Below are 72,089 nucleotides of genomic sequence, written 5' to 3'. Positions count from 1 at the left end.
AACAGATACAACTGTTCACTCTCAGCACAGTGTAGTATCTAATGGACACACAAGTACATGTGACAGTGCATCTCCTGCCCCAATTAAGCAGATAATGTCTCAAATAAACAGAGAATCCCCCGTTGTCCCAAAAAGGCAAATGCCCTGATTTGAGATGGTCCAACTAACCAGAATGCCCTGTGTATCCATCACTACACCCTCACCATACTGAAACTGAACTGCTCATCTTAAACTCCAATTAATATTTTGTTCCGATTGGCACTGATGGCAAATGTACCAGAACAAAGACAATTTGTTGAGTAGATCTCAAGCAAAAAGTAGTCGTGTTCATTCCTGGTAGCCTGAAAGGAACCCAAGCAATTTGATATAAGGAAGACTTGAGTGGCTCTAAAGCGAGTTCAAATATGGCCTTGAGATATGCAAAAACCTTGAAGTATTGTTTTACAAAAATTATGTTGCCTCGGGTGTTTGGTTTCAGATCTGAGACTTTTAGAATTCACTGACAGACTTAAAGAACCTTTCCTGTTTTTGACAACCTGAGTTAGAAGGTGAAACCCGTCTCCAATCAAAAAAAAAAGTAAAAGTAGCAAAAAATGTGTCTGCTGGTCATGTTTTGTGCTTGGCAGATCCATGTGCTTCCCTAACCTTGTGCTGGTCCTGCACTTAGATAAAGTAATGCACTTACAATCCATTAACACTACACAATGCTATGCTCTGCTCAGTTGAAGAAAGAGTATCTTTTGAAAACCCCTCAGTGGCAGGTTTTGGCAATGCTTGCAGTGGAAGGACTTAAATCATTATTAAATAAATATTATCTTTTGTTGTCTGGGGCCAGTGTTAGAAGAGTGATGAAGGTCTCTGATTTATCCCATACATAATCCAATGTGAATCCAATTCATAAATGCTCAGTATTAGAATTCAGTACTCTTCCATTAGACAACTGTTCATTAAATTGAAAGGGGAACTAATGTATTTTCTTGAATTTTATAAATCCCTCTTTAAACATTTATGATCAAAGAACAACTAATCTATAATTTTAAATTATTTTCTTTCATATTAGATGAAGGACTTTGTTATAAAACAGACGTGGACCTAATGGATAGGGAGTGGGAAGTTCAGGTGGTTGGTCAGAATTACAGTGTTGTCAGTGTATCAGATCAAAGTCAGTGACAATAGAACTTCATACGCACAGGCAACTTTTCTCCCATGGTTAGGTGACATTATTGTTATAAAAACACACTTGGAAGAGACATCTATTTCATTAAAATGTCACCTTCCAGCTTCTGACTGCAATTGAGAGTGAATCCCAGGCAGTTCATCATTATAGATATAACCTTACTTTTGTAATAAAGTCCTTGTGGATACTCTTTTGTTACCTCCATATCTCTTTCATGTTTTGTACCCAAAATCGCACTGTGTTCCAAATACGGTCCAACCAGTAATGTTTACTATGACTTATCTACAATGCTATCCTCCAAAAAATTGCTATAGTTACTACTGCAATTTACTGTATATCAGCTGATTGAATCATACACGCTGCAGATCTGGGCCTTAAACTACTTGGGTAACAAGATTTGGAGCAAAATGAGCCAGCACTTTTGCCACAAACAAGAAGGAAAATCTGCAGATGCTTCACACTAATATTGTACTAAACATCTGGAATTCTCTCTAATGTAAGACTGAAAATGTTGATTTGAACTCAGTTTTCAAGGCAGATATTTCTTTGGTAGAGATCACAGTGGTAATGAAATCAATGGCTAAATATCACTAGCCCAGCAGCATATTTAAGTTTAATAAGAGTGCAAAAGAGCACCTTACACAACCTACCATCACATATACCGATGTGAGGCTGAGAACTTTATGTCACAGCACCAAATGAAATCAGCAGGCAGTGTGTGATTTCACCACGTTTCTGCAACACGCACACACTTCCGATCCGATCTTCAGGATGGCCAATAATAGGCAAGAGTTTCACCTGGATGTTTAAATCCCTAGTAGCGAGAAGCATTTTGATGCAACCTACCATTTCATGCTATTCCCTCTAGGAATGGAAATGTGCTATGCACAGTGTTCACTACATAATGCAGTTAATGACAACATACTGTGCTGATGGGTGGGGAGCATTAAAATGAAGTACTCTTTTTTTGTTTTGAAATAAAATGTATCGTGCAATTACTTGATTTAGTTTATCAGTTTTTAATCTAGTTTTGAAACATGATGTCAAGGATTTCATCGCTGGATTGTTAGTTGCAAAGTTAATTCATTCTTTAGAGGGGGATGAGGAGGGAGGAAAAAGGAAGACTAGGAATGAAAATTTGCTTCGAAGAACACTCCCACATACCATATATCCTTGTTTCTATTGGCAGAGGCACCTCCGTATCTTAAGCTTCTCAAGCACATAATCATTAAGAAGGCAGCAGCAGCAGAGCTGCAAAATCTTCTCAGATATGCTAACCTCCAGAAAAACCCTGACACAGGGAACGCTGTAGCTTCCAAGATATCACAATCTTGACCTTAAAAGCCATGATGCATTGCAAGAAACGTCAGTCAATCTGCAATTAGCAGATATATGAAGCAAATGACAACTGTGCAATTCACTGAAAAACTAATAATTTTACAATCTAGTTCTGATGGAAAGTCATTGACCTCAAATGTTGACCTTTCTTTCCTTACAGACACTATCTGATCAGTCAAAAGATTACAGCATTTACATCAAAGTTGCTGGTGAACGCAGCAGGCCAGGCAGCATCTCTAGGAAGAGGTACAGTCAACGTTTCAGGCCGAGACCCTTCGTCAGGACTAACTGAAGGAAGAGTGAGTAAGGGATTTGAAAGTTGGAGGGGGAGGGGGAGATGCAAAATGATAGGAGAAGACAGGAGGGGGAGGGATAGAGCCGAGAGCTGGACAGGTGATAGGCAAAAGGGGATACGAGAGGATCGTGGGACAGGAGGTCCGGGAAGAAAGACAAGGGGGGGGTGACCCAGAGGATGGGCAAGAGGTATATTCAGAGGGACAGAGGGAGAAAAAGGAGAGTGAGAGAAAGAATGTCTGCATAAAAATGAGTAACAGATGGGGTACGAGGGGGAGGTGGGGCCTTAGCGGAAGTTAGAGAAGTCGAAGTTCATGCCATCAGGTTGGAGGCTACCCAGACGGAATATAAGGTGTTGTTCCTCCAACCTGAGTGTGGCTTCATCTTTACAGTAGAGGAGGCCGTGGATAGACATGTCAGAATGGGAATGGGATGTGGAATTAAAATGTGTGGCCACTGGGAGATCCTGCTTTCTCTGGCAGACAGAGCGTAGATGTTCAGCAAAGCGGTCTCCCAGTCTGCGTCGGGTCTCACCAATATATAAAAGGCCACATCGGGAGCACCGGACGCAGTATATCACCCCAGTCGACTCACAGGTGAAGTGATGCCTCACCTGGAAGGACTGTTTGGGGCCCTGAATGGTGGTAAGGGAGGAAGTGTAAGGGCATGTGTAGCACTTGTTCCGCTTACACGGATAAGTGCCTGGAGGGAGGCTAAGGAACATCGACTTCTCTAACTTCCGCTAAGGCCCCACCTCCCCCTCGTACCCCATCTGTTACTCGTTTTTATGCACACATTCTTTCTCTCACTCTCCTTTTTCTCCCTCTGTCCCTCTGAATATACCTCTTGCCCATCCTCTGGGTCACCCCCCCCCCGTCTTTCTTCCCGGACCTCCTGTCCCATGATCCTCTCGTATCCCCTTCTGCCTATCACCTGTCCAGCTCTCGGCTCTATCCCTTCCCCTCCTGTCTTCTCCTATCATTTTGCATCTCCCCCTCCCCCTCCAGCTTTCAAATCCCTTACTCACTCTTCCTTCAGTTCGTCCTGACGAAGGGTCTCGGCCTGAAACGTCGACTGCACCTCTTCCTAGAGATGCTGCCTGGCCTGCTGCGTTCACCAGCAACTTTGTTGCTTGAATTTCCAGCATCTGCAGAATTCCTGTTGATTACAGCATTTACTGTTTTTATTTAAGATTTCAACATCTGTTTTTGAAAATATTGAATTGCTTTTCTTACACTTAACTAGCAACAGAAGGAATGCTTGTTTATTTTTCTGACTGTATTTTTTAATATCTGTGGATTGAATGCTGAACATTTAACTTTTCTGGTGCCTGCTCTTTATGAACGTACCTTGTCGGTGTGTAAATTTTCCACAGGCATCATTTCTTGTTTTCAGCCCTTTATATCGTGAAATGAGGAACTTTTTAGAAAACCCTGAGAAGAACTAAGGCCATCTGCCACACTGCCAGCTTCTAACATTCGTGATATGGCAGCAGAGAGTCACAAAATGAAGTCCATCTGGCCATCAGGAATATTGTCACTAAGGACAATTGAAGGGTCGGATGCACCATTTGAGAAACCAGGAGAGTTCAGGGTTTGTTGTGATTGAAGAAGGGCTCAGAGACCAGAGAGACAGATGTAAAGAGCCTGTATTCACTCAGTAAACAAACCAAACATGGAAGGGAGATCAGGCGGAAGAACTTTTCCAAGATTGAAACTCAATGGATTTTCTACATTTTGAATAAAATGGTAAGACCTGCTGAGTTCCTGCAGCATTTTGTATGTTTTGCTCATAATACATTACTCCCATTTGATAATTTAAAGATGGAAACATACAGTGAAATATGGCATTTACATCAAATCAAATCAAATAAGTGAGGATTGTGTTGGGGAAACTGGGGGAAACTGCAAGCCCTCAATTTTACTTAACCTAACCTTAAACTGTAGGTCTTTGGAGAAATATGGGAAGAAACCCATGCGATCACAAGGACAGCATACAAATTCCTTACAGTCAGCAGCAGGAATTGAAGCTAGGTAGCCAGGTAGCTACTTTGGAATCTGCCACAAGTCCATTTATTATTTTGAAACAGTCCCCTATTGCTTCATAGAATAATAAATGGATGTTCCATACGGTACATATCCAGTTCCTTAATATTAATGGGAGTTCTCATCCATCTCGTCCATTGGTAATGGATTTGCAGTGTACATGTTCTTTTCCCTCATCATACCCTGATTGCTGATCTCTAGATTTCACAGCGAATAGGAGTCTGATCTATTGTTCTCCCTTATCCTGATCTTGTCAGTGTATTGTGGCTCGGAAATTCAATGGTCCTCTCAAAGCATCGAATGGATTCCTGTTGTAGATCTACGAGGATCGTCAATAATTCATTAGGAAATTGAGGAGATTTAGTATGTCACCAAAGCACTCATAAATTTCTAAAGATGTACCATGAGAAGGGCATTCTAACTGGCTGCATCATCATCTGGTATGGAGGGGGAGGGCTACTGCACAGGATTGAGAGAAGTAGAAAGTTGTGAAGTCAGTCAGCTCCATTATGGGCACTAGCCATCCCATCGTCTAGGATGTCTTCAAGGAGTGTTGCCTCAAAAAGGTGGCATCCATCATTAAGGGCCCCCATCATCCAAGACATGCCCACTGGAAGGACAAAGAGGACAAACAAGTTCAGGGGCACTTATACCTTCTACCTGATGGCAGCAGTGAGAAAAGAGCATGGCCTGGGTGTTCAGGATCTTTGATGATTCATGCTGCTTTGGAGAATCTCAAAGGCAGTATTCTTGAGTGGAAGGGGGTAACGATTCTTGACCCTTATGCTGTTTAATGCTCTATAATCAATACATGGTCGCAGGCTCCCATCATTCTTTTGTCCAAAGAAGGAGCCTACGCTGGCAGGTGAGGTTTAGGGCAGAACGAATCCTGTGGCAAAAACTTCCTTTATATATTTTTCTATTGCGCTTCTCTCTGGACACAAGAGCACATATAATTGACCATGTGGAGGACAATGCCAGTCAGAAGGTCCATAGCACAGTCGTAGTGTCGGGGTGGTGGAAGAGTCAAAGCCTTTCCCTTGCTGAAGAACTCTTCAAAGTCCTTGTATATGGAAGGAACTTTGACCAGCCTGGGTATTGCAAATCCTTCTGAACAATCCTCCAAGGACTACTCCTGAGGCTTCTTACCTGGCAGGGGTGGTTCGACCAACCTCCAAGTCCTCTCCTGAGTTCACACGGCTCCGTTTTGTCCTCAGGTGATGGCAACAAGGTGTTAGCTGGTCTTTGCACCTTCAGGAACAGGTTCCAGGGGTCTGTCTTTAGAAGTCTTCCCTTAATTGGGACATGGCAGCTCGATCCCTCAGGCTTCGGGATTCCTCACACTGAAGTCTGTCCCCTTGCTGGTCAATGGTCTCGGGAGAGTCTGGTGGTTAGGTCACCACACCGCAAACATCCCTCCTTCAATAACCAGATCAAGCAATGATTCTCCTTCCCTCCACTCCATGGATGGGTTATGCTGGTTCAGTCAAGAGTACCCAAGAATCAGGGGTACGAGAGTCGATGATGTAGAAGCTAGTATCTTCCACATGTTCTCCTATCCTCATATGCAAAGTCACACTCTGTTGCTGGATCTACCTGAAACTAAAAACACTCTTGCACCAAAGTTACTAACTCAATAGGATAGTCAGCTGCTGAACGATTTCCCTGCTGCAGCTTCATCAGAACATCCGAGGCTCTGTTTGCTCTGGCAAAATGATAAAGTACCTTTCACGTGGTGGCCATGAACTCTGAATACGCATGAACTTCAGACCTTTGTTCCGAATGCGAATGTTCACCCGGCCAGGAGAGGGACCATGAAGGCAACCTTTCCATGCTCCGAAGGGAACCAGGATGCCTGGAGTTCGAACACGGATGAGCATTGACTGAGGAAGCAGCGGCATGAACCCAGGACTCAGCTGAATCTCTCCGGGGTTGTAAGATGTACTGGCTCCACAGAGCGACTAGCAGACTCACCTGAGTGACTCTGGCATCTTCCTTGCGAGAACTGGCCTGGAGGTCATGTATCTCCAGGTTCCTGCCGGAAATTCTCTCGCTGTGGCTGGCCACAGGAGCTGAGAGGCTCTGATACCCCGCTGGATCCATCTCCTTCTTCAATCCAACTTATTCATGCTGACCACAGTGTCTATCAGGTTAATGCTTGCAAATTAACAATTCCGCCCAGGGACTTCCAACAATGTTGTGAAATTAAGTTTTTGCCAGTTGCTGATTAGGGTGGGATATTGGCTGAGGCTCTAGTGGATTTTTACTGTCTTCTTTCACACTTTTTTCTACAGTTACAAGTGAGTACAGAAGGAAAACAATGTCATTTATAAGAATTCTTAGCAAGCTTAGTATTCCCTTACCAAACAAATTACACAAATGCAGTCCTCCAACAAAACAGTGAAACAAATAGAAGATGCTGGAATAAAAGCAGAAGGCTAGTCTGACAACAATTTGTATGTGTCAGTGGTAAAAGCATTTATGAGTAATTTACCACTACCATCAATATTCTCTTTGCTACCTCCTTTAATGCTGTACTCTTAAATCACAAGAACACATTACATTTGGTAGCCAGTCTCCTCTTTGTTCCTGATTAAGCTCCTCTAACATATTTTAATTAAAAAGTGCAATTAATACCATCTAACATCCAGTGATTCATCCATCTCCAGAAGATCTTTGTCTCCTATTTTGCCATGGCAAAGATGGTCAATTTTGCCTTCAGATAAAATGCAGCAATTTAGATTTGAATGCATTTTTCCCTCCCCTTTCTTGTATCCTGTTCTGTAATTGATAAGAAGTGTCATTTAAATAAACTTAAAATTTATGCTGGTAAACAAGGTAAATCGAAAAAGGGTAGAAACATAGGAAATAGTGAGCTGGAAGAATAGACATTGATTTCAGAGTCAAAGAAGAGATCATCACACATTCAGTTCTTATTCTGAGAGCTGTGTCCAGGAACATTAATTCTTTCCTCAGCACAAACTGACCAGTTCATGGCTTAAAATCCAAGTAATAATCCAACTGCTTTTGCCCCAGATCCAATTATTAGATTTGATTGGATTAGCTTCCGGTAATGATAAAATTTAAAAGTTCTCAAACTAGATCTCAGTCTGCCTAGTTCTGGTTTTAGCTACCTGCACTGATTTCACTGTCTGCTGCTCCCAGATATCATTGATTTTGGGTGTTCTGTTACATTTTCATATCTCTCTTGCCACTGTCAAAATCACTCACTGCAACTCTAATCAGCTCCCAATAAACTCCTTCTCCAAAACTGTTTTTGAGTTTCTGGGTTCTCCAGGTTAACTTGACAGTGAACTTTATTTGTTGCTTTCATATTGTATCCATCCTGATCATAAGACACAGCAGAAGAAATAAGCCATTCGACCCATCAAGTCTGCTTTGCTCGCTGGAAATAATTAAAGTATTTCTATGCAACATACATCAAAGTTGCTGGTGAACGCAGCAGGCCAAGCAGCATCTATAGGAAGAGGCGCAGTCGACGTTTCAGGCCGAGACCCTTCGTCAGGACTAACTGAAGGAAGAGTGAGTAAGGGATTAGAAAGCTGGAGGGGGAGGGGGAGATGCAAAATGATAGGAGAAGACAGGAGAGGGAGGGATAGAGCCGAGAGCTGGACAGGTGATAGGCAAAAGGGGATACGAGAGGATCATGGGACAGGAGGTCCGGGAAGAAAGACAAGGGGGGGGTGACCCAGAGGATGGGCAAGAGGTATATTCAGAGGGACAGAGGGAGAAAAAGGAGAGTGAGAGAAAGAATGTGTGCATAAAAATGAGTAACAGATGGGGTACGAGGGGGAGGTGGGGCCTTAGCGGAAGTTAGAGAAGTCAATGTTCATGCCATCAGGTTGGAGGCTACCCAGACGGAATATAAGGTGTTGTTCCTCCAACCTGAGTGTGGCTTCATCTTTACAGTAGAGGAGGCCGTGGATAGACATGTCAGAATGGGAATGGGATGTGGAATTAAAATGTGTGGCCACTGGGAGATCCTGCTTTCTCTGGCAGGCAGAGCGTAGATGTTCAGCAAAGCGGTCTCCCAGTCTGCGTCGGGTCTCACCAATATATAAAAGGCCACATCGGGAGCACCGGACGCAGTATATCACCCCAGTCGACTCACAGGTGAAGTGATGCCTGGAAGGACTGTTTGGGGCCCTGAATGGTGGTAAGGGAGGAAGTGTAAGGGCATGTGTAGCACTTGTTCCGCTTACACGGATAAGTGCCAGGAGGGAGATCAGTGGGGAGGGATGGGGGGGACGAATGGACAAGGGAGTTGCGTAGGGAGCGATCCCTGCGGAATGCAGAGGGGGGTGGAGGGCAAGATGTGCTTAGTGATGGGATCCCGTTGGAGGTGGCGGAAGTTACGGAGAATAATATGTTGGACCCGAAGGCTGGTGGGGTGGTAGGTGAGAACCAGGGGAACCCTATTCCTAGTGGGGTGGTGGGAGGATGGAGTGAGAGCAGATGTACGTGAAATGGGGGAGATGCGTTTAAGAGCAGAGTTGATAGTGGAGGAAGGGAAGCCCCTTTCTTTAAAAAATGAAGACATCTCCCTCGTCCTAGAATGAAAAGCCTCATCCTGAGAGCAGATGCGGCGGAAATATATTTCTAAATTCACTGCTGTTCTAAGTGCGTAAAGTAAAATATCCTCACTGTGCACATGAGCCCATCTCTTGCACTCTCTGTAGCACCTCACCCGTTACTTCCCAGTATTCCTTTTGGATTTGACACCTACTTATTTTTGCATCCAACCATTCCTCTGTGTGAATTTTTCTATGTTCTTGCAGATCCTTGTTTTCGGCAAATGGAAGGTAAATCAAGTGCCCATGGGGGATCAAAAATGATTGTGATCGTCTCATTCATTACAAACGCATGGAAGTGGTCATATCTGGACTGCGATCTTAATCTTGCTTTTAATCTTTCATTGGAAATTGGCTTTGGTGGTGAGTCCTGTATTAAATGGTCCTGGAGAGTCTCCTTGAATGACTACAGCCCGTGTTTCAGGAATTTGGTAAAGAGATTCTTTGTGTGTCCATATCAAGGCTGTGTGCTTCTTGTGGCCAAGTTCCAATAGTCAAACTACCTTTGCTTTCAGATGAGCATTATCATGGGATTGGAAGTTGCTGTGGTAGAATTTAAATAATCCTACTTTAAAAAAAACTGCCACCAATTTAGTGACAATCAGTTACTCCTTAGCATTTTACCATCAGCTGCATCATGTGTGCACTGTACCATTTAACTTTGGAGAGGTGCAATATCTCTTCCTGATCCTCAGCATTTTAAGAAATTCTGCATTTCACTCCATTGAAGTGCTGCGATGGGATTTGATGGTTTAAAATCAATGGACCTTGCAGATGAGTAAGTAAATGCATGTGATAAAAGGTATTTTACATGCCAAAATACTTAAGAGCTCTTTGGTTATTCTTACTGTCCTTGATTTCAGCTGCAAGCATCATTCTGTTTAAACAAACCTTTTAGGTAAGCGCTGTATCCTAAATACAGTTTAAGTTATTCCATTTAATACATTTTCCTTTGATTAATATAAAAGTTAGTATTTTCGGCATTCCAGCCTTTTCCATTGCTCTATTTAGCAATCTGTCAATAGAATTATCCATCCAAACATCCCCTAAAAAAAAGATTCCAATGCATCCAATAAAACTGTAATTTATTGTGAAGATCTTCATTTCTTGACAAATTCACTACATAATATTTAAATTTAAAGGGTCTGTTGCTCTTGATAAATCACTTTGTTCTATTGTTCTCATTCTCTGTGACTTCCACAACATTTTTAGTACTTTAACCTCACTTGTTGAGTAATATTCTGTTTTTTTATTTCCCTAAAAAATGGCAAAGTGTGAAAGTTTCAGTAAAAGTTCCCTTTGAGCCAGTGACTGCGCTTGCCCACATGGGTTCGTTAAGACTCTTAAGAATGAGAATCTGTCACTGCAACCAGTGAATGAAGAATGAGTTTCTTTTTTTTTAAAAAAAAGCAATTTGCCCAGTTGCAAAGAGGGAAACAGCTTCTGTCTGACTGTGCATCTGGAGAAGCAGATGCACCTCACCAAAGCTTTTATTTTTTATTGTTGAGAGAAAATTCCTTTGCATGGGAAAAATATCAGTGCAGGCTTCCTGACTGACTCTGAACAAAGGAGGAAGCCAGATGGCAAGAGACAGGTGGCAACTTGGGCTCAATAGACTGAAAGGATAAACATAACTTTACAACAGGCTGTATGTTTGGAGTAGCATGTCCTATTTCAACCTCGCCAGGACAAACTCCTCATTATGATGTTTAAATGTGCTGAATCTGTCTTTCTTTCGTATTTTAGATTAAACACATTTCTAATTTTCAACTACAAGACTGAGGTGCAAAACTGCACTTCTCCATTGTCAAAGCTAATGACAAGAAGTTACAGCCTTAAAAACAAACTTTCAATACATATGTTGATTAACTGCCCCCTTTTGAAGAAGTGTTGAGGAAAACAAGTACAATCCACATTAAATAAAAAAATACATATTTGAATGCAGAACTGCCTGTTGAATTAATTCCTGTCATTTAAACCAAGCACAGTGTAACTCTGTGTCTTGGAAGATAGACTGAGCAGTGGATTATTCTGTTACATTTACATAAGCTTCAGCAACAAACTAAGTTGTTGTTCAAGACTTTGAAAAGGAAACATCTGTTTGTCTTCCTGCATAAACCTGATACACGCTAGTTAAAAGAGGGTCAAAATGGAGAAGAACACAGTTGAAAAAAATGAACACATTTTAATTTTGATTAACAACTAGCAAGTAAATTAATCATTTGGGGCGACTGCATTTTCAATTTTAATCTTCCCTTTCATGCAGGAACTGAAATTCTCTCAGGCAGTTCAGAATACTCTATTTCTGCAAGAAAATGAATCCCAGAGTAGTATATAAGTATTTAGATAATAAATTTACTTTCAACTTTCTTATATAAGCTGACCTTTGAATGAATTGAAGTACAGTTGTTCAGATGAGAAATTTGATATTGTTGTTATTTAATTCCTGGGACTAGTACTAATTAGCTGATTTTTTTTTGTATTTTGACGTAAATACACATTAGACAAAGAAAACATCAATGTCCTTTAGGTTACAACTGGATATGATGATTTAGAGGAATATAATTGCGGACTCTGAAGAATTGGGATATGGGGGATGTCAGGGATAGTTGATCTATGACACACACATCAACAAAAAAGTTGATAGTAGGTTTCTTATATCCTTTTTTGTGACTTATTCAATTTTCAGGATATGAGCACCTCTGGCAAAGCAGGCATTTCTAACTCCCTTTGAGAGGAAAATGATGAGGCATCTTCTTGAGCTGCTGCCGTCCTCCTTGCTGTCACAATGCCGCCAGAGGGAGGATTCCTGGACATAAGCCAAGAAACAATAAATGAATGGTGATGAACTTCCAGATAAGAGTGATGTGCAAGCTTGTGGAAAACTTCCAGGTGTTGATTTTCCTCTGCTGATGTTGACCTTGGTGGTAGATGATATGAATTATAACTGAATAAAAGCACTGGGCTGGTTCAGTCTTATTACTGAACAAGTTGATCTATTTCAGGATAAAATATATGGGAACTGCTACATAATGGATTATTCAGATTTACTATCACACAAGAATATGCTGTGGGTAACTGAAGACTTATAATCGAAGAAACTGAAAAAATAAAATTACACAATATAATTAATACAGTATGTAAACATCCATTGCTTCAAATTCCATTTTGAGCTCATTTAAAGGTGAAAAGGCAATAATCAGAATCAAATTGAAGCCGTTACATACAAGGCAGATTCAAAGTAGTAATGCAATACTTGAATGGTGGAGCAGATGCAGTTTTAAAACTTGTCTTCCAAATGTAATATCATAGGCCACTCTTCCAACAGTTTCTGAAAAATAGAGAATATCATTGTGTTTGATTAATTAGTACAGCTTAACCCCAACTGCCAGATTTAATCACAGATGGTGGTAGAGTAGAACACATCAGAATCAGGTTTAATATCACTGGCATATGTCTTGAAATTTGCTAACTTAGCAGCAACAGCAATACAATGCAGTACTTGCGAATATAGAAAAAAATAAGTAAATCAATTACAGTAAGTAGATATGTATGTATATCAAATAGTTAAACCTAAAAATACTGCAAAAAAAAAGAGAGGTGGTGTTCATGGGTTCAATGTCCATTTCGGAATCAGGTGGCAGAAGGGAAGAAGCTGTTCTTGAATCACCGAGTGTGTGCCTTCAGGCTTCTGCACTGCCTTCCTGATGGTAACAATGAGAAGAGGGCATGCTCTGCGTGATGGGGCTCCTTAATAATGAACGCTACCTTTCTGAGACACCGTTCCTTAAAGGTGTCTTGAATACTATGGAGGCTAGTCCCCAAGATGGAGCTGACTAATTTTACAACTTTCTGTAGCTTTTTTCAATCCTGTGGAGTAGCACCCCTGCCCCATACAAGACTGTGATGCAGCCTGTCAGAATGCTCTCCACAGTACATCTGCAGAAGTTTTTGTGTGCTTTAGGTGACAAATCAAATCTCCCCAATCTCCTAATGAAATACAGCTACTGTCTTGCCTTCTTTATAGCTGCATCTATATGTTGGGGCCACGTTAGAATCTCCGAGATCTTGACATGCAGGAAATTGAAATTTCTCACTCTGTCCACTTCTGATCCCTCTCTGAGAATTGGTTCATGTTCCTTCATTCTACCATTTCTGAAGTCCACAATCAGCTCTTTGGTCTTAGAGACTTTGACTGCAAGGTTGTTGCTACGACACCACTCAACTAGCTGGTATATCTAATTCTCATACACTCTCTCATCTCCATCTGAGATTCTGCCAACAATGGTTGTATCATCAGCAAATTTATAGATGACTTTTCAGCTATGCCTAGCCACACAGTCATAAGAATAGAGAGAGTAGAGCAGTGGGCTAAGCACACATCCCTGAGGTACGCCATTGTTGACTATCAGGGAGGAGGAGATATTATCACCAAATCCGCACTAATTGTGGTATTCCATGTAGAAAATCAAGGATGCTGTTGCAGAGGGAGGTACAGAGGTCCAGGTTCCATGGCTTATTGATCAGGACTGTGGGAATGATGGTGTTAAATACTGAGCTATAGTCAACGAACAGCATCCTGACATAGGTGTTTGTGTTGTGCGGATGATCTATGGTCATTGAGATTGCTTTTGCCGGAGACCTACTGTAGTGATCAGCAAATTGCAGGGGGTTCATGTCCTTGCTGAGGCAGAAGTTAATTATAGCCTAAGCAAGACTGGGAAAGAGAGCTTAATATGACCTTGATAACAGAGGATTGGTTGCGAATTTTGAAGCTGGTTAACTCTTTTTCGATTTGTGCCAGTCATTCTCTAATTCAATTTAAAATTGTACATTGTTATTATTTGACAAAGGAGAGATTGTCTAAAATATTTCCTAATGTAAATAGTCAGTGTGATAGATGCAAAACTGAGATAGCTACATTGGCACATACGTTTTGGTTCTGTATTGAAGCAATTTTGGAAATCTATTTTTTCTACCATTTCTAAAGCTTTAAAAATCAATTTACAACCTAATAAATTGACAGTTTTGTTTGGTATAATTCCTCAACATATTCATGGTATTTCTATATCTGACCAATATGTAATTGCATTTGTCACATTATTGGCCAGAAGGGCTATTTTATTAAAATGGAAAGATGCTTCTGCTCCCACTTTGATACAATGGTTCTCTCAGGTGATGTTATGTCTTAGTTTGGAAAAAATTAGAAGTCGAACTTTTGATCCTAAATTTGACTTCGAGAAAAGGTGGGGTACTTTTGCCCGTTATTATCATTTGACTTGAGTTAATAAAGATGGTCCTTTTCTGATGCTTAGGTGTATGGATTGGGTTGGCGGTTTGATGTCTTTTTTTATGGAAGCTTATATGGCACATAGTCATAGTCATAGTTATAGTCATACTTTATTGATCCCGGGGCAAATTGGTTTTCGTTACGGTTGCACCACAAATAATAAATAGTAATATGTAAACTATGCCAGTAAATTATGAAATAAATCCAGGACCAGCCTATCGGCTCAGGGTGTCTGACCCTCCAAGGGAGGAGTTGTAAAGTTTGATGACCACAGGCAGGAATGACTTCCTATGATGCTCTGTGCTGCATCTCGGAGTTGTGGGTTTGTGCGCCGTGTTTTTTTTTCCTTTTTTTTAGTTATTAGGGGTTTTCTCCATTTTAGTTAGTAGGGGTTCTTTTTTTCTTTCTTTCCTTTTTTCTAAAAAAAAGCTTTAATACTTTTTTTTTGATTATTATTGATATACTGTCCAGCTTGATTGATAGTTTTACTCTTGTTCTACATATGGATATGTTATTTGATTATTTTGATGTATTTTTCTCTGTTGTCGATTTTCAATAATGATTAATAAAAAGATTTAAAATAAAAAAAAATTCTAGCCATGACCAACCTCACAAAGTATTTCATCACCATAAAGGTGAGTGCTATTAGTTGATAGTCATCAAGACAGCTCACACTACTCCTCTTGGGCACTGGTATGATTGTTGATCTTTTGAAGTCCTTTGGTGATCGAACATAACAGTGAGAGGTTAAAAATGTCCTTGAATACACTCACCAAGTGGTTGGCACAGGTTTTAGAGCCTTACCAGGTACACCATCGGGGCCCTCTGCCTCATGAGGGTTCGCATATTTATAATTTAATATATTATCAGGTTGTGTACATTGGAAATCAGAGGTAGATGTCTTAAATAAATCAGGGGAGCATGCAAGATAAAGTTCACATCAAAGTAAAATTATAAGACCATAAGACATATGAGCAGAATTAGGCCATTTGCCCCATCAAGTCTGCTCCAACATTCCATCATGGCTGAATCACTTTCCCTCTCAATCTCTCTGAACTCCAAGTTCAGGCCAAGACCTATCAAATGCTTCTTATATGTTAACCCTTTCATTCCTAGGAACATTCTCATGAACCTCCTCAGGATCCTCTCCTAAGTCAGCCCATATTTTCTTAGATAAAGGGCCCAAAACTCCTCACAATACACCAAGTGCAGTCTGATCAATTCCTTATAAAGCCTCAGCATTACATCTTTGCTTTTGTATTCTAGTTCTCTGAAATGAATACTAACATTATATTTGCCTTCCTTATCACCGACTCAACGTGCAAATTAACCTTTACGGAATCCTACACAAGGACTCCCAAGTCGCTCTGCACCTCTGATTTTTCTTTATTTTCTCCCCATTTAGAAAATAGTCCTCACCTTTATTCCTTCTGCCAAAGTGGATGACCATGCACTTCCCTACATTATACACCAACTCCCATTCACCTTATCTGTCTCAGTCCTTCTGCAAACACCCTGCTTCCTCAACACTGCTTGCACTTTTACTTATCTTCATATCATCCTCAAACTTGGCCACAAAGCCAGCAATTCCTTCATCCAAATCTTGACATACAACATGGACTCAACAGTACACCTGTGGCACACCACTAGTCACCAGCAGGCAAACAGGAAGGGCCTCCTTTATTCTCATTCTTTGCCTCCAGCTAGTCAGCCAATCTTCTATCTATTCTAATGCCTTTCCCATAACACATGGGCTGTTACTTTGTTAAGCAGCGTTATGTGTGGCACTTTGTCAAAGAGCTTTTTAAAATCCAAGTATACACCATCCACTGGCTCATCTTTGTCTATTCTGCCTGTAATTTCCTCAAAGAATTCCAGCAGATTTGTAAGGCAAGATCTCCCCTTTGGAAAACCATGTTGACTGGCCTATTTCATCATGTGCTTCTAAGTACCCAGAAATCTCATCCTTAATAACAGACTCCAACATCTTTCCAACCACTAAAGTCAAGCTAACTGGACTACAATTTCCTTTCTTCTGCTTTCCTCCCTTCTTAAAGAATGGGGTGACATTTGCAATTTTTCAGTCCTCAGGAACTATTCCAGAATCTAGTGACTCTTGAAAGATCACTACTAATACTTACACAATCTCTTTAGCAATCTTTTTCAGAATATTGGGGTGTAGTCCATAAGGTGACTTATCTACCTTCAGGCTTTTCAGCTAACTAGGCACCTTCTCCTTAGTGATAGCAAAGACACTTACTTCTGACACATTACTGACATTCTGCTAGTGTCTTCCACATTGAAGACCGATGTAATATTGGAGATTTTGTAATGGGGGATTCATAGGGGATTTCAATATATAGGTAGATTTGGAAAATCAAGTTGGTGTTGGATTCTAAGAGACAGAATTTCTAGAGTGATTATGAGATGGCTTTTTAGAGCAGTTCATGGTTGAGCCCAATAGAGGATCAGCTATTTTGGATTGGGTGCTGTGCAGTGAATGAGAATTGATAAGAGAGATTAAGGTAAAAGAACCCTTTGGGGAAAGTGGTTGTAATATGTTTGAATTTACCCTGAAATTTGAGAAGGGGAAGCTTAAGTCAGACGTATCAGTATTACAGTGGAGTAAAGGAAATTACGGAAGCGTGAGATTGGAGTTGGCCAGAATTGATTGGAAAAAAATATCAGCAGCGATGACCTCAGAGCAGCAATGGCTGGAATTTCTGGAAGCAATTCAGAAGGCATAGGATATATCCACTCCAAAGAGGAAGAAGTATTTTAAAGGTAAGATGACACATCCATGGCTAATAAGAGTAGTCAAAGCCAACGTAACAGTCAAGGAGAAGACATACAATACAGCAAAAATTAGTGGGAAGTTAGAGGAATGGGAAGCTTTTAAAAAGCAACAGAAGACAACTAACAAAGTCATTAAGAAGGTAAAGATGGAATATGAAAGTAAGCTAGCTAATTATACTAAAGAGGATACCAAAAGGTTCTTCAGATACATAAAGTGTAAAAGAGAGAAGAGAGTGGATATCGGACTGCTGGAAAACGATGCTGGAGATGTAGAAATGGGGGACAAGAAAATGGCGAATGAACTGAATAAGTATTTTCTTCACTATGGAAGCCACCAGCAGTATGGTGGAAGTTGGAGGTGTCAGGGGTCATGAAGCATGTGAAGTTACCATTACTACGGAGCAGGATCTTGGTAAGCTGAAAGGTTTGAAGACAGACCTTCCATAATTTAACATATTATCAGGTTGTAAATGTAGATCAGAGGCAGATGTCTTGAATATATCAGGTGAGCATGCAAGATAAAGTCCACATCAAACTGAAATCATAAGACCATAAGACATAGGAACAGAAATAGACTACTTGGCCCATTAAGTTCGATCTGTCTTTCCGTCATGGCTGATTTATTTTTCCTCTCAATTCCTCTGAACATTAGTCAGGTGGGGCTCATCAGCCTTGGATGCCAGCCCGCCTAGGAGAAGGAAAGCTCTGATCTTAAACCACCACGTGCCTTGTGGCCATACCCACCCATGGGAGAGCCTTCAAGAGTAAACCCCGAGGGAGCAGTCTGGAGCCGGGGTCCCTACGGCAGTTTGATGTTGTTTACCGCTTCACTCCGGCAACCTCTGCGACAACATTGGTGCCAAGCTGCATCAGCACTTACCCTTCCCTTGGACTACATCAGTGATGTGGAGAGGGGGGAACCCACTGCATGGGCAACAGCTGGTTCTTCAAACCTTCTGGCCCAGGCTTGCATCCTGGCAAGGACACAGTTCACCAGAAGTGCAAATACATGATCCCCTGGGGTCAATGGCTGCCTACTACCTCTGAACTCCAATGAGTACAGGCCCAGAGCTATCAAACACTTATCATATGATAACCCTTTCATTCCTGGGATCATTCTCATGAACCTCCTCTGGACCCTTTCCAATGCCAGCATATCTTTTCTTAGATAAAGGGCCCAAAATTGCTCACAATACTCCAAGTGCAGTCTGACTAATTTGTTATAAATCCTTGCTTTTGTATTCTAGTTCTCGCAAAATGAATACTATCATTGCATTTGCCTTCCTTACCTCCAACTCAATCTGCAAGTTAACCTTTAGAGAATCTTGCACGTGGATTCCTAAGTCACTCTGCACATCTGATTTTTGAATTTTCACCCCATTTAGAAAATAGTCCATGCCTTATTCCTTCTGCAAAATTGCATGACCATGATCTCTGAGCATCAAACTTGCTCCCAATATATTGGCACAGCTATAAAGAAGGCAAAACAGTGGCTATAATTGACAAGGTGCCACATGTGAGGCTGCTTATCAAGCTACGGGCTCATGGTATTTCAGGAAAAATTCTAGCATGGATAAAGCAGTGGCTGACTGTCAGGAGGCAAAGAATAAAGGGAGCCTTTTCTAGCTGGCTGACGGTGATTAGCGGTGTTGCACAAGGGTCTGTGTTGGGACTGACTCTTTTTATGTAAAATGTCATTGATTTGGATGATGGAATTGATGGCATTGTTGCTAAGTTTGCGGACAATGCAAAGATAGGTGTAGGAGTAAGTAGTTTTGAGGAAGTAGAGAGACTTCAGAAGGACTTGGACAGATTAGGAGAATGGACAAAGAGGTGACTGATGGAATGCAGTTTTAGGAAGTGTATGTCCATGCAATTTGGTAGATTAAATGAAAGGGTTGACTATTTTTAAATGGAGAGAAAATATGACAATCTCAGGCACAAAGGGACTTGGGAGTCCTTGTGCAGGATTCCCTAAAGGCTAGTTGCAGGTTGAGTCTATGGTGAGGAAGGCAAATGAGATGTCAGCATTCATTTCAAGAGGACTAGGATAAAAAGTCAAGGATGTAATGTTGAGACTTTATAAAGCACTGGGGAGGCCTCATTTGGAGTATTGTGAGCAGCTTGGGCCTCTTCTCTTGGAAAGGATGCACTGAAACTAGAGAGGGTTCAAAAGATATTCATGAAAGTGATTCCAGGATTAAATGACTTGTCATATGAAGAACATTTGATGTCTCTGGGCTTATATTTATTAGAGTTCAGAAGAATTAAGGATGAACTAATTGAAATCTATCAAATGGCGAAAAGCCTTGATAGAGTGGATGTGGAGAGAATGCTTCCTATGGTAGGGGAGGCTAAGACTAGAGGACACAGCATCAGAATCAAGGTGCTTCCTTTCAGAATGGAGATAAGGAGGAATTTCTTAGCCATAGGCAGCTGTGGAGGCCAAGTCATTAGGTATATTTAAGGCAGAGGTTGATAGATTCTTGACTGGCCAGGGCATGAAAGGATATGGAGGAAAGGCAGGGGACTGGGGCTGAGAGGAAAACTGGAACAGCCATGATGGTGGAGTAGGTTTGATCGACCAAATGGCCTAATTATTCTCCTATATTATATGGACAAATGGTCTAAAATACTTGTTAAGTTCCTCTGCCATTCCTTTGTCCCTCACTACTAGCTCTCCTTCATCATTTTCCACCTGTCCGATAATTACTCTCGTCTCTTTTACTCTTTATAACTTTGAAAAAACTCTTTGTATTCTCTTTTATATTATAGGCTAGCTTACCTGCATATTTCATCTTCTCTCTTTTTATGGTGTTTTTAGTCGCCTTCTGTTAGTTTTTAAAAGCTTCCATCTTCTGCTTTCCCACTGATTTTTCTAATTTTTGCTATATTATATACCGTCATTTTTGCTTTTATCCTGTCCTGACTTTCCCGTCAGCAACAGTTGCCGTAAGCTCCCTTTAGAATACTTCATCTTTGGGATATATCATTTCAGCACCTTCCAAATTTCTCCAATAAACACCAGTGATTGCTCATCTGCCATCATCCCTGCTAGTGTCCTTTTCCAATCGACTTCAGCCAGCTGCTCTCTCATGCCTTTGTTATGCCCTTTACTCCACTGTAATAATGATGCATTCAATCTTACCTCTCCTTCTCTAACTGCAGGGTGAATTCTATCATATTGTAATCCTTGTCTCCTAAGGGATCCTTTACCTTAAGCTTCTGAATCAAATCTGGGTCATTACATAGCACCCAATCCAGAATTGCTATTCCCCTAGAGGGCTCAACCACAAGCTGCTCTAAAAAGCCATCTCAACGGCGTTCTACAAATTCCATCTCTTGGGATCCAGCACCAAATTGATTTTCCCAATCTCCCATGATTATCGCAACATTCCCCTTCTTAGAAGCCTTTTCTATCTCCTGTTGTAATTTGTAGGCCACATCCTGGCTACTGTTTGGAGTCCTGTATATAACTCCCATCAGGGAGTTAGATATACCCTTGCATTTTCTTAACCCTACCACAAGTATTCAAAATCTTGACAGTTATGAAAGGATTTAAACATCGTGGTGCTCTGGCAGGGGGTGGGACATGGTTCAGAGCTCATCCCTGCATTTCTAGTAGCCAGCGTTATTTATTGTTCTTGTTTTTAAATGTTTTTGTAGGACTATGCTGGGATGTTCAAGTTTATTTATTGTTACATTTTAGCTTGGTTTATAAGTTATTTGCATGTGTGTTTGTGGGTCACCCAGACTGTTATACTCACCTCCCCCGTCTGTATGTGACTGAGTGGGTTCTCTCCCCTGGTCCTAGCACCTTGTCTAGCTGCTGAGCTAAATGTGCTTCTCTAGTCTGTCATCACGAACCAAATTATATTACAATTCTGAGTTCAGAATCTTATTCCTTTATAAATAGCCCATTAATTTTCACACATTTCTTCTTTCGCTGCACAAAAATCTATATAATTATCTACTTTTATTAAGACATAACTCTAAATAGAAAGTTTACATATATTTTTACCCAAAAGGGTTTGTTAAACCCCTCGCCCCACCGTTCCCACTCTGTTACATTGTGACCTATCAGTACTTTCACTCAAGTAGCATGAAACTACCATTTTAGTTGGGATATTTGATGAGGGAAATCAGCTAATGCTTTACCTCTTAAAAGTTTGAATCTTGTTTCCTGAAACTCAATTTTCACAGATCATGAATTAGTACCTTCCAAATGTTGTCAGAACAAGTGGTCAGATGAGTCAGCTCTTTATTTAGTGCCCAGACCATTTTTATAAATGCACAAAATTTGAGCATTTTCTTTTCATAAGCACAGACAGAATATCATCTTTGGTCTGAATGTGTACTGATTATGTTTGAGGCCCTTCTGAAGAGGCTTTGAATTGATGTGCCAGGAGATTTTATTATTCCCTTTCATCACAGCAATGATTCAAGTTCATTGTAACACTGACCAGTGCAAGAGCAGTTCTATCAAAAATTTCATTAAAGTACTCTTGACAAGTTTTTTTAAGATAGCCAGTTTTACAGTTCACAATTTTACAGCTGAAACCCTGGAGTCAATTTGAAGTCACAAAGTATTTTCTAATTTCTTCCTCTCTCATAAATCCATCCTGGTACTTGGATACGGCATTGTGTTTAGTGATTTTGATGTATTGTGTTCTCGTCATTCACTGTCACAAGTTGTAAATGTTGCATTTCTCTAGAAACTAGAACATGTCCACACCTACTTAACAAACTCTATAATCCAGTGCAGTACATTTTGTAGTTTTGATGAATTTACAATATTAACCGTTCCTTTTCCTATAGGTTTTATCTTAAATTGATTCAGCAAAAATAGCGTGGCATCAAAACCCCGAAGTTTATAAAGTAGCCTGTGGTATTCATCCACCAGCTTAACACTGACCACAGTACCACAGCCCAGTCAACCCTGAATTCCCTGTCCAATACCTAACGGCATAATGGCACATAAAGACTGATAAATCTGGGCAGAAATTTCCCAATTCTAGAGTACTTGAGATTCATTGGATTGTATAAGGGTTCTCAGTGTTCAACTTCTAGTTCTGAGGGAGAAGCTTTCTTTATTTTGGACCTTATTTACAGTTCTGACCCAAAACAAGACTCATTCCTTCTTGTTTTCTCTTGTTGTATAATGTAGATCTTTGGAGTACATTATGTGATGATATCTAATACTTTGCTGATGGTTCTACAAATCTGTAGCCTGTACATGCTAGAAGGACAGGAACAGCAGGTCTATGAGAGAGCAATGACTGTTAATTCTGCCCCCCCCCCCCAACGCATCCCACAGATTCCCACAATTATTAATGTTTTATTTGTTATTTTTTAATTTAGAGATGCAGCGCAGTAACAGGAACTTCGGTTCATGAGTCCATGATGCGCAATTAAACCCATGTGACTAATTAGCTTACCGACCTGCACTTTTCTGGAATGTGGAAGGAAATTTGGGCACCTAGAGGAAACACACACGGTTACAGGGGAGAACATACAAACTCTTCATAGACAGTGGCAGGAGTTGAACCCAGGTTCAATTCTGTAATAGGACTGCTATCAAATAATTTTGTATGCTTAGACTTTGCTCTACGAATATTATATGAAAATTTAACAATTCGTACTAAATTCCTTTGTTCTTTATTTTAAACATTAAATCATGCCTTAATTAAAAAAGTGCAACTTCATGTGAAATATTTATTGTGTGTAAGCACCATTATTTCTATGCCTTTATTCTGAAAAAATGCATATTAAAACCATCATATAAAATTTTAAATGAATGACTTTTTTAATGCATCACCCTATTGCATTCAGGCCAATTCGAAGAGAAGTGTTCATTTTAATTTCACCTTCCTTCATCAGCTCCATAGCCCTGCAGGTCTCAAGGTTTCATGTCAACTTCTAAACATAACCTTCTCTTAGCAAACGTGCATTGATTATCCTTGAGTGATCTGGGTTTTTTGAAAGAATGTTTTCAATGAGTCTATTGATCCCAATAATATTTAACTCACCACTACCATTTAACAAGCAGGGCTATAATTATTTAGTTTATCTCTTCCTTTTTCTAATCTGCTGGCTTTATTTGTGTAGCCAGGAATGATTGAAAACTGATGATCACAAATTCTCCAGTGATCTCTTTTATTTCTTTTACAAACTGTGAGATACCGCAGTTCATTTAGACCTGGAGATTTATCAATTTTCGAAGAAGCAAAACAATTCTGTAGAGGAACAGAATGACCTTTGAGTGTAGGGAGAGTCAGATTCACTTTAAAGAAAGCAAGACTATTGAACAGAATGACTAGAAAGACATGTGAACTGTTTTCTTTTATATGCCAAGGCACAGGATAAAAGATCAGGGAGATTATGGCAGTAGTGTTTATTGTAATTCCTACTTCCTCTTTTACTATGCAGAATCCTGAGTCCTCTCATGGCAAATTAAGGTTTAAATTGGATTACATTTATATTTTTTATATTTCTTGTTGTAACTTATAGAAACATAGAAAAATAGATGCAGGAGTAGGCTATTCGGCCCTTCGAGCCTGCACCGCCATTTATTATGATCATGGCTGATCCTCCAACTCAGAACCCCGCCCCAGCCTTCCCTCCATACCCCCTGACCCCCGTAGCCACAAGGGCCATATCTAACTCCCTCTTAAATATAGCCAATGAACTGGCCTCAACTGTTTCCTGCGGCAGAGAATTCCACAGATTCACCACTCTCTGTGTGAAGAAGTTTTTCCTAATCTCGGTCCTAAAAGGCTTCTCCTTTATTCTCAAACTGTGACCCCTCGTTCTGGACTTCCCCAACATCGGGAACAATCTTCCTGCATCTAGCCTGTCCAATCCCTTTAGGATCTTATACGTTTCAATCAGATTCCCCCTCAATCTTCTAAATTCCAATGAGTACAAGCCCAGTTCATCCAGTCTTTCTTCATATGAAAGTCCTGCCATCAAAGTATTTTATGTATTGCATTGTACTGCTGCCACAAAACGACAAATTTCACAACATAAACCTGATTTATTGAATTGTAGGAAATTGACTTTAAAAATGCCCAGCTGTAATAATTTAGCTTAGTGAGGTTCAGAAGCTCTTTACCTATTATATACTTATTATGGACTGACATAGCCAAACTTGCTTCCAGTAACAATTGAGTATGTATGACAGCTATATTTGCACTCTTGAAAACTCTCTTCATCCAGATTCAATCTAAAATCTGCTGAATTCAATTTCATCTCATTTTGCCCTAGTTCAGGGATTTTACACGTGTGGATAAAGGTGCCCATGAGATGTCAGCATTGCTTCAAAACAGATTCACACATTCTATGTAGGTGAGAAGATACAGTTCACAGTGCTTTTTCAACAAGATGTGGCAATTTTGGGTCTGAAAAGGAAGACAAGCATTGGTTTGAGCACGGATTGCAAGTCACACAGAGTCTAGTGAAAACTCAGTTTCCTGTGATTTCTATTCTTCAGTCTGCACATGGGCTGTGAAGTGGACTCTGCTTCGATTTATTTCAGTTCATAGATGTATAATTGAGGAAAGCCTTGGCAAGCTGGGAGTTCAGTTTTCCCTGCTCATCAAAAATTACTCTGGAGAGATGCTTGTGAGATGTCTTCTTGAGCTATTGAGTCTCTTCAGGTGAAGTATGACTTCATTTAATTCTTCTTACCTTGATTTTGTTCATTCTCCCTCTTAAGTCAGTGATAACTCTGACATCCTTTGCTACTTTGATAGTTTCTAGTTTGTGAATCCAGCAGACCTTTTCAGCATGGGCTTCTAATTTCTCAGCCTCCATCCCATGCCGGAATGTCCAACATTTCTCTGAACAGAAGTCAGTTAGTCCTTTTCCATCTTACACCCTCCTTTACCTGGCCAACCCAATGCTGACACTGAGCAACTCTTTTAACTCCAATTTCTTTTGTCCAAAGGTTCCCTCTCCACAGTTTCCGCCCGAGTTGTTGAATATTCAGTTAATCAAATCCAAGTATATTTGTTATCAAAGAATATATAAATTATACACCTTGAGATTTGTTTGTTCACAGGCAGCCACAAAGCCAGAAACCCAAAGGACCCAATTTAAAAAAAGAAAGCACTGTGCAGAGAAAGAGAGGGAAAAAAACATGCACATCATACAAACAATAGATGCAAATGACAGTATTCTGAAACAGGTTGAGTCCTTAGATCTGGTCCCCTGAGCAGCCAGAGTAGTAGGTTCAATCCTCAATCTCAAGTGCATCATATTAGCAGGGCAAAAATGCTGCGAAATTTGCAGAGATGACAGCCACTGGAGAGAGGAATGAACACTGCGGGAGAGTAAAGCAATGTCAGCCCAACCCTCCCCTCTGTACTCGGGCTCTCCAGTCTATCTGGGCCAGTGCTTGAATTGTCCAAGCATCAAGTAGTGCTTTGCTCTAGGACCTGCGCCCTAGCACACTATCCTGCTCAGACTGTACAGCCTGAAACTATTCTCGATCTCACCAAATCGGCTCAGCGCTTGGAGCTATCAAACCTCACACCCAGGTTTGGGAGACAGGCATCGAATCTCTTCCGCATCGACTCCTCTCCAAATCGTTCACTTCAACAGTTATAGCAATACCAACTCCATATGCGACCGTGTCTTGAACACATTGCGTTCTCACTGTGCGATACACCAGTACAGCTCAGCCTTCAAACATTTTCATATTTTTGTAAGCGGAACATGTGCTACACATGCCCTTACACTTCCTCCCTTACCACCATTCAGGGCCCCATACAGTCCTTCCAGGTGAGGCAACACTTCACCTGTGAGTCAGCTGGGGTGGTATACTGCGTCCGGTGCTCCCGATGTGGCCTTCTATATATTGGCGAGACCCGACGCAGACTGGGAGACTGCTTTGCTGAACACCTACGCTCTGTCCGCCAGAGAAAGCAGGATCTCCCAGTGGCCACACATTTTAATTCCACATCCCATTCCCATTCTGACATGTCTATCCACGGCCTCCTCTACTGTAAAGATGAAGTCACACTCAGGTTGGAGCAACAGCACCTTATATTCCGTCTAGGTAGCCTCCAACCTGATGGCATGAACAACGATTTCTCTAACTTCCGCTAATGCCCCACCTCCCCCTCGTACCCCATCTGTTACTTATTTTTATACACACATTCTTTCTCTCACTCTCCTTTTCCTCCCTCTGTCCCTCTGAATATACCCCTTGCCCATCCTCTGGGTTCCCCTCCCTCCCTCGGCTTTCTTCCTAGGCCTCCTGTCCCATGATCCTCTTGTATCCCTTTTGCCAATCACCTGTCCAGCTCTTGGCTCCATCCCTCCCCCTCCTGTCTTCTCCTATCATTTTGGATCTCCCCCTCCCCTTCCCACTTTCAAATCCCTTACTCACTCTTCCTTCAGTTAGTCCTGACGAAGGGTCTCGGCCTGAAACGTCGACTGTACCTCTTCCTAGAGATGCTGCCTGGCCTGCTGCATTCACCAGCAACTTTGATGTGTGTTGCTCATATTTCCTGATTCCATTTTATATTTCCAGTCTCTATCTGTTTGGCATTTATTTCCATTGTTTGTGCCATACTTCACACAGTCATGAACATCTTTATTTCTGAGGAGCTGTAGACAAAATTGAATATTGAACAGCCATTGATAGAAAAAACATCCACTTCTAATGCTTCTGTTTAGATGAAGTGACTACAATTGTTCGGATCTAGCTTATTACCCTAAGAAATTATGCAGTGTACCTCAGTTGATGGGATAATTAACCTCCAAAAGCCTCAATTATTTTGTGTAAGCTATGGCTCTATCACTGGCCAGCTAACCCATTCATGCCCTCTGCATGTATGAAACAAGAGCAAGAGTAAACATCTAGCCCTTCAGGCCTGCTTCACCATTCCTTAAAGCCATGGCTGACCTTTCACCTCAGTTGTGGTTTCCATCACGATTCCCATAATCCCTCCATTATGTAATTGCTACACAAAGACTGAAGCTCCATGGTTCTCAGTGGTATAGAACTCTAAAGGTTCACCACGCTGAGAGAAAGAAATCCTCCTCCTTTCAGATTACTTACCTATCTGCCTTTTGAATGTTACAATTGAATATTCCTCCATTCCTATCTCAGGAAACATTTTGTAAATAAATAAGAAACTTTCCTCACATCACTTTATGTCCTTTGACTTGGCTGCTATGTCCACTAATCCTTGAACTATCTCTCAATGAAAATAGTTTCTCTTTATGTATTTTCTCTACTAATCCTTCATGATTTTAAACTATCTTCAGATAGAAAGACAAAAAAACTTATTTCTCTCAGAACCCCTTCAACCTTTCTTCCAAGCAAATGTTTCCTATAGTGTGAGAGTATAGGACCAGAGGGACAGCCTCAGAATAGAAAGATACCTTTCAGAACAAAGATATAGAGGAATATCTATAGTCAGAGGGTGATGAATCTGTGAAATTCATTGTCACCGACAGCTGTGGAGGCCAAGTCTTTTTTTATTTAATGTGGAGGTTGATAGGTTCTTGATTAGTAAGGGCATCAAAGGTTACGGAGAGAAGGCAGGAGAATGGGGTTGAGAGAGATAATATATCAGTGATAATGGAATACAGGAGCAGACTCGATGGGCTGAATGGCATAATTCTGCTCCTAGGTCTTATGATCTTATGGTCATCTTCTTCAGTTTATGGGCAAAAATAAAAATCCCCATCCCTCGAATCATTTTGGTTTTATTATTCTGCCTCATCTTCAAAGCCTCCACATCTTTCCGAAACTGCGCCATCATGTAATACTCCAGTTGTGGCCGAATCAGTGTCTCATCAAGAACCATTATGAACCTCTTTGTAGTATTAATATTCAATCAGTTAAACGTATAATTAGAATAAATAATTTAGCATTATTTACAGCATAAATTTGCTTTTTATAGGAGGTCAATTCATCATTTAAGGCTCTTTAATTATCATTAGTAGCAGACCCTAGTGCTGTAAAATTGCGGAATAATTGTGTTGTAACTTAGTCAAACAAAATAACAGGGACTGGTTTTGAAGTAGCTATACCATCAAAACAATTTCTTTATCCATGGATCAAACTAGAGCAAATGGCTCTGGATTCAGGCATATCACAGTGGAAGTCCTTGTTACTGGCAATATTTCATGGCACACGATAAAGGAATTCTTGCACTTAATTGCCTTCTTTTACTACTTTTGATCAATGGCTCTTTTTCGCCCTTGGGCTGTGAACTACCAAATTTATAGTAGCCTCTGTGAAAAGACTTCTATTCCCAGTTTTATTTACTTTTTGCTCTAGAGCAGATGTGACCTGCAGTAGATACAGCTGCTGATTTCTATGTACAGTTTATTAGCAGAATCTGTATTTTTTTCCATTCTCAGACTTTCTTCATGAATGCAAATACATTTTGGTGAGGTTGTGACCTCTAAACATGAATGGTCAAGACACTTTTGCTGCCCAACTTTCAATTGCTAAATGAACTAGGAAGACAGAAATTCACTTAGACATGAGTAGAGGTATGTGGGATTTTCTGATGTTGATGTAATGGATTTGAAGGTCTTGTTAAACTCATAAACTGTCTAGATTCTCACAGAGGTGAAAACTGAGCTTCCAAACAATTGGAGAGAAATTGCCAATAAAAACTGAGGGTGAGTGTGGGGATAATTTAGTCTCAATGCCCCTGAAAATGTGATAATGATAAATGATGATTGGAACATAAATTACAAACGTTTGTAGATGTGGAAATGCTCTGTTAATATAGTCCTAAAGTAATTTCAAGAAAGCATACAGGAGGAATTCTGCAGATGCTGGAAATTCAAGCAACACACATCAAAGTTGCTGGTGAACGCAGCAGGCCAGGCAGCATCTCTAAGAAGAGGTACAGTCGACGTTTCACGCCAAGACCGTTCGTCAGGACTAACTGAAAGAAGAGATAATAAGAGATTTGAAAGTGGGAGGGGGAGGGGGAGATCCAAAATGATAGGAGAAGACAGGAGGGGGAGGGATGGAGCCAAGAGCTGGACACTTACACTTCCTCCCTCACCACCATTCAGGGCCCCAGACAGTCCTTCCAGGTGAGATGGCTGGGGTGATATACTTCGTCCGGTGCTCCCGATGTGGCCTTCTATATTTTGGCGAGACCCGACGCAAACTGGGAGATCGTTTTGCTGAACACCTATGCTCTGTCCGCCAGAGAAAGCAGGATCTCCCAGTGGCCTCACATTTTAATTCCACATCCCATTCCCATTCTGATATGTCTATCCATGGCCTCCTCTACTGTAAAGATGAAGCCACACTCAGGTTGGAGGAACAACACCTTATATTCCATCTGGGTAGCCTCCAACCTGATGGCATGAACATTGACTTCTCAAATTTCCGCTAATGCCCCACCTCCCCCTCATACCCCATCCGTTATTTATTTATATACACACATTCTTTCTCTCTCTCTTCTTTTTCTCCCTCTGTCCCTCTGACTATACCCCTTGCCCATCCTCTGGATTTTCTCCCCCCTCCCCCTTTTCTTTCTCCCTGGGCCTCCTGTCCCATGATCCTCTCATATCCCTTTTGCCAATCAACTGTCCAGCTCTTGGCTCCATCCCTCCCCCTCTTGTCTTCTCCTATCATTTCCGATCTCCCCCTCCCCCTCCCACTTTCAAATCTCTTACTAGCTCTTCTTTCAGTTAGTCCTGACGAAGGGTCTCGGCCTGAAACGTCGACTGTACCTCTTCCTAGAGATGCTGCCTGGCCTGCTGCGTTCACCAACGACTTTGATATGTGTTTCAAGAAAGCATTTTAAACTATTATAAGTGATGATATGCAGGCTAGTCGACAAATATTTCACTGCCTAAATTCACAAAATTGTGAAAACATTTGAGTACCTTTTAGCTGGTTCATCGTTACTTATTATGCACCATTAAACTTTCAAAGGTAAATTAATGCAGGAAGATAAGAATGTTGGACTGTTTTCAGGACAGGAAGCTGCTGATGAAATAATTACTCCTGTGATATTGTCATTTGCCCTGGTGGTTCACTGACCTTACGCTGCCAAAGGAATATGCCGAGTGGCAGCCCTTGCCTATCCTGTGCCCACTGATCTGCATAATAGAGGCACTGTCATTGGCTTTAGTGCCATATGTTAGTTAGGGCAAAATAAAGTCAGATTTTCCTCATGTTTCTCTGAGCTGTGATCACTGTCAGGAAGCCTGACCTCCAGCAATGCCAGTGTCACCAATCAAACTGGATACAAGAGAATCCCCACTTCTATGCAATTGCACCTAAGCAGGTAAAGCAGAATATCAGCAAGAAAAGACAATTTTGGACTCGATGGTGTTATTTAACAATCATTGGCTTCCTAAATCATGAAGGCAAAATTTAGCTTCAATTCTGTCCAAGCGAAAATTTATTCTCAAAACTCTTGGCATTGACAAGATGTTGTATACTTGTCATAGCACATAGCATGAATTGTCAGCTTTCATGACCAATGTTAATAAAAGAATCAATATTAAATACTGTCTATCATGTTTTTCCCAAGGCCACTTGCTTTTATCAAAAGCACAACCAGTTTTATCACTACATAATCCTTGGCTTCCTGCCCACTACTAGTTTCAGTATATTTTCGTTTGGTTCTAAGGTGAGAAATTAATTTTTTTTTTGCATCAGCACTTTAAACCAACAGAGCAGCACACCAGCGTGTCTGGGCAAATGCTGCATTTGTTTTCTGCTGTATAGTTGATGATACATTTACTTTAATAAGAGCTCCTTTGTTATTGAACCTTAGATTCAGCTTTATTCTGTAGAATTAATTTTGGAGAAGCCCATTGCTTCAGAAACCTAAAGGGCAAAAATGCTTTGGGTGCTTGGTATTCAAAAAACTAAGAACATCTTGTCTTTATGTAGCTATTCATGTTCTTGAGGAACTACTGAACCACATGTCTCAGACAATCTGTGCACTGGCTGTTCATTTAACTGCAAAGGAAATTGCCACTTTGGTCGCAAAGATGAAGAGATAAAATATGAATTGTCCCTTGTGTATGGGTGATTGGTTAGGTGAGGAGCAATGTTCCCTCTAAACCTCATGGGTGCGTGGCCGCACGGTAACTGAAATGCTTCCATGCACGTAGGCTTTGTTGCCATGCAGCTGAATTTTTCTAAAATATAGTTTTACTTTAAAGTGCTGTGCAGTTTTCAGGCCAAGTAAAAATCTCCTGCTTAAAGCAATAGTTGGTCTGTGCAGCTGTACTAAAAAATAGTGGAAATATTGATCAAGAGGAAATTTTGGAGGTTGGGGGTGGAGATGTTGAGAATGTGGGAAAACAAATAGGGAAAATAACAGGAGATATGGTTGCTTTGTGAGGCAGTGAGAGGTTGAAGGAAATATGGAAAGTATACATGCACCATGCAGCTAACACGCTTCCATTTACTGGAGAGTGCTGCTGCTGAATCAATGGAAGCTTTATCAATGGAATAACTCATCATTTCAGAGGGTCTACCATTTTGGTGAATAACAGTATCTGCAGAAAATATATGTTTATGGATGACAGAAACCTTCCAGAGCTACAGCCAACATGCTTGAAAGTGAGTTGATTGCAGACAATAAACGTAAACATTTAGGGAAAGTCTGCCATGCAGGAAAATCCTTCCTTTTGTTCTGGGGGAATGAGCAGCAGACTAAGGAAAGAGGCAAAGATAGGGCGAGTGCACACATTCTTTTTTCCAGGTTTGTTGAATCTAGTACTAGAGGGCATTGGACTAAAGTTGGAAGGGAGACATTTAATTGGAAATTGTGGACAACTTTTTAATCATGGAGTGGTTAGTGTATGGAAAAAGCTACCAGATGAAGTGGTTGAGGTATATTATTAACCACATCTGCATATAGTCTATATTTGTTCTAGAACAGGCGTCCCCAACTTTTTTCCACCGTGGACCAGTTTAAAATTGACAATATTCTTGCGGAACGACTGAATGGGGGGAGGGGATGTTCAAGTAGGGTTAAACTCACCTCAACATGTCTTTTACAGTTAGGGTTGCCAACTTTCTCACTCCCAAATAAGGGACAAAAGTAGCAGTCAAATCCCGGGACAATTTACCCCAGGAAACATAAAACAAAGAATAGTACAGCACATTACAGGCCCTTCAGCCCACAATGTTGTGCCGACCCTCAAACCCTGCCTTCCATATAACCACCCCCCGCCACCTTAAATTCCTCCATATACCTGTCTAGTAGTCTCTTAAACTTCACTAGAGTATCTGCCTCCACCACTGACTCAAGCAGTGCATTCCACACACCAACCACTCTCTGAGTAACAAACGTTCCTCTAATATCCCCCTTGAACTTCCCACCCCTTACCTTAAAGCCATGTCCTCTTGTATTCAGCAGTGGTGCCCTGGGGAAGAGGCGCTGGCTATCCACTCTATCTACTCCTCTTATTATCTTGTAGACCTCTATCATGTCTCCTCTCATCCTCCTTCTCTCCAAAGAGTAAAGCCCTAGCTCCCTTAATCTCTGATCATAATGCATACTCTCTAAACCAGGCAGCATCCTGGTAAATCTCCTCTATACCCTTTCCAATGCTTCCGCATCCTTCCCATAGTGAGGCGACCATAACTGGACACAGTACTCCAAGTGTGGCCTAACCAGAGTTTTATAGAGCTGCATCATTACATCGCGACTCTTAAATTCTATCCCTCGACTTATGAAAGCTACCACCCCATAAGCTTTCTTAACTACCCTATCCACCTGTGGGGCAACTTTCAGGGATCTGTGGACATGTACCCCCAGATCCCTCTGTCCTCCACACTGCCAAGTATCCTGCCATTTACTTTGTACTCTGCCTTGGAGTTTGTCCTTCCAAAGTGTACCACCTCACACTTCTCCAGGTTGAACTCCATCCACCACTTCTCAGCCCACGTCTGTATCCTATCAATGTCTCTCTGCAATCTTTGACAATCCTCTACACTATCTACAACACCACCAACCTTTGTGTCGTCTGCAAACTTGCCAACCCACCCTTCTACCCCCACATCCAGGTCGTTAATAAAAATCACGAAAAGTAGAGGTCCCAAAACAGATCCTTGTGGGAAACCACTAGTCATAATTCTCCAATCTGAATGTACTCCCTCCACCACGACCCTCTGTCTTCTGCAGGCAAGCCAATTCTGAATCCACCTGGCCAAACTTCTCTGGATCCCATGCCTTCTGACTCTCTGAATAAGCCTACTGTGTGGAACCTTGTCAAAAGCCTTATTAAAATCCATATAGATCACATCCACCGCACTACCCTCATCTATATGCCTGATCACTTCCTCAAAGAACTCTATCACGCTTGTTAGATACGATATGCCCTTCACAAAGCCATGCTGACTGTCCCTCATCAGACCATGATTCTCTAAATGCCGATAGATCATATCTTTAAGAATCTTTTCCAACAGATTTCCCACCACAGACGTAAGGCTCACTGGTCTATAATTACCTGGACTATCCCTACTACCTTTTTTGAACAAGGGGACAACATTCGCCTCTCTCCAATCCTCTGGTACCATTCCCGTGGACAACGAGGACATAAAGATCCTAGCCAAAGGCTCAGCAATCTATTCCCTCACCTCGTGGAGCAGCCTGGGGAGTATTCTGTCAGGCCCCGGAGATTTATCTGTCCTAATGTATTTTAACAACTCCAACACCTCCTCTCCCTTAATATCAACATGCTTCAGAACATCAACCTCACTCACATTGTCCTCACCATCATTAAGTTCCCTCTTATTGGTGAATACCGAAGACAAGTATTCATTGAGGACCTCGCTCACTTCCACAGCCTCCAGGAACATCTTCCCACCTTTATCTCTAATCAGTCCTACCTTCACTCCTGTCATCCATTTTTTCTTCACATAATTGAAGAATGCCTTGGGGTTTTCCTTTACCCTACTCGCCAAGGCCTTCTCATGCCCCCTTCTTGCTCTTCTCAGCCCCTTCTTAAGCTCCTTTCTTGCTTCCCTATATTCCTCAATAGACCATCTGGATCCTTGCTTCCTAAACCTCATATATGCTGCTTTCTTCCACCTGTCTAGATTTTCCACCTCACTTGTCACCCATGGTTCCTTCACCCTACCATTCTTTATCTTCCTCACCGGGACAAATTTACCCCTAACATCTTGCAAGAGATCTCTAAACATCGACCACATGTCCATAGTATATTTCCCTGCAAAAACATCATCCCAATTCACACCCACAAGTTCTAGCCTTATAGCCTCATAATTTGCCCTTCCCCAATTAAAAATTTTCCTGTCCTCCCTGAATCTATCCTTTTCCATGATAATGCTAAAGGCCAGGAAGTGGTGGTCACTGTCCCCCAGATGCTCACCACTGAGAGATCTGTGACCTGACGGTTCATTACTTAGTACTAGATCTAGTATGGCATTCCCCCCTACTCGGCCTGTCCACATACTTTGACAGGAATCTATCCTGGACACACTTAACAAACTCTGTCCCATCTAATCCCTTGGAACTAATCAGGTGCCAATCAATATTAATGAAGTTAAAGTCTCCCATGATAACAATCCTGTTATTTCTGCACTTTTCCAAAATATGCCTCCCAATCTGCTCCTCTGTATCTCTGCTGCTACCAGGGGGCCTATAGAATACCCCCAATTGTCACAATGGCGGGGCAAGGGGAGCAAGGGTGGACCCAAATGCAAGACACATCTTGTGAGGTTACTTACATTTAGCTTATTGTTTGATACCAGGACAGCAAGACAGGAGCAGGAAATAGCGAACTGGACAAGGACTCAAGACTACGACTAGGCTGGGACCAAGGGTCTGGGCTTGGACTTGGAATTGGCTCCCAGAACTAGAGGAGACATGAAGAGGCGAGGGTATGGAGTCCAAGCCCGAGACTGGACAAGGACCCAGCACATGGGTCCCATCTTGGGTCCGGATCCCAGAACCAGGCATGGACATGACATGGGCTAGGGAGAGGAGGAACATGGAAAACAGAGCCTCGGTCTCGGGAGAGCAGGTACATGGAACCATGGACACATACACAGAACACAGAGTCGGGACCCCTCCTTGGGTACAGGACATAGGGCCGGGACTCACACACAGATCAGAGAGCCGGGACCCCTCCTTGAGTACAGGACATAGGGCCTGGACTCATGACCCTCCGCGGGGCAACAGCAAGACGGCCTGACTTACCCCACGGAGGCGAGGACAAGACAAGACAAGATCAACACGAATGGACACCAGACAGTACCTATCTAGCTCCGGTGATGGAACTAGACCGAAGTGCAGGCAGGGGCTGCAGACAAGGGCTAGAGGCGAGAGGGGCAGAGAAGGGATTCAGATAAGGGGGTAGGACAGGAAGCATAGACCGACAGGGCCAGGACTTGACTCAGAACTGGGAAGCCGCCAGGGCCAGGACTTGACTTGGTGCGTGAATGCCGCCAGGACCAGGACTTGACTCAGAACTGGGAAACCGCCAGGGACAGGACTTGACCTGAAGCTTGAATGCCGCCGGAGCCAGGACTTGACTTGGAGTCTCCGGGTAGTGGCAAGCTCTCGACTCGGCCCGGGAACAGTAGACAGTGGTTCTTGATTACCTCCGGTGGGTTAACTGACGGACCCACCATGATGAGGAAACTTTGCAGGCTCACTTCGGCGAGGTAACTGGACTGGGTTGCTCTGGTGAGGAAAAGGCGAATTACCGACACTCGCTTCTGCAGAGACTAGGCTTGCTCCGGCCAGATGACATCAGCACACCGTACCCTAGATGACTTTGCAGACACTCCCACACCAAATGGCTGAAAGCCGGAGACTATAGACTACCGGTTCAGTCGAGTGTTAATTGCCTCTAATCACCAAAGTCGAGGGACACGGGAAAACAGGGAATCAACGGTCCGGATGGTAACAAAAAGAAGCAAAATTTAAAGGGACCCTGATCCGGACCATGACACCAATAGAGTAACTGCTCCCTTCCTGTTCCTGACTTCCACCCATACTGACTCAAAAGAGGATCCTACTACATTACCCACCCTTTCTGTGGCTGTAATAGTATCCCTGATCAGTAATGCCACCCCTCCTCCCCTTTTCCCCCCTCTCTATCCCTTTTAAAGCACTAAAATCCAGGAATATTGAGAATCCATGTGTGCCCTGGTGCCAACCAAGTATCTGTAATGGCCACTACGTCATAATTCCATGTATGTATCTAAGCTCTCAGTTCATCACCTTTGTTCCTGATGCTTCTTGCATTGAGGTACATACACTGCAGCCCTTCTACCTTACTACATTTACACCGTTTATTCTGCCTCTCTTTCCTCAAAGCCTCTCTGTATGTTAGATCTGGCTTTACTTCATGCACTTCTTTCACTGCTCTATCGCTCCGGGTCCCATCCCCCTTGCAAATTAGTTTAAACCTCCCGAACCATGCTAGCAAACCTACCTGCAAGGATATTGCTTCCCCTCAATTTCAGGTGCAACCCATCCAATCTGTCCCACCTTCCCCAGAAGAGATCCCAATGATCCAAAAATCTAAAACCCTGCTCCCTGCACCAACTCCTCAGTCACGCATTCAACTGCCATCTCCTCCAATTCTTATCATCACTGTCACGTAGCACTGGCAGCAGTCTTGAGAACACCACCCTTGAGGTCTTGTTCTTCAGCCTTCTGCCTAGTTCCCGAAACTCACACTTCAGGACCTCATCCCTCTTCCTGCCTATGTCGTTGGTACTAACATATATCACAACCACTGGTTGCTTTCCCTCTCGTACCAGGATGTCGTGCACCCGGTTAGAGACATCCCAGACCCTGGCACCCGGGAGGCAACAAACCATGCGGGTGTCCTTCTCACGTCCACAAAATCTCCTGTCTGCTTCCCTGACTATAGAGTCTCCAATGAAGACAGCTCTCTTCTTCTCCGTCCCACCCTTCCACACCACGGAGTCAGACTCAGTGCCGGAGGCCCTGCCAACGTGTCTCACACCTGGTCGGTCGTCCCCGCCAACAGTATCCAACACGGTAAAATTATTATTCAGGGGAATGGCTACAGGGGTGCTCTGACCGTGAAGACTACCATAACCATGAAGCCTTGTGCGGGCACCTGTGTGCTCATGCCTGATTGCGCATGTGATGTATGCATGCGCGTATGTGCCGAATTTTTCCCCACAAATCGGTTTTGCCTTCATCTTCCCGACTATATTGTACATACATTATTTCTACTTTATATAAGCTGTGTATTTATCATATCATTCCTGCTTTTACTATATGTTAGTGTTATTTATTTTCGGGTTTATGTGTTATTTGGCATGATTTATTAGGTTATTTTTTGGGTCTGAGAACGCTCAAAAATTTTTCCCATATAAATTAATGGTAATTGCTTCTTCGCTTCATGCCATTTTGGCATGAAAGGTTTCATAGTAACACTTTACCATAGCGGAGAAATATGGGACAAACCAATTTAGTCCAATATACGGGATGTCCCGGCAAATACGGGACAGTTGGCAACCCTATGTTCAAGTTCAACAGTGCGTGACAGGGAATGAAGAACGGTGCAGCTGACTCATATCGTTTCCTCGCGACTCAGTAGTACATGCTTTGCGGCCTGGTACCGGTCCACGGCCCGGTGGTTGGGGACCACTGTTCTAGAACAATTAGTGAACAAAACTGGGAATATGAATTAGAAGTCCTATAACTGTGGTTGCCACAAGTTTGATAGTTTACAGCCAATAGATGCATGGATGGGGAGGGTTTAGAGGGATGTGGACCAAATGTGGTTAAATGACACTAGCTTAGATAGTTTGCATCGACCAGTTAGGCTGAAGGACCTGTCTCTATCTGACTCTATAACTCTATGAGATCAGTAGTAGCTATTAGGAAACATTTTGAGGCAGTGAAGCTGAGAGTGACCCTGACCTTGACTTTCATGGACAAAGCGGATAGGTTCATGCTTGAGGTTGCAGAACCCACTGAGGATAAAAAAAAATGCATGATGAATATAGTTGTTTAAATTCCTCAACCTCAGGGAAAATTGTTTTCTGAGTAAATAAAAATTTTGTTTTGGATGATTGCCTCAATTAATACTTTTTATTGAACAGAAAGCCATTGTCCATCTTTTTAATAAAAATGCTGCAATCTTTACTAAATTATCTATTTTTGCAAATGATTTGAGGAAGTTATATGATGGGAAAAAGCAAAGTGTTGGACTAATAAAAATCTAGCGGAATGGTCAAGATCTGACACTCTTCATCAGGACTGGAAAGGAAGGGGGAAAAATTAGAATAAAGAGGTGGGGGAGGGGAAGGAGAACAAGCCGGCAGATGATGGGAGAAACCAGTTTAGGGGAATAGTAGGACGTATAAAGTAATCTGAGAAATATTAAGTGGATGAGGTAAAGGACAGAAGAAGAAAAAATCTGATAGGGGAGGATTGTGGATCATGGGAGTAAGGGAGGCGGTAGGACACCATAGGGATGTGATGCTTTCAAGGCCCCAAATAGTCTTTCCAGGTGAGGCAACACTTCACCTGTGAGTCTTTCAGAGTCTTCTACTGTATCTGGTGCTCATGGTGTGGGATCCTCTATATCTGTGAGATCTGACATACATTGGTGGACTTATTTCATCGAGTACCTTTGGTCTGGCTGCAAGAGAGAGACAGGATTTCCCAGTGTCCACCCATTTCAATTTGATTTTCTATTTGAATTCTGATATATTGGCCAATGGTCTCCTGCATTGAGGCCACTCTCAAGGTGGGGGAGCAACACCTCATATTTTGTTTGTGTAGCCTCCAAACTGATGGCATGAACATCACTTCTGGTAGTTTATCCCCTTCCCATCTTTCACTTTTTCCATTCTCCATTCTGGCTCTCCCTTTACCTCCCTCTGGTGCCCCTCCTCCTTTATTTTCTTCCACCGTCCACTATCCTCTTCTATCAGTTTCATTTCTCAACACCTGTTTACCTCTTCCACCTATCACTTCCTAGCTTCTTACTTCAAACCCCTCCCCCACCGTCACCTGGTCTCACCTATTACCTGTCAGCTTGTCCACCTTCTCCTTCCACCCCAACTTCTTACTTTAGCTGTTTATCCCTCATTTCCAGTCCAGTTAAAGGGTCTTGACCTGAAATGTCAACAATATTCCTCTCCTTAGGTGCTGCCTGACCTGCTGAGTTCCTCCAGCATTTTGTGTGTGTTGCTTTGGATTTCCAGAACCTGCAGAATCTGTGTTTGTAAAGATATTTTTTGGCTCTTTGACCAACAAAATTACACATGCGTATGATAGCTTTGTGGTTAACTTACCGCTATATTGCTTACGCTATAGAAAACTACCTTTGAGATAGCTCAGATGACTCTGTTGATCCGGAGTTCAAAAGCCACCGTGGCTATTGAGGATGTAAATTCATTTAATTTAATGAATCTGTAATAAAAAGATTACATAATTATGCAACCAGATTTCCACAGAAATTCATCTAGTTCATTAATGTATTTCTTTCACTCTGACATTGACTCTCAATATCCTTTGAAATGAGCTAAAAATCCATTTAGTTTAGGGGGATGTGTGATGAGCACTGCCCAAATTTTGAAAGCAAATTAAAACAAAAATCTACCCACAACAAAATGTTTTCAACATTACCTTTACTTCACTGGAACATTGACATTTTATCCTATTCTCTCTATTTTGGACAGTTGGAGTCTAATTTGCAGAAACCAGCTAATATTGACGGTCCTGGATAGACTGGATAACAGAGGATGTTCCCTACAGTGACGGTGTGTTGGACCAGAGGGCACAGATGCAGAATAGCAGGATTATATTGGAGATGAGGAGGAATTTCTTTAGCCAGATGGTGGTTAATCTGTGGAATTCATTTTCACAGATGGCTGTGGAGTCCAAGCTCATTTTTGGGTATATTTAAGAGGAGGTTGATAAGTTTTTGATTAGTCAGGGTGTCAAAGGTTACAGAGAGAAGGCAGAATAATGACATTGAGAGGGATAATAAATCAGCCATGACGGAATGGCTGAAGAGACTCCATGGGCTGAATGGCCAAATTCTGCTCCTGTGTCTTCTGGCCTTCTGGAATTATTTTGCCTATTCTATTTGACAACTATCACATTGTTTTCTTGTTACTTACATATCAAAACAACATTTAGTCTTCCGTCATTTGACTGCTAAACAATTTGACACCTTTGCAATTGCTTTTTTCTTATTTCCAAGTCAATTTCATTATGTAATACATTTGCACCTTGTTCATCCTTTTCATCAACTTTCATCAAACAGTGAACTTCCTTGTAATAAACAGATGTAAATTATATTCTTTCATTTTACCCTGGATTATTGTGTCGTGCACACTTGTGTTTTGTACCCTTAGACTGGTAATGTCTGTAGGATTGAGTTTGACTTAAACTCAATGAAGCACTCCAACATCAAAGGAAAATTCAAAGATTATTTGATCTCAAATTTCTTTGTTTGAATGCATTGTATATATGAAGGTTATAAAATGGGGAGCTCTAACACACCTAGACATCCCCTGGGCTCAGAGTATGATTATGTTGATTGCATTAATGCTTCTAATTCATACATATTCAATTGTAAATTCAGCAATCTAACATTCCCAGTGGTAGTGTGTGCTTGCAAGAATGGAAGTCATAGAACCATAGATTAAATCCACACCTTCATGTTCAGTTACCTTCAAGTATCGCCTTTCTGGAAGCATAAAGCTTAACTTGGTGTTCTTTCCTGTCAAACTGTTCTCATTCCACAAGTATGTCTGTGGGTCACAGTGATGCTCTCTGGTCATTAAGTGGCAGTAAATGTATAAATGTAACCAGAAAAATACCTCTGACTTGTTGTTTATAAAAACATTATCAATGCATTATATAAAATAAGCTTCCCCTATATTGGTAAATTTCTTTTAAACATTTCCTTCAATAATATTATTTGTAAACAACAATCCACATTAATTTTCTTTATCCCAAACTATCTGATATTTATTAAAATAATTATTATGTAAAGTAAAATGTGGAGGAGTTTAATGACCCAACAGGGGAGGAATTTAACACAATGGGTATTCCACTACTTAATCACAATGAACTTTCCTTATTTCAATTAATTGATTGGCCTTATCGCAAATAATAACGAGGCAGCCTACAGAGAAGAATTCATCACCCTGACAGAGTGGTGTCAAGTAAACAACCTCTCCCTCAAAGTCACAAAAACAAAGGAGCTGGTTGTGGACTACAGGAGGAATGGAGATAGGCTAATCCCTATTGACACCAATGGATCTGGAGTTAAGAGGGTGAACAGTTTTAACTTCCTCGGAAACGCAAAATACTCTGCAGATGCTGGGGTCAAAGCAACACTCACAACATGCAGGAGGAACTCAGCAGGTCGGGTAGCATCCGTGGAAATGATCAGTCAACGTTTTGGGCCGGAACCCTTCGTCAGGACTGAAGAGGGAAGGGGCAGAGGCCCTATAAAGAAGGTGGGGGGGGAGGGTGGGAAGGAGAAGGCTGGTAGGTGCCAGGTGAAAAACCAGTAAGGGGAAAGATAAAGGGGTGGGGGAGGGGAAACAGGGAGGGGATAGGCAAGAAAGGTGAAGAAGGAATAGAGGAAAGCACAATGGGTAGTAGAAGGAGGCGGAACCATGAAGGAGGTGAAAGGCAGCTGGGGGAGGGGGCAGAGTGAAACTGGGACGGGTGAAGGGAGGGGGAGGGAATTACCAGAAGTTGGAGAATCCCAGACGGCATATGAGGTGTTGCTCCTCCAACCTGAGTTTAGCCTCATCATGGCAGTAGAGGAGGTCATGTATGGACATATCCAAATGAGTACATGAAGCAGAGTTGAAGTGGGTGGCAACCAAGAGATCCTGTCCAGCCCCCAGCCACAAAACTCATAATTCCCACACCCCGCACTGCTCGGTTTTACCTCCTCCCCAAGATCCACGAGCCTGACTGTCCTGGTAGACCCATAGTTTCTGCCTGCTCCTGCCCCACTGAACTTGTATCTGCCTACCTGGACTCCATTTTGTCACCCATAGTTCGGTTTCCTCCCCACCTACATCCCATGCCTTCCACCTCTTCAATAACTTCTAGCTCCCCGGTCCCAACCGCTTCATTTTCACTATGGATGTCCAATCCTTATACACTTCCATTCGCCATCAAGACGGCCTCAAAGCCCTCTGCTACTTTCTGGACAATAGACCTCACTAGCTCCCCACCACCACTACCCGCCTCCGGTTGGCAGAACTGGTACTCACACTTAATAACTTCTCTTTTGGCTCTTCCCACTTTCTTTAGACCAAGAGTGTAGCTATGGGCACTTGCATGGGCCGCAGCTATGCCTGCCTCTTCGTTGGTTATGTGGAACAGTCTATGCTCCAAACCTATTCTGGTACTGCTCCCCAACTTTTCCTTCGGTACATTGATGATTACATTGGTGCTGCTTCCTGCACCAATGCTGAGCTTGTCAATTTCGTCGACTTTACCTGAAACTTCCCCCCAGCCCTCAAATTCACTTGGTCCATCTCAGACACTTCTCTCCCCTTTCTCGATCTCTTGGTCTCCATCTCTGGAGACAGATTGTCCACTGACATCTTCTATAAGCCCACTGATGCTCATAACTACCTCGACTATACCTCTTCCCATACTGCCACATGCAAAAATGCCATTCCCTATTCCCAGTTCCTCCGCCTCCGCCGCATCTGCTCCCAGGATGAGGCTTTCCATTCCAGGACAACTCAAATATCCTCTTTCTTTAAGGATCATGGTTTCCCTTCTGCCGTCCTCAGTGATGCCCTTACCCACATCTCCTCCATTTCCTGCACTTCAGCCCTCACCCCATCCTCCCACCACCACAACAGAGACAGAGTTCCCCTTGTCCTCACCTACCACCCCACCAGCCTCTGGATCCAGCACATTATCCTCCGCAGCTTCCGCCACCTTCAACAAGACCCCACCACTAAGCACATCTTTCCCCCTCCACCCCTCTCCGCTTTCTGCAGGAATTGTTCCCTCTGCGACTCCCTGGTCCACATGGCCCTCCCCACGGATCTCCCACCTGGCACTTATCCCTGTAAGCGTAAGTGCTACACCTGTCCCTACACCTCCTCTCTTGCCACCATTCAGGGCCCCAAACAGTCCTTCCAGGTGAGGCAACACGTCACTTGTGAGTCTGTTGGGGTCATCTATTGCATCCAGTGCTCCCGGTGCGGCCTCCTCGACATCGGTGAAACCCAACGCATTTTGGGGGACCGCTTCATCGAGCACCTCCGCTTCGCCCGCCACAACAGACAGGATCTCCCGGTTGCCACCCACTTTAACTCTGCTTCACGTTCCCATTCAGATATGTCCATATATGGCCTCCTTTACTGCCATGATGAGGCTAAACTCAGATAGGAGGAGCAACACCTCATATACCGTCTGGGATGTCTCCAGCCCCTTGGTATGAACATTGAATTCTCCAACTTCCGGTAATTCCCTCCCTCTCCCTTCCCCTATCCCTATTTCACTCTGCCCCCTCCCCCAACTGCCTATCACCTCCCTCATGGTTCCGCCTCCTTCTACTACCAATTGTGCTTTCCCTTATTCCTTCTTCACCTTTCCTGCTTATCTCCTTCCTCCTTCCCCTCCCACACCCCTTTACCTTTCCCCTTACTGGTTTTTCACCTGGCACCTACCAGCCTTCTCCTTCCCACCCTCCCCCCCACCTTCTTTATAGGGCCTCTGCCCCTTCTCTCTTCAGTCCTGACGAAGGGTTCTGGCCCGAAACGTTGACTGATCTTTTCCACGGATGCTACCCGACCTGCTGAGTTCCTCCAGCTTGTTGTGAGTGTTGCTTTATCTTCCTTGGTTTTCCTAACTTGGTCTGTACAGACTGGCTGTGTGGTGAAAAAAGCAGTAAAGTGCCTCTTTCACCTCGGAAGGTTGAAGAAGTTTGACATGAGTCCCCAAATTCTGAAGACTATCTACAGGGGCACAATTGAGAACATCCTGACTGGCTGTATGACTGCCTGGTAGGGGAACGGTACTTCCCTCAATCGCAGGACTCTGCAGAGAGTGGTGTGGACAGCTCAACACATCTGTAGATATGAACTTCCCACTATTCAGGACTTTTACAGAGCCAGGTGCATAAAAAGGGTCCGAAGGATTATTGGGGACCCTGGTCACCCCAAGCACAAACTGTTCCAGTTGCTACCATCTGGGAAATGGTACCACAGCATTAAAGCCAGGACCAACAGGCTCCGGGATAGCTTCTTCCACCAGGCCATCAGACTGATTAATTCACACTGATACAATTGTACTTCTATGCTATATTGACTGTTCTATTGTACATACTTTTTATTACAAATGACTATAAATTGAACATTGCATATTCAGATAGAGATGTAACATAAAGATTTTTACTCCTCGTGTATGTGAAGGCTGTAAGAAATAAAGTCAATTCAATTCAAGATGCCAAGTTACGTCTAAATAACATAATAATACACATTATTTCACAGTCCTGAGGACTCAATCTATGGTGTTGAAGGCTGGTGGTCCAGAACTCTACAGGAAGTCCAGGTATGACTGATGGAAGGCTACTGTAGCAATGCAGAAGAAATCCCAAGTGAAGTTTGATATCCAATTGGATGCATGTCACCTTTGGTAGTTTTTCACAGGATGGCACTATTGATCTAACTTTTTATCTCTCTATCTGTTTATCTATCTACTTATCTATCCTGTTTGTGGAGGACATGAAGCTATGTGGAGGGACAGATAGTGTTAAGGAAGCAGGGAGTCTGCAGAAGGACTTAGGCAGGTTGGGAGAATGGACGAAGAATTGGCTGATGGAATAAAGTGTTGTGAAGTGCATGGTCATGCACTTTTGTAGATGGAATAAAGGCATAGACTATTTTCTAAGTGGGGAAGAAATTAAAAAATCAGAGGTGCAAAGTGACTTCAGAGTTTGTGTGCAGGATTCCTTAATGGTTAACCTGCAGTTTGAGTCAGTGGTAAGTATGGCAAATGCAATGTTAATATTCATTTAAAGTGGAGTAGAATATAAAAGCAAGGATGTAATGCTGAGTCTTTATAAGCCACTGGGCAGACTGTACTTGGAGTATTGTAAGCAGTTTTGGACCCCTTATCTAAGAAAAGATGTGGTGGCTTTGGAAAGGGTCCAGAGAAGGTTCACGGGAATGATTCCAGCAATGAAAGGGTTAATGTCTGACGCTCCAGGCCTATACTCATTGGAATTTAGAAGAATGAGGAGGGATCTCATTGAAACCTATTGAATATTGAAAGGCCTAGTTAGAGTGGATGTGGAGAGGATGTTTCTTATACTAGGGGAATCTAGGATCAGAGAGCATAGCATCAGAATAGAGAGATGTCCATTTAGAACAGAGATGCGGAGTAAGTTCTTTAGCCAGATGGTAGAGAATCTGTGAAAGTGGCCTAATTCTGCTCCTATGCCTTATGGTATTATGATCTATCTCTAATACTTTTCATAATTTTTTATGTATTACCCTATACCGCTGCCAGAAAGCAACAAATTTCATGACGTATATCAGTGCTAAATCTGATTTTGTTCCACTCTGGCATCAGTTCGTATGCCTTTGAAATCAAAGTGATTTTAATTGGGTGCACAATTCTCTTCTTTGTCTTGAGTGCATTTTACTTTGTGAAAGAATTTTACTTATTTCAAATTTTGACTCTGCAGCATAGTCCTACTTTAAGCCATCTATTTAACAATGGTTCAAGCAATTTAACAAAAGACCTGGATTTTTAATATTAGCAACATGGACCTGGCTACTGGGTTTTAAAATTCTCTGAAATGAAAGCAAAGATAATTGGTTAACTAGTAATTTGTCTTACTGATGTCTAGATAGAGATATCTCACTGTTGGTGAAGGGCTGCAATATTTAAACTCTGTTACATTGCAAAGCAATTCATTGATTGTGAAGCTCTCTGGGAAAAATAATTGTTGCCTTGAGTCCTAATGGTAATGCATAGTGGATAGGAGAGTCAGCAGCTATCATTAAAAACTCGTAGAGCTTTACAACAAGGAAATAGGGTCTTCCAATCAACTCACCCATGCCAACCAAGTTGCCTAATTGTGCTAATCCCACTTGCCTGAGTTTTGCTCATCTCAGTCTAAATACTACAGCGTAACATCAAAATTCCTTTCATTAAACTCAGTGGCATAAATTGAGAGTAGCACACAAAATCCTGCTGTGACTAAACAATGTGTTTCGTGCTACTAACAGGAGAAATTTCAAAGGTATAAATAGCATAAGTTTGTTCTTCGGAGTGCTCAGGTTTTCTTATGACCCTCTTTCGTTTATTTGGCAATTAATTATACATTTATGTTATAACTACGACACAAACGAAATTCAAATCTATTAATTTTGTTTTGCTGTATTAATACAGATATAGTACTATGTCAAGAACATAGCCTTAAACTTATGATTAGTATTCTGGGTAAAATTAGTCATTCTATGATTTCAGAAGTATTTTACAACTGTAATGTTATTAACATACAGCTTCATGAAAGATGAATATTAATTCAGCTTGATCAAAGTTGGTTCATAATGTAGAGGACGCATCAGTACTCTGGAGGTGCCAGTAGTTTCTGAGTTATTTAAGTTTGTATTTCTGGCTGCAGGGCTGAGTTCAGTAATGACACAAGCAATGCAAGTAGCCTTTCATTTTAGAGCACGTGAAGAGCACATTCTGATTCTTAATGAACACTCTATTTGAGAGCGTTAGATAGATGCCATTAGGATGTAGTCTGGTGGCACACTCATTTCCTTTATTACTTTACTGAGCCATCATTCCAGTTCATTGCAGCAAATATTTACCTATTATTTGGTCATCAGCATTTATTACCAAATGTGCTTGATGTTATTTGCACAACAATTACCAACGTCGCTCTACCAATGGCAATTATGGATGTGGAGAATAATTGAAATTTGATACCATACGATTCTGTTGCATGTCCTCTATATTTGATGCTGCATTCCACTGAACTGAGTTGTGCAAGCAAAAGGTGATAACCTCAAAAATATTGGTGTTAAGCACAGAAAAAGGCTGTTGTACTTTTTACAAGCTGGGCGCACCACCTCAATTAAGAGGGCAGATACTTACATGTAAGTAGTTAAATGGAGATTTCACCTTGATGTAAAATTATTTGAAGAGTTTTGATAAACATACTTGTTATGATGATTGCTTATCTACTTGATGAAAAGTTTCAAGGCTTTGTGGCTGGCTGTGGGACTAAAGCGGGCGGCATCAAGCAACAACTGGTGTGATGCACTTTACTAATCCAAAGGATTATTGCTGAAAACCTTACACTTCTTAACACAAATCAGCTGGTTCTATTGCATTTTCAGTGGAGTAGGATTTTACCAGTCTTCATTTATGTGAGGCTCTCAAACCAAACCAAAGTAAATCCATTTCCTCATTCTAATATCTCTATAAATGTCCTTATTTCAAATATTTATCCAATTTTCCCTCAAAGAACCCTGCCACAATTATCTCATGATAAGTATTACAGGATGCATTACTTGGCATTCCTGCCATTGCTGTAAGGCAGTGGTCCCCAACCTCCGGGCCATGGACCGTTACCGGGCCGCGAAGCATGCAGAGGTGCAGCAGTAGCCGGAACACACCCAGCACATCTTTAAGAAAAAAGCTGAAATAAACAATAAATTAATTAGCTTGTTTACTTCTGCTTTTTTCTTAAAGATGTGCAGTTTTGGTCCCCTAATCTGAGGAAAGACATCTTTGCCATAGAGGGAGTACAAAGAAGGTTCACCAGATTGATTCCTGGGATGGCAGGACGTTCATATGAAGAAAGACTGGATGAACTGGGCTTGTACTCGTTGGAATTTAGAAGATTGAGGGGGGATCTGATTGAAACGTATAAGATCCTAAAGGGATTGGACAGGCTAGATGCAGGAAGATTGTTCCCGATGTTGGGGAAGTCCAGAACGAGGGGTCACAGTTTGAGGATAGAGGGGAAGCCTTTTAGGACCGAGATTAGGAAAAACTTCTTCACACAGAGAGTGCTGAATCTGTGGAATTCTCTGCCACAACAAACTGTTGAGGCCAGTTCATTGGCTATGTTTAAGAGGGAGTTAGATATGGCCCTTGTGGCTACAGGGGTCAGGGGGTATGGAGGGAAGGCTGGGGTGGGGTTCTGAGTTGGATGATCAGCCATGATCATAATAAATGGCGATGCAGGCTCGAAGGGCCGAATGGCCTACTCCTGCACCTATTTTCTATGTTTCTATGTTTCTATGTATCGGTCTGTGGCCAGGAGGTTAGTAACCACTGCTGTAAGGAGATTTACGTTCTGCCCATGACAATGTGGGTTTCCTCTGGATACTGCAGTTTGCTCCCACATCCCAAAGGCATACAGGGTGGTTGGTTAATTGGTCCCTTGGGTATACTTGGGTAGTGCATGTTTATGGGGAGGGACAGGTCTATTGCCATGCCGTACCTTTAAAAAATATAAAAACAAACTAACTCATCTTCATTTTTCTACTCTTTAACTTCATCCTTTGTAGTTGATTTTCTAGAGGAAGTAGTTATTCCATATAATTTGTTCAAAATGTAAATCAATCTTCATTAAATCTTCCCTAATTCTTCCTTACCCAATTGAAATAATCCCAGGAATTCCTCTCTCCTCAGCACCATAGGTTCCTTGGCACTGAACTGGTGAACTAGTGTTGGATGTCCTTGGGCTGTAGCATCTGCCAACAACAGCACCCAAAATGATATGCCTCACTCCAATGTCAGTCAACTTCACTGCCTTGTCATACCTGCTTAATTTTGTACCTCATTGCTTCAATTCATGAGTATCAAAATGAAGTTGTCAGCGTTACTGGAGACTTGATAAGGCAAATATCATGAGATTCTTACATCTGGTGGAGAATATAGAATGGGTTTAAGCATTATGGATCATCCATTTAAAACTTAGATGAGAGGGGTTATGGATTGTTGGAAGTCTCAGTTCCAGGGAGCTTTGGAGGCTTCCTCAGTTGGGACATCCAACACATACAAAGATAGGCTTTTATACTTCAGGGAACTTGAGGATTTGTGAGATTAGATAGGAAAGTAGCATTGAGGGCAATGACTAGATCAGCCATGCACTTGGTTGTTGACAGAGAAAGTTTGAGGGTCTGAGTGACAACTCCTGGTCATATTTATCAGTCTTCTGGTTATAATTCTGCTGAGCCTAGATACCAGTTTCATTTTACATTTACATTTCCCTCTTGTAAAGGGGAAATCCTTTATCTCCCTAAAACAGAAGTCATTTTCTACTTTACACAGCTTATGGATTTCTTTTATGCTTTTGTATTACTTAACATCTTCACTGTGTTGTATGTTTGAATGATACTGCACTTCTCTATTGATACTCCTTTGCTGTCACCTTGCAATATGAATAGATGATTATTTACATCAGCAGATAAACCTTCTAACCCATATCCACAGAGTGAATAGCTCATCTGCAACATGCTGATTTTGAAGTTTCTTCAGCTGAGTGTTTCCACTCAGCACAATTTCAACAGTCAAATCAGAGATCATTCTCTTAAATCAAGAGGTCAGATATCAAGCATAGGAATGAGAAGAAATTTCTTTGTACATTGAGTGATGTGTTATTGGAATTCACAACAGAAGAGAATTCTGGAGACTCCGTTGTTGAATACATTCAAAATAAGGGAAAGACAAGTCTTTTTAGATATTATGGCTTATGGGAATGATGCAGAAAAATGATAACAATGAGAAAAAATTTCAATGATCACATTGAATGCAGAGCAGGTACCAGGGGTTAAATTACCTGCTCCTGTTTCTATACCATATGTTCTAATGTACATTGGCACCTAGAGCAAGGAACTAAATATATTGACCACTAATGACATGGGATATGCTTAGACCCAGCAAGCAGAGTAAATTTTCTCCGTGTCTCCTCTTTGTACTTTGTACAAGGTTCCCTGTCATTTGACAGCATTAAGGATTGAATTTCATATAAACTACTCACAAAATTTGATAACAATGTAAAGCTAGTAAAATTGAATTTGTAACCAGAAGGACAATAAACATGATTTTCCTTTATTTTTGCCTTCATTGGCAAGGGACATGGAGGGACATGATCCAAATTTGGCCACTTTACACTGTTGACGTAAATTAAAACCAGCTCCACCATATTTCAAATACTTTGCTGAGCGTCAAGCATTTTATAACTTCAGTAACTTGTGGTATCTTCAGAAAAAAAAGAGAAAAATTACATCTTCTTGTTACCAGAGCTCTATTTCTGAATTGCTCTACAGGACACATAGTATCTACACCTTCCATCTTGTCTATGATTAGACTACAGGCCATGTGTTGTTGAAGAGTCCAATTGCCTGGTAAATGCACTGAATTCATTTAGAAACAATCATGAATGAGACTATTAGGAGCTTGAAGAGGTTTGGTATGTCACCAGAGAATCTAGAAAATTTCTACGACTGTAACTTATAGCAGTCTAACTGCTGCATCATTGTCTAGTGTGGAGGTTCCAATGCACAGGATTGAAAGAAGCTGCAGAAGGTTGTAGACTCTACCATCAAGAATATCTTCAAGAGTTGGTACCTCCAGAATGTGGCATCCATCATTTAGGACCCTCATTATCCAGAACATGCCCTCTTTTTATTACTATCTTCAGGGAGGAGGTATAGGAATCTAAAGACTCATACATGGAAGAAGCCATCAGCAAGACTCATGATGGCTTCTTCCCTTCTGCCATCCGATTTCTAAATGGTCCGCATGAACCCATGAAACCTACTTTACTATTCCTTTATGTACTTTGTTTTTGTTTTGTAATTTATGGGAATTTGTCATGCCTGCACTGTACTGCAGCTACAAAACAACAGATTTCATGATATATCAGTGGTAATTTTGAGATGTGGTAAAATAAGACTGTGTTGAGCATTATCCCAATGGAACAACATGAAACAGGTTGTGAAAGTCATGGAAATCTCACTGTCATTGCTCCTGCCGTGAAAGAGATGGTAAATTCTGAGATAACGTGTTTCTGTGTATTATTAAGAAACTCTGTGCAGGGAAATTATGAATCCTGAAAAGATTTCCTCTCCCTGTAGCAGCTACAGACTACATCTGTAAAAGGCTGCCGTGGAAGTGAAGAGAAAGGACATGGCAGGAAGGGATGTTTTGACTATTAGTGAGTGTGGCCAGAGCCCTTTCCCACCATAATCTCCACACCACTTGTGGTCCACTATCCTCTGAAATGCATCCCACATATAGCCCAACAGTACCATGTGGTTTGGAATGCTCTGTGAGGCAAGTACCTGTAGATGTCATGTACATAGCATAAATAAAGGCAGTAAACAATAACAGGAAGAAAAAATAATTGTATAAATATTTTGACCATTGGAACATGTGTTGTGATTAAAACTCTGATTTCAGAATAGAGACCATTTAATTCATGTCTCATTGAGAATTTCAGTGATTTATCATCCGCTATTTTGCATGAGGTCCCATACAGGAGGTCCTCTTTTAGTCCAAAACTGTTTAGTGTGCTGGTCCAGTAATGGGATGTCATTGGATGTGCTAGATGCTATGAGTACCTTGAACACCAAATTCTCAAATGCCAACCATTCTACTTACCAAGAGTTTTGTCCTCTGTGATTCTGAATGCAGTTTATATACCACCAGCAGCCAACTATAATCAAGCACTTGAGGTACTGCATGATGTCATCATCAAACAGGAAACAATGCATCCCAACACATTTCATATCATAGTCAGAGATTTCAATCAGGTTGGCTTGAAGCAAACCCTGCCGAATTACCATCAACATATAACCTATGGCACCAGGGGTCCCAACACATTAGACCACTGCTATACTAAGATAAGGAATGCCTACCATTCCATGCCCATTTCAGGAAATCTCATCAATTGCCTGTCCTTTTCCTATCTGCATACAGGCAGAGGCTAAAGAACAGACCTTCAGTGATAAAGCCAACAAAGAGGTGGTTACGTGAGGCAAAGGAACAGCTTTGGGATGATTTTGAGTTGATGGAAAGGGCTGTGTTCTGTGGATCTGAAACAGTACAGCAGGATTGTCATAGACTTTATAAAAACAGTTGGTAGACATGTATGTCCCCACAAAATCATTCAGTCTTCCTCAACTAGAAGCCCTGGATGAACCATGAGATCCATAATCTGCAGAGATCCATATTAGAAGCATCATGTCTAGTGACCAAGAAAGCTACAAGAGGAACAGGTGAGATTTCTAGAAAGCCAACTCATGGGCAAAGAGACAGTTCCGGACTAAACTTGAATCAGCAAAGGATGCTCAACAGCTGTGACAGGGCTTGAATGCTATCACCTCTTACAGAGTGAAATCAACCCACAAAGGCAACAACAGGGCTATGGTTCCAGATGAGCTCAATGCCTTCCATGTTCACTTTGACCATCGAAACATGGAGGAAGCATCAGGAGTGCCCACAGCCCCTGATGATATCATTCCTGAGGTTGATGTGAGAGCATCCGTCAGAGTGGTGAACTCATGGAAAGCATCCGGCCCAGATGTTGTACCTGGCCGAGTACTAGCTGGAGTGTTCACCATACCCAAATACCCATACCCATATTGTTAGGGATGGGTTTATGGAATACCTGGAGGCACATGACAAGATAGGCCAAAGCCAGCATGGTTTCCTGAAGCGAAAATCCTGCCTGACTAACCTACTGCAATTCTTTGAGGAAATCACAAGCAGAGTTGACAAAGGAGATGCAGTAGGTGTAGTGTACTTGGATTTTCAGAAGGCCTTTGACAAGGTGCTGCACATGAGGCTGCTTAGCAAAATAAGAGCCCATGGAATTACAAGGGAGTTACTAGCATGAGTGGAGCATTGGCTGATCGGTAGAAAGCAGAGTGGGAATAAAGGGATCCTATTCTTGCGGGCTGCCGATTACCAGTGGAGTTCCACACGAGTCGGTGTTGGAACCATTGCTTTTTATGATGTACGTCAATGATTTGGACTATGGGATTAATAGATTTGTGGCTAAATTTGCTGATGATACAAAGACAGGTGGAGGAGTGGGTAGTGTTGAGGAAACAAAGAGCCTGCAGAGAGACTTAGATAGTTTAGGGGAATGGGCAAAGAAGTGGCAAATGAAATGCAATGTTGGAAAGTGTATGGTCATGCACTTCAGTGGAAGAAATAAATAGGCATTTAGATGGGGAGATAATTCAAAATGCAGAGATGCAAACGGAGTTGGGAGTCCTTGTGCAGGATACCCTAAAGGTTAACCTCCAGGCTGAGTCAGTGGTGCAGAAGGCAATGTTGCAATGTTGGCATTCATTTCTGGAGGTATAGAATATAAGAGCAGGGATGTGATGTTGAGGCTCTATAAGGCACTTGAGATCACACTTGGAGTATTGTATGCAGTTTTGGGCTGCTTATTTTAGAAAGGATATACTGGCATTGGAGAGGGTTCAGAAAAGATTCACAAGAATGATTCCAGGAATGAAAGGGTTACCATATGAGGAACACCTGGCAGCTCTTGAGTTGTATTCCCTGGAGTTCAGGAGAATGAGGGGGGATAGCATAGAAACATTCTGAATGTTAAAAGGCCTGAACAGATTAGATATGGCAAAGTTATTTCTCATGGTAGGGGAGTCTAGGACAAGAGGCCATGACTTCAGGATTGAAGGACACCCATTTAGAACTGACATATGGGGAAATTACTTTAGTCAGAGGGTGGTAAATCTGTGGAATTTGTTGCCATGAGTGGCTGTGGAGACCAAGTCATTGGGTGCATTTAAGGCAGAGATAGATAGGTTCTTGATTAGCCAAGGCATCAAAGGGTATGGGGAGAAGGCAGGAGAGTGGGGATGACTGGAAGAATTGGATCAGCCCTTGATTGAATGGTGGAGCAGACTCGATGGGCCAAATGGCCTACTTCTGCTCCTATATCTTATGGTCTTATGGTCTTATACATACCTGCTTCAAGCAGGCACCAATTATTCTGGTGCCGAAGAACATCGTAACCTGCCTCAATGCCTATCATCCAGTAGCACTTACATCCACAGTGATGAAGTGTTTTGAGAGGTTAGTGATTAAACATTCTACTTCCTGCCAGAGGCCAACCGGCACAACAGGTCCACAGCAGATGCCATTTCAATGGCTCTCCTCTCAACCCTGGAACATCTGGACAGCAACGAATCATACGTCAGGATGTCCTTTATCAAATACAGCTCAGCATTCCATACTATCATCCCCTCAAAACTAATCAATAAGCCTGAAGACCTTGGCATCAATACCTCCTTATGCAATTAGTTCCTCGATTTTCTTGCTTACAGACCCCAATTGACAACAACATCTCTTCCACAATTTCAAAGAGTACATGTGCATGACAAGGCTGTGTGCTTAGCGCCTGCTTTTCTTCACTTTATAAATATGACTGTGCTGCTATGTACAGCTCCAATGCCATATTTAAGTTTGCTGAATCAAAGGCGGTGACGAATCAGCATATAGGCGAGAGATTGAAAATCTGGCTGAGTGGTCACAACAACAACCTCTCACTCAATGTCAGCAAATCCATGGAGCTCATTATTGACTTTTTGAGGAGGAAACTGGAGGTCCATGAGCCAGTCATCATTAGGGGATCAGAGGTAGAGAGGATCAGCAACTTCAAATTCCTCAGTGTTATGATTTCAGAGGGTCTTTCCTGGGTCCAGTATGTAAATGCAATCATGGAGAAAGCAAGGCAGCACCTCTACTTCTTTAAGATTTTGTGAACATTTTGCATGACACCTGAAGTTTTGACAAACCTCTGTAGATGTGTGATGGAGAGTATATCGACAGACTGCAACACAGCTTGGTATGAAAACACCAAAGCCCTTGAATGGAAAAGTAGAGGATGCAGCCCAGCCTCCACACTCCACGGTGAGCACAACTACTGTACATGGAGCATTGTCAGAGGAGAGCAGCATCCATCATCAGGAACCCCCGTAATCCATCAGGGAGAAGGTGCAGGAGCTTCAAACTTAGATGGTGCAACCGTAATGAAAAACAATTTCCCCCCGGGATCAATAAAGTATGACTATGATTATGAAAACTCACATAGTAGTCATAGTCATAGTCATACTTTATTGATCCCGGGGGAAATTGGTTTTCGTTACAGTTGCACCATAAATAATTAAATAGTAATGAAACTATAAATAGTTAAATAGTAATATGTATATTATGCCAGGAAACAAGTCCAGGACCAGCCTATTGGCTCAGGGTGTCTGACCCTCCAAGGGAGGAGTTGTAAAGTTTGATGGCCACAGGCATGATGCTCTTCCTATGACGCTCTGTGTTGCATCTCGGTGGAATGAGTCTCTGGCTGAAAGTACTCCTGTGCCCAACCAGTACATTATGTAGTGGATGGGAGACATTGTCCAAGATGGCATGCAACTTGGACAGCATCCTCTTTTCAGACACCACCGTCAGAGAGTCCAGTTCCATCCCCACAACATCACTGTCTTTACAAATGAGTTTGTTGATTCTGTTGGTGTCTGCTACCCTCAGCCTGCTGCCCCAGCGCACAACAGCAAACATGATCGCACTGACCACCACAGACTCATAGAACATCCTCAGCACCGTCCGGCAGATGTTAAAGGACCTCAGTCATCCAGGTTAAGGAACAGTTATTACCCCTCAACCATCAGACTCCTGAACCAGACAGGATAATTTCACTCAGCTTCACTTGACCCATCACTAAACTGTTCCTATGAACTATGGACTTATTTTCAAGGACATTTGATCTCATGGTCTTGATGCTTATGTCATATTTATCTATCTATCTATCTATCTATTTATTTGTTTGTTTATTTATTTATTAATTTTCTTTCTTTGTGTATTTGCACAGTTGTCTTTTGCACAATGCTTGTCCTTCCTGTTGGTATGGCTGTTCATTGATTCTATTATGGTTCATAGATTTATTGAGTATGCCTGAAGAAAATGAATCTCAGGATTGTATATGGTGACATACATGTATGCTGATAATCAATTTATTTTGAACTCTGAATTTTAGTAATAAGACATGAAAGCATTTTCCCAACTGCTTGATATCAGTTTAGTGAGGATCATAATTTAGTCAGAAAATCATTGTTCATTTTATTCACTTTGGGTAAAATCACTATTGAATCACATTATCCAGTAAAAAAAAATTACATGGTCTAATTTTCAGGCAAATGTCATAATGTCATAGAGGTAGTGACATACAGCACAGAAACAAATCACTCAGTTCAATGATTCTCGCTGATTATTGAGTATCAGATTATACTGATCCCATTTTCAGGAACTTTTTCCTTAGTCTTCTTTGTTTCAGCAACTTATGTGCTATCAACATACATCCTAACTGTTTCTTTTTGTTGCTTAATTATCATGAACTGTACTGCTGTGTCAAAGCACTCAGCTCTCTTGTTGAATGATCCAATCAAATTGGTGAGGTGGGATCTTCCACTAACAAAGCCATATGAAATTCCTTGCAGAATTTCGAGTTCCAGTGAGGGTACAATAACTACAAATATAATACTTACTAACAAAACATATTTCTTACAATTCCTTAGCTTCCCATCTACAAAAGGATATAGCTGTTCATCAACGGTATCTTTTGGAAGAAGTGCTCATCGAGTGAAAATTTGGAAATATCAGAGAGTGCGCATCTGTGCACATATGAAGCTGAGAGCCTATATTTTGCAATTATAATTTAGAATAAATTCATAACTTGAAAACCATGAATAGAGCATTAAGCAGAAAAGCACCATGAAAAATAACACTTGAATATGGTAAAACACACAAAATGCTGGAGAAACTCAGCAGGCTGGGCAGCATCCATGGAAAAGAGCAAACAGTTGATGTTTCAGGCCAAGACCCTTCATCAGGACTGGTGACTGGTCTCAGCCCAAAATGTCAACTGTTCACTCTTTTCTGTAAATGCTACCTGGCCTGCTGATTTCCTCCAGCATCTTGTGTGTATTACTTTGATTTCCAGCATCTGCAGATTTTCTCTTGTTTGTGATTCAATACGACCTGCACCTCAGATGCACCTATTGGGTTAGGATATATTGGGCAGTAAATTAAGATCCATCAAAATGAGATGCTTAATAAGTATCATTTTAAAATTCCATTTATGCCTTATCCTTCGAATGTGTTGATGAAAATACATCAGAATTCCTATTGCAAGAAAGCCATTGTAAAATTATTGATACTGGAATAATATCACAATTATAGCTGGTTGACGTATGACTTCAGAGACTAAGAATCGTTCAATCAAAGTGTAAATAATCCCTGTTTGGAATTTAATAATGGTGTTTAAGAGACGATTAGATGGACACATGAATATGCAGGCAATGGAGAGATGATAGTCTACAGGCACAAGAGATTCAGTTTTATTCAGCATTGTGACTGGCACAGACAATTTGGGCTGAAGGTTCTGTTCCTGTGCTTTCTGTTCTATATCAATTTAATTAGGCTTTTATTTATTATAAAGATAGGAGATGTTTTATATACTGGTCGAGTAAGTTAATTCTCCAATATAGCCGTGCCATCCGATGGGTATATCTGAATGGTGGCCGATCAGGAAAAGGGGAGGTGCAACAAGACCTGGGTGTCATTATACACCAGTCATTGAAAGTGGGCATGCAGGTACAGCAGGGGGTGAAAAAGGCAAATGGTATGCTGGCATTTATAGCAAGAGGATTCGAGTACAGGAGCAGGGAGGTACTACTGCAGTTGTACAAGGCCTTGGTGAGACCACACCTGGAGTATTGTGTGTAGTTTTGGTCCCCTAATCTGAGGAAAGACATCCTTGCCATAGAGGGAGTACAAAGAAAGTTCACCAGATTGATTCCTGGGATGGCAGGACTTTCATATGAAGAAAGACTGGATGAACTAGGCTTGTACTCGTTGGAATTTAGAAGATTGAGGGAGGATCTGATTGAAACGTATAAAATCCTAAAGAGATTGGACAGGCTAGATGCAGGAAGATTGTTCCCGATGTTGGGGAAGTCCAGAACGAGGGGTCACAGTTTGAGGATAAAGGCGAAGCCTTTTAGGACTGAGATTAGGAAAAACTTCTTCACACAGAGAGTGGTGAATCTATGGAATTCTCTGCCACAGGAAACAGTTGAGGCCAGTTCATTGGCTATATTTAAGAGGGAGTTAGATATGGCCCTTGTAGCTAGGGGGATCAGGGGGTATGGAGGGAAGGCTGGTGCAGGGTTCTGAGTTGGATGATCAGCCATGATCATAATAAATGGCGGTGCAGGCTCAAAGGGCCGAATGGCCTACTCCTGCACCTATTTTCTATGTTTTCTATGTTTCTATTTTACATCCACTGAGTTTGAAAACTTCAGTTTTCCTCCGTACTCTTTATTTGATCACGCATTAAACTGCAATTTCCATCACATGATGTGAAACATGTGTTTCAGTATCCCAAAGAATTAATAATTGTTGCTTTGCCATTTACAGCTGGATGGGCCTGTAACCATTCACTGCCATCTTTTCCAAGTAATACAAATTATCAGGTGAAATTTTAACATTTAAAATTATGCAGAAACATAAGATTGTAGCAACATGCTGATAGTATGAATATATACAGAAACAATAAAGGTAAATCAGTTTAGACATGAAAAACACCTACACAACATTAACTTTTGAAGGCTTCCAGACATAATATTTTGATATTAATTTTCTCAGAATTAATGGCTTGTCAAGTCATATTGAATTACTGGCACCAATGCACGTAGCATTATGATTAATACAGTTTATCTTAGTGTTTATGCATTTGTTCTAATATATAGTAAAAATAACACCACACTTTTCATAGTGCATATTTTTGTGTTTTCTACAACTTTCTTCATGGATGCGTAGCGATTTACAGTACTGCAGGTGACCTTTCAATCGTTGTGTCAGTACAATGAAAGAAGCAGCCAAAACACACCTTCCAGCTCTTGAACCATAAATGCTTATTCAAGTATTTTTTGAAAATAGTGAGAGACTCTTAATATTTCTATTGGCTCTATTAACATTGAATATTTATAGTAACATTATTAATATTATATGCAATTGAAATGTTCACACAACTTTATCAACATTTTGGCAGTGAGCTTCAGATACCCAACACTTGCTCTGACTCCAAGGATATCTTATAATTTTCCTTCTAATTCCACTGCCAAATAATTCAAATCTTTACCCCTTGGTTGCTGATCTTTCAGTGAATGAATATCTGTCTTCTATATTGACTCTTGGCCAATGCCTCTTGGCCCTCCATAGTTTTAAATTCCTTAATTAAATCAATTCCCCATCTTGTCTTTTCCAAAGAATAAAATTTCAACCTAACTAATCTTTCTTCTTAACAGGAAAGCTCCAATTCTTGCTACATCCTTTAAATCTCCTTTGCACTCTTTTGTTACTTCAGATCTAAACTGTACAGTGAGCACAACACCACCCAAGCACTTACTGCGAGTTACCAGTATTTTATACAATAACTTTCCATTTATTCCTTTGTCTGCTTTTTGCCACGAGAGGAAAATATCATATGTATTTTCTTGAACACTTCATCTATCTTCCCTGTTGCCTGAGGGATCTCTGGACTGTTGCCAAAATCTCCCTGCTTCTTTACTCTGATCAATATCTTATAGCACATTTTTTAATTCCTTTGTTGTCTTAGGCCCCCTCAGATGTATAGTATTCCCTCACACCACTGTGAACTGAATCCATTTCTGACAATCTAATGTGTCCATTGAGAACTTCCTGCAGTCCAGACTATCATCACAATCCACCTGCAGTTATTTCTTGTGTCATTTAAAAACCTCTCAGTTATTCACATTACATCTCAGTGTACATTATTGGGATATAATCACACAGAGAAAAAACAACCTACTGAAAACTGGGCTCTGTAGAACTGCTGAGTAATCAGTTTTCCAGTCACAAAACTCCGGTCGACCATTCCTCTTTGTGTCCTGCCACTGAAACAGCCTTGGATCCAATATACCACTTTCCCTTGATTACTTTTAATTACTAACCACCTTGACAAAAGCTTTCACATGACCTGAAATGTCTTTCTGTCATCAACCCACTTTGACAGATCATCAAGTAACTTGGGCAAGTTATTAAAATATGACCTTCCCTGAACAAAACTAGGTCAATTATTTGCCTTCTTCAATGTTGAACGGTGCAGCCTCCAAGAATCTCTTCTGTCAATTTTCCCACCAGTGTGGTCAGGCCAAATGAAATGTAATTACTCAGTCTATCCCTTCTATTATTTAAAAATGCACATCACATAAGATTTTTAACATTTTGAATCAAAACTCCTCTCTTCCTCCACCATCAGCTGAGCCTGGTATGGAGTAGATGGTTGATGTTTCCCTTTCTTTCAAGGGAAAATATGGCAAGTTCCCTGAACCTGTTATTTGGCAGAATTATTGTATTTTAATTTAGCTGTATTTTCTTGTGGCTATAAAACTACAGCAAATACAGTGTGATGCAGTGGAAGAAATATATCTTAATCAGGGAAAAAGGTAATTATCAATTACGCTTTGGATTTTAGAAGGACAAGGGATAACCTTACTAAAACATATAAGAAATCAAGGAAGATAAACAGGGTGGACACTGGGATGTTTTTATAGTGGGAGTGTCTTGAGTGATGGACGAAGTCACAAGATGACCATTTAAAATAGAGATTCATAGAATTTTGTTCCAGTCAGAGGTAAATCTCTAGAATTCCCTACTTCAGATAGTTGTGAAGGCTAGATCTTTAAAAGAAGGAGGATATCAGCACATTCTGAAAACATTGTAGATTTTATCATATTGAATAGTGGGTCAGACCTGGTGGCCTACCCTGCTCCAATTTTTCTTCTATTTTTGTTTAAACTGATTAATAGTAAGGTTACCTTTCATGCTCTGCAATGATGGACATTTGGTGATAACAGGTTGATCACTTCTTGTGTTTCAGTTTTGGTCTGCTTTCTGGCTGAAATCAGTGGAGGGTTGAATTGGATGGTGTTTATTCCAGAAGACCAATTTTCTGCTGCAATTTCCCATCACTGCTGGAGTTTGAATTGATTCCAATACATGTTATTGTTGCAGAATATAAGGTGCCAGCACTCTCCACGCATTACAATTAGTAATCTGACCATATTTATGCTTCATTTGGTCTCAAATCTAGTGTATCAATGTTCCTCAACCTGTTTCTCTGTTTACACAATCTATTTCAAGTAGTCATTGGTTGCTACATGTGTCTTGTTTCAGACTTCGAGCAATCATGCTATAGTTCTTGGATATCACAATTTCTCTCCAGATTCCGTCTATAATCTATTTGCATTTTTACTATAATTCTATGAACAGCCCATCTAATTTATAGACCATTTTCTCTTTACCCTGCATTTTATCAAATCCATGCCAAACTTCCTAAACAATCAAAACCTGAGTCAATAATTGTTGCAACTTTGATTAATTGAATCTTATAACTATATTTCCCTTTAAATATTATGTCCTATATTAACAAGCAAATACAATCTTTGTAGTCATTGTAACCAAGATTCAAGTTCAATGACTCAGCAACCAGCTGAGAAGAGCGTGTCACCACTGTCATGGACTTTATCAGCAATTGTGTTGAGGACTGTGTCCCAAAGAGAACCATAAGTATATTCCTCTTGGATGAACCAGGATATCTAGGACTATGATATTCAAATTTGATGACTCTGACTTTTATAGGAATTTGAGAAATGACCACCAATAAAGGATTACAAACGTTAAAAGACAATAGCAGTCCAAGATTGAGTCCCAGCCCTATCAGATGTGGCAGGGCTTTCATGCTATAACAGGCTACAAGATGGAGATAGGCAGCATTGCCGTTGAATGAACATCCCTTTCTAATGAGTTAAAAAATATTCAATGCATGTTTTGAACAGAAGGGGATTGGAATGTTACAATCCACCCTAACAGCCTGCAATGCACCTGACTCCATAGTCACTGTTACAGACATAAGAACAGACTTCTGGAGAGTGAACTCATGGAAAACATCTGGTTCAAATGATGTCCCTGATCCTGCTCTTAGATCCTGTGTAGATCAGCTGGCAGGGATATTGCAGCCATTCTTAACTTCTTCCTGCTTCAACCTGAGGTTCCCACTTGCTTTAAGAAGACTATTGTCATCCCAGTACTCAAGAAAAATATGAAAACATGCCTTACTGACTGTTGCCTATTGACTCTGACACCTACGTTCATGAAGTGCTTCAAGAGGCTGGTGATCACACACATTAATTCCAGCCTTCCAGTCAATATCAACCCACTGCAATTCCACTATCACTGAAACAGTTCTACAGCAGCTGTCATCCCCCTGGATCTATGCTCATCTCTGGTGCATTTGAAAAGTGAAGACACTTATGTTAGACTATTGCCAATTGACTACAGCTCCACCTTCAATACTGTAATACCAAGCAAAGACATCACCAAACTCCTAGACCTGGGACTTAATACTTCCCTTTGCACCAAAACCAACAGCCTACAGTCAGTAAGGATAGGCAGCAACACCTCCACTATGAGTATTCTCAACCCTGGTACCCCACACGGTTGCATCCTCAGACCTCTACTCTCTGTACACTTCAAGACTGTGTGACCTGATTTTCCTCTAACTCCATCTGAAGTTTGGAGATAACACGCCAATAGTAAGATGTATCTCAAATGACACTAACGCAGAAGGAGATAGAGAGTCTAGTCACATGGTGCCGTGGCAACAGCCTTTACCTCAATGCCAACAAGACAAAATATCTGATGGGGGGGAGGGGAAGGTACTGCACTTGATTCTGTTTACATTAACAGTGCTGAGGTCAAAAGTGTTGAGAGGGTCAAGTTCATCATCTATGCCTGTCCCCGTCCAACCATGTTAATGCCATGGCCTAGAAAGCTCACCAGCAGGTCTATGTACTTCCTGAGAAGACTGAAGAAATTTGGCACATCCGCTTTGACCATCATCAATTTTTATTGGTGCTCCATAGAAAGCATCCTACTATGGTATGACAACTGCTCTACCAGTGACCACCAGAAATCGCAAAGAGATGTGGATACAGCACAACACATATTTGAAATCAGCTTCCAATCTATGAGTTCTGTCTACACCTCATGCTGTTTTGGTAAAACAGAATCAAGGATCCAACCCACCCCCAGACATTTTCTCTTCTTCCCCCTTCCATTGAGAAGAAGATACAAAAGCCTGAAGTCACCTAGATCTAGACTCGAGGACAGCTTTTCTCCACTATTATAACACTATTGAATGTTTCCCTAGTATGATTAGATGGACTCTTCATCTTCCAATCTATGGTGTTATGATCTTGCACCTTATTATCCGCCTGCATTGTACTTTCTTTCTAATTGCAACTGTTTATTCTGCACTCCTATTATTTTAGAATCATAGAAAACCTACAGCCTCATACAGGACCTTCAGCCCACAATGCTGTGCCGAACATCTACTTACTTTAGAAATTTCCTACGATTATCCATAGCCCTCTATTTTTCTAAGCTCCATATACCTATCCCGGAGTCTCTTAAAAATCTCTATCATATCCGCCTCCAGCACCAGGGGTATATTCAGAGGTTGGAGGAACAACACCTTATATTCCATCTGGGTAGCCTCCAACCTGATGGCATGAACATCGACTTCTCTAACTTCTGCTAATGCCCCACCTCCCCCTCGTACCCCATCTGTTACTTATTTTTATACACTCATTCTTTCTCTCACTCTCCTTTTTCTCCCTCTGTCCCTCTGAATATACCCCTTACCCATCCTCTGGGTCCCCCCCCTCCCCTTGTCTTTCTTCCCAGACCTCCTGTCCCATGATCCTCTCGTATCCCTTTTGCCTATCACCTGTCCAGCTCTTGGCTCCATCCCTCCCCCTCCTGTCTTCTCCAATCATTTTGGATCTCCCCCTCCCCCCTCCAACTTTCAAATCCCTTACTCACTCTTCCTTCAGTTAGTCCTGATGAAGGGTCTCGGCCTGAAACATCGACTGCACCTCTTCCTAGAGATGCTGCCTGGCCTGCTGCGTTCACCAGCAACTTTAATGTGTGTTGCTTGAATTTCCTGCATCTGCAGTATTCCTGTTGTCAACTTGTATTATTTTAATTTGTATTACCTCAATGTGCTGTTGTAATTAATTCATCTGTATGAACAGCATACATGTTTTTCACTCAATCTCGGTACATGTAGCATAATAAACCAATTTACCAAGATAGACAACTTGCCTGAAGCTAATTCATTCTTTCATGTGGAAAAGACAATTATTTCACCCTATGAGATGTTGTTGCTCATGATTAGTTACCATATTCAGTTTGGTAAAAAATATGTTTCCAGTTCTGTAATTGTATGAGTACAATTCTGGACAATTGTATCAGGTTTTTGAAGAAGAATCCTGGTCATCATTTCAATGACAATATCGTAAATATTAATAACAGTGCACTATAGAATTTCTTCCTTGTGTCAATAGATTAGCTTAGAGCCTAATGCTTGATGCTCTCTGCTGGTTCCTTGGATTTTCTCAACATAGCAGAGGAAGTCATGTAAAGGAGGCTGTGTGGCTGCTACTGACTGATTACAAATGATTCAACAATAAAGAAACTGTCTGCTTCTTTGTTTAAGATAGAGTGTCCAATAATCTTGGTTTGTAACACTTATGAGATTTTCTGTTCGGTCTGAATGTTTCTGCATGCTCCAGTTTCATGATTTTTTTTCTAACCAGGGAAATATTTAACATCACGCCAAGATTGAAATAATGCTAGAATTGTGAAGTAACTCAAAAAATGCTGGAAATAGTCAGTAGGTCAAGCAGTATTTATGGAGACCAGCAGAGTTACCATTTTACAAAACTGATCAAAGGTTGTCATAAAATTAACTGTTTTCTTTCTCCAGTTGCTGCCTGATCTTAAGTCTAAGTCAAATATCTACAGTGCTACTGACAGAAACTCCAGGAAAAGTTTTACCATCTTTAGAAATGGCTGGCTGAGTTTTAAAGTAAATGGAAATGTGATGTAGGCCTGATACACATGACAGAGTGTGGGTAAATATGCAGGATTACTTACCTTTCATGACCAGATAAGATCATTAAAACACTTCTCAATCTTCCTCCTAGTGAGTGGTAATATTACTTCCTTGGTCATCTCTGCCAACTCCTATTTCATTTACCAGCATCTTTCTGGTGATGTCTGGGAGAGTAATGTACCTCTTTATGATTCCACAACATCTCCTTGCATGTATCAAATAACACATTGTTAAAATGTGCTGCCCCAATTTACCATGTTGCATCCGTTCTGATATTTCAGTCTCTGTCTTGGTTTCAGCTCCTAACACTTCCAAGTCCCATATTTGACTGGGCCATGACTTTTAGAATGTAGAGCAGTATAGCACAGGGACAGGCCATTCAGCCCACAATGTTGTGCTGTACCAGCTAAAAAGCAAATCAAAAACACCCAAACACTAATCCCTCCTATCTGCACCATGTCCATATTCCTCCATCTTCCTTACATCCATGTGCTTATCTAAACATCTCTTCAAAACCGCCAATGTATTTGTACCACTGTACTCAATAGTGGATATTCTGTACTAAACCCAGAGATTCAGCTCTAGTTAATTTGTTAAAATGCAATAAAAAGATGGATTAAAAATTTGTCTATCTATACTTTCGCAACAAAACACAATGTTTCTGCTCTGACATGCCTGCAATCTACAACTAGTGCCAGTGACCATACCAACAAATCGTAATCTGACTGGTGGTGCTAGTAATTCTGCCAGTAACTTATCTCTGATGATAGTGAACCTTTCATTCCGCTAGCTTCAAACTTTCTCATCAGAGTTTTTTGTGCTAAGTATTAAATGCTTTCTGAAAATCCAGGTGGACAACATCTACTGAATCTCCTTTATTAACATTCACTGTTAACTGACTGAAGACTCTTAGATGCACTTTTATGGTGACTCTCATTGGCATACTCTCTTTTCATATTTTTCTTTCCACCTCCCCTATCACTTTACTATACTCAGCTTACATCTCAGTGGTTATTCACCGATGTGCATTGCTCAGTTTCCTTTACTGAGTGATGCCTGTGTGGTAAATAACCATGAGTCATTGTCTTCGCTAACTCCTTTGTCATCCATAGAGCTTTGCTTTCAGTTTTCTTATTTCTCCCCATTGTGGGCAGGTAACCAGCTTCCACCTGCAACATCTGCTCTTCAATAGCGGCAACTTGTTTTAGCTGCTTATATTTGGCCCCACTTTATCCAAACCAGAAGTGAATCAAGTCCACTCTCATAGAAGGCTTATTGAAGGAGTGGACCTAAGTTGGCATATTAGCAACTATGGAGACTGCACTGCAGATCCACGGACACAATAAGCAAACTGAAGTTTGTAGACAACACTTTCTAGGCACATGTTTCAGAAGCTGTGCTCTGAAGCCATCATTGACTTTTCACAGAAGCGTATGAGAGGATGAGCCTTCCATTCAACCTCTACTGTCCTCTGCCCCTCCAGCTCCATGTGGGTCTCTGAAAATAAGGAATCATGACAACATCCTGGAAAATGTGAATTATTTTTCTTTGCTCAGGATCTACCTCTTGGCGAAGCCAGATATCAATCGACCTTTGGTTAATTGAAGGAAAGTGTGATTTTGAACATGAGCCTCAGTGTTCTCCTCAGGACCTCACTAGAAGCAAGTTCCCCTCAAACCCAAGTGGACTACCTAAAAATAGGTTATATTATGTTCTCTTTTAAATAATGTGAATTTTGACATTACTACTTCGATCTAGCTATATTTTCCTTTGTGTGGCATTGTATTCTTTGTTATATTGTACTCTGTACCATATTGTGCTTTTTGTAATATGTTGTCCTGTATTGGTTTATACTCTTATATTAAACAAATTGTTTTATTTATATTGTATTCTGGGTTATATGGTTATATTATGCTGTCTGTTACATTGTGAACATTTTATTCTGGTCTCTGTGTTTTATGATATTGTTTGTTACATTGTGTTATCCTGGGCACAGTCTCATATTGTTCTGTATTATATTGTCTTACATTTTAAAGTGCTCTCTGTCTTCTATTGTGAATTTTGTAATATTGTGCAATGTGTTACATTGTGTTCTATGCTATTGGCCTAGAAATTTCATCATGAAACTTTTATGTCAGTCATTTCATTGAAGATGATGCTCTTCTCTTTAAACCTTGGAATTTCTTTCCAATCTTGAAATATAGCTGTGGTCACTGGTTAGCGACCTCTGGATCTAATCATTCCAGACCAAACAACAGTTCAGAGATGCCTTGTCAACAAGGGAGGAGATTAGAGAGCAAGCTGAAGCAACAAGTCAAACACACTAAAACAGCAACAGAAGCAGATGAGTCAAGGTTGTGAGTGAAAGATATTATTGATTGGAAGGTTATGATGTCTTACTTCTCAGCCTCAGAATACAGCAATCCAGGTCTCTTAGGAAATGGATCTAATAAAGGAATGTAGGTGGATGACGAGTCCAGTCTGCTGCAGATTGTGGAGAGAAGGCTTTGAGGCAAACAAGTTCAACTGTGCCAGACACAGGCAAATTCTTAGTGATCACCTCCAATATTAGTTGTAAAGCTGGCAATCTGAAATACAAGAACAATATTGGGTCTATTTAATAGGCCAGACAAGTGTTACAGAGGAAGAAAATAGAACTCACATTTCAGGTTGATGAACTTCATTAGAAGTGCAGTGTTTATGACTCAATATTGAATAAATAATTTCATATAACCAGCCACTGCTGTTCATGTCAGAGCAGGCCAGTAACAAAGAAAAGTCATCCACCTGCAACTGCAACTCAAATAATTTTTAAAAAAAATTCTAATTCAAACTCAAGTTTAATTATCATTCAACTATACATGAATGCAGCCGAATAAAACAGCATTCCTCTGGAGCCAAGATGCAAAGCATACACAGCACATCTAAAATAGCAAGCAAAAAAGCATAGTCATGCAGAAACACACACACACATATATATATATATATATATAGACCAAGTCCCTGAGTGACATGTCCCGCAAATTGATGGTACAGTTCACAGCAGTGTGCAGATGCACACAATCCAGCATGCCATTCTATCAGTCAAACACTGGAGACCAGCCCCCGACTGAGCACGGACACCATGCTACACCACATCTGGTGCTTTCTGTCCTGGACTGCGGTAGCAGGCAAGCCTGTGGCTTGAGGCCTAGTCCTCACTACAACCAAGCTTCCCCACTGTCTGTTGTACCACCAAACAAGGAAAACAGGCCCACAGCATCTTATATTATTGAAACCCAACAGGGTCTAGCAATCACAGGAGAAGTGACCAAGCCAAACACCCATGGTTATACTGCATGCTAACTTTGCACACTAACTCTGATGCTTTCGATGACTTCCTGTAGCAGGCAGCAGCATGGTCTTCACCTAGTCCAGCACCTCTGCAAATGAGCAGCTCACTGATGGGGTAGACCTATCATGACTGAATTTCTTGGAGATTAGCATTGTCTTGCTATCATATAAAAAAAACATTAAAAAAAAACACCTTTGGTTGGCCCTCGAGAGGCCACTGCATCCGAATGTGCTTGTAGGTTTTTTTCTCTCCATTGATGCTACTTAATCTGCTGAGTATGTCCTACAGCAACTGTCTTCTGAATCTTACACTCCAACATGTTCCTCTTTAATCATACAGCCCTCACTCATCTTCCTTGGTTTACACTTCACTAAGCAGAACAGCTATGATATAAATTCATTTTAATCTCTTAATCAGCATCCTAAAAGCAATAGTGTCACCAGGACATGCTTAGTCTCTAACCTATCACAGACATTAAGGTCTCAGCCAAAAACTGTTTGTATCTGTCCATAGATGTTGCCCGAATGCTGAGTTTCTCCAGTATTTGTTTGTCTGACTCTGGATCGTCTGCATCTGCAAAATCTCTTATGATACAGACTCATTTTGTTCCTCCCCCCCCCCCACCCCCTCTGCAGCTTAAAGTGTTTGTTGGTCAGATTCAATTGAGGCAAGAGGTGCCAGATTGGACAAGAATGTTGGCTGGCACTTAGGCAATTAAACCTGAGGTATGTATCAGCATCTCACAATTGTAATGACCTAATTTCTCTCACCCTCGGCAGAGCATTAGCTATACCCAGCCACAGAGAACCACAGAGGAGGGAAACAGATCCTTTTGTCACTGTGTCTGTGATAATCATCAAGCACCTATCAAGAACCAATCAAACATTTTATTCTCCCCACATCCCTAACAAATGCTGCAGTTTCTACCGCTGACCTATAGACTAGATGCAACTTACAGTGGCCAAATAACCAACTAGTCCATGCTCTGAAGGTTGTGGGTTCGAGCCTCGGCCGAGGCAGCATGTGTGTCCTTGAGCAAGGTACTTAACCACACAATGCTCCATTCTACCCAGCTGAGAATGGGTACTGGCAAAAATGCTGGGGGTTAACCTCGCAACAGACTGGCGTCCTATCGGCGGGGGGGAGTCTCATACTCTCAGTTGCTTCATGGAAACCGGCATAAGCACTGGCCTGATGGGCCACAAGGCTTGTGACAGACTTTAATCTATCCATGCATCTTTGGGATTTGGGGTAATCTGGAGCACACATCCATGTGGTTACAGGGATATTGTGCAAACTCTACAAAGCCAGCAGAGAGATCAGGTCTGAACTCAGCTCTCTGGCTCGGTAAGGCAGCAGCTCTACCAGCTGGGTCACATTGCTGCCCAAAACTATATCCATGATAGCAGCATACAAGAATTTGTTCACCATTGGTGCTGATAAATCCTGGCACACAAGGAACAGTAAAGGCGGCAACAGAATGTCTGTAGTATAATAGTAGCATTGCACTCGTTTCCAGTAATTCACCAGATAAGCTTGAATTTTCCACCAAAAAAAGCAAAAACCACCTTTGATCTATTGGTTCAGGTAATGTTTTGATTATCTGATGTGTTAGCAGCATCTGTTAGTCTTGCGAGACCATGGATCTGCTCCTGGAAAGTCTTCACTCTCCAGGGCGCAGGCCTGGGCAAGGTTGTATGGAAGACCAGCAGTTGCCAATGCTGCAAGTCTGCCCTCTCCATGACACTAATGTTGTCCAAGGGAAGGGCATTAGGACCCATACAGCTTGGCACCGGTGTCGTCACAAAGCAATGTGAGATTAAGTGCCTTGCTCAAGGACACGACACATTATCTCGGCTGGGCCTCAAACTCACAACCTTCAAGTCGCTAGTCCGATGCCTTAAGCACTTGGCCAATCATTAGCAGCAGGAGATAATCAAAACATTGCTTTTGGTTCTTGTGCATTGGAAACTCTGGTCTGCTTTTCTTAGCAGGAAGCTCCAAATTTATATTATCATAACAACAAACTCATCAGCTTGAACCTAATAAAATTTCAAATATCTGTGCTTGTCCCATTAAACTGGCTTCTATCTTTAATCCAGTTCTCTATAAGCCTGGATGACCCCAATGAAGCATTTTATAACCGCAGAGGGAAATGAGAGAGAAGTAATGGCAAAATAAGATACCTGATCACCATGTCCTTTATTCATTATTTGCATATGTCCTTCAAGCACAGAAAAAAATTAGGGTTAACTATCTAAAGTAATAACTCTAAGAAACACATAGGTCAAACATATATCTTAGAAATCTTGGTAGAAAGCATCCTTCTGTGTTCGAAATGTTTTATAAAATTTGGATATTAATGTTGGTCTTTTAATCTTGCTTATGATACACTGTAGATTTTCTTCATGAAATAATCATAAAGTGTTCCAAACATCAATCTTAGTTTAGAATTTTAAATGATGTTTGGTAATCAGCTTCCATTTTCCACACATCAAAGCATATTTACTCTGTTTTCAATTAGAGGATAAAGAAATTGAACTTGATTGAATTAGAAGCTAGGGCAGTTACTCATTGAAGTTCTTATTACAGTCCTTACTTAGGGATTCTGAAATTTTAAAAAAGATGCATGATCCCACATCCCACAGAGTGCCGTATAGCAGAAGTGTCTGTGTGTCCTTGTGCAAGAAACATAAAAAGTTAGACGCTAATATGGAAAACAAATAGAAAATCAGCCTTGAATGCAAAGAGGATGGAGTATAGAAGCCATCAAAGTCTTGCCACGCTGTTGTTGCTAGCACACCTAGAGTGTTGCAAACAATTTAGTTTTTTGAAATTCAAGGTTGTCTTGAATAGAAGTTTTCCTTGGCTGTGTCCATAGCTTCCAGGGTTGGGACTTGTGCTATTTCTTTGTAAAGAGTGAGCCAGAGCAGAGGTTTTCTAATATTGGAGGGCAGTGCATTGAAGTAAGATTTAGCTTCATAGCATCATTCAGCATGGAAAAAGGTCCACCCCAATTTATGGAACCCACCCATCTTCCAGTACTTATCTTTAGTCTTCGATGCCTAGGTTATACAAGAGCTTGTCTGGATGCCTTTAAGTGCTGTCAGCTCTGCTTCCACCACTCTCTCAGGCCGTGTGTTACTTATAACATAGATTTTTAGAATGAGGGGGG

This window comes from Mobula hypostoma, chromosome 15, assembly GCF_963921235.1.
Source record: "Mobula hypostoma chromosome 15, sMobHyp1.1, whole genome shotgun sequence".
NCBI lineage: Eukaryota > Metazoa > Chordata > Chondrichthyes > Myliobatiformes > Myliobatidae > Mobula > Mobula hypostoma.
Note: the sequence above shows the minus strand (reverse complement) of the source record.